The sequence below is a fragment of the Engystomops pustulosus genome, chromosome 7 (assembly GCF_040894005.1).
Source record: "Engystomops pustulosus chromosome 7, aEngPut4.maternal, whole genome shotgun sequence".
Lineage (NCBI taxonomy): Eukaryota > Metazoa > Chordata > Amphibia > Anura > Leptodactylidae > Engystomops > Engystomops pustulosus.
The window spans coordinates 51,697,899-51,769,987 of NC_092417.1; the positions used below are offsets into that span (position 1 = coordinate 51,697,899).

The 72,089-nt window shown below is 42.4% G+C and overlaps 2 protein-coding genes across 4 annotated transcripts; one reads left to right on the plus strand and one right to left on the minus strand.

Annotated features, from left to right (window-relative positions):
* The first annotated feature begins 866 nt into the window (after window positions 1–866).
* On the plus strand, window positions 867–14,770 carry LOC140069785 (SERTA domain-containing protein 2-like). Of its 2 annotated transcripts, none has more exons than XM_072115881.1 (2): window positions 867–1,334; window positions 7,322–14,770. In XM_072115881.1, the coding sequence occupies exon 2, from the start codon at window positions 7,326–7,328 to the stop codon at window positions 8,154–8,156; it is 831 nt and encodes a 276-aa protein (XP_071971982.1). In that variant the 5' UTR covers window positions 867–1,334; window positions 7,322–7,325; the 3' UTR covers window positions 8,157–14,770. The 2 variants fall into 2 exon arrangements, with proteins under 2 accessions (XP_071971982.1, XP_071971981.1); XM_072115880.1 differs by having other exon boundaries at window positions 870–1,262.
* Window positions 14,771–19,454: 4,684 nt separating this feature from the next.
* CLBA1 (clathrin binding box of aftiphilin containing 1) lies at window positions 19,455–36,506 on the minus strand. Of its 2 annotated transcripts, none has more exons than XM_072115882.1 (6): window positions 36,311–36,506; window positions 25,799–26,204; window positions 24,340–24,485; window positions 23,791–23,905; window positions 22,735–22,842; window positions 19,455–21,052 (listed from the first exon to the last, which is right to left on the minus strand). In XM_072115882.1, the coding sequence occupies exons 2-6, from the start codon at window positions 26,126–26,128 to the stop codon at window positions 20,894–20,896; spliced, it is 858 nt and encodes a 285-aa protein (XP_071971983.1). In that variant the 5' UTR covers window positions 26,129–26,204; window positions 36,311–36,506; the 3' UTR covers window positions 19,455–20,893. The 2 variants fall into 2 exon arrangements, with proteins under 2 accessions (XP_071971983.1, XP_071971984.1); XM_072115883.1 differs by lacking the exon at window positions 36,311–36,506 and adding an exon at window positions 32,942–32,960.
* Window positions 36,507–72,089: the final 35,583 nt, after the last annotated feature.

Here is a 72,089-nt window from a genome sequence, read left to right on the forward strand (position 1 = left end):
CCATAGAAGTGTATGGGGGACGTATATCGGCCGTATATACGTCCCCCATACGTTCGTGTGAATATAGCCTTAGGCTGGATTCACACTACCGTTGCCCGCCGTACCGTAGCACTGCGGGCAAACAGCTGCTCACCCCCGCCCCTCTCCATAGGAACATATGGCGCACGGCGCCATATGGCTTGAAAAGATAGCACGTCTTATTTTTTCACGGGGTACGGAGTGGTACGGTGCCGCGCGCCCATTGCCATCTATGCGGGACGTATATTGGCCGCATATATGTCGGCCGTATATACGTCCCCCATGCAGTATGAATGAGGCCTAAGGTTGCATTAACACAACCATGAGGGAGGGGGGGGGGTTATGGGCTTGCGGCCATACAAATGTCCCCCATAGGCTGGCAATGGGCTCACGGAGCGATATGGTGCAGTACATGTGCGTCACCGTACCGCTCCATACATGGGGAAAAGATACCGGTAAGTTCCGTCTTTCCCTGTTATGGCGCCGTGCCTAATGCATCGCAATGGAGAGGAGGGGGTCACCACTCCATCACAGCCAACATATGCCCATAAGTTTGTGTGAATGTAGCCTTACACATCACATTATACCTCACAGTGTATTATACATCATATTATACATCACATTATACCACATAGTACATCACGAATCATAGACTATGGTAATGACATTATACCACATATAATACATATCACACATCACATCACATTACATTACTTTACACCACACCACACACTCCGCACAGCACACCCGACAATTATGCGCTGCCGCCTGCGCTGTCCAGGCTTATAGAACTGTTCTGACGTCAGTGTGACGTCACCTCACCCGCCCTCAGCTCTTATTCGTCGCCTGAACTGCGCAACCTGCTTATCACCGTAACCCCTCCCCTTTGACCAATCAGAAAATGGTTGCTGTGCTGCCTTGGCAGCAGTCATCCAATCAGGGGCGACGCACCTGACAAGGGCCGTCAATCAGCTGGGTACCCTTCACGCACTTTCTATGCCTGGTGTGGGCAGCGGCTCCTCGGATGCGCCCGGTGTTAGGAGCTCGGGGCGGGGGGAGGTGGGGAGCCAGCCGTGAGCCCGGCGGCTTAGGGGGTGAAGCGGGAATGTGACGGGAAGTCGTTCCTTCTAGAAGTTGTCGCCTCATGATTAAGGTGACACAGGGCGGAGTGGGAGGGCAACTGCGGAGCCGCAGCCAGAGACGGGAAAACCGAGGAGGAAGTGTCCCCAGCCGCCGTGTGTGAGGTAGGTGTCTCGGTGCCTGGTCATACAGCGCGATACTGCTGCGATACCTGGAAGTTGTTCTCGTTATAACTGGTGAGGGGAACACTTGTATTACTAGTCATCAGTCACTGACCCCTTCCTGCACATGGGGGTCTGATACGGTCATGTGGCACATATGGGGCTATTAGTCTGTACTAATGTGGGTGTCACAGCATGAAAATCTCTTCAAGGCATGGCACTACCCCTGGGGGTTCATTATTATATGGGGGGTGTACTACCACATGTCCACAATACAGGTGACCCCGGTCATGTGACGAGCTCACCCTCACAGCCTCCAATCTACATTCAGGTCACCACATGGTTCTATAAGGCCACAGAGGTTCTAGGCGTGTGTAACCGGACTTATGACCCAAACCCACTTTAAGGCCCCTTTCACACTTGTGTTTTTCACGTGCGTTTTCTGCGCGTCCGTTTTTTAACGATCTGAAAACGCACTAACCAAAAACGGTCTAAAAACGCCAAGTGTGTCTTCACCCTTACACTTTTTTTTTCATGCTCACACGCACATTTAAATCTCGACATGCTCTACTTTTTGCAAGTCACGCGCATGAAAAACGCGCCATACAAGTCTGTGGTGACACATCAAAAACACATTGCAATCTGAGACGCCTGCAAGTCCAATGCAAGTGCAATGTTTTTCGTGCATCAATTGCTATAGAAAAGATAGAGCTCAGTCCTGAGTCCATTTTCACGCGATTTATCTGTGCGTGAAAAACCGAGACACTGGAAGAACTCTGACTGAAAAGTGATTGAACTCTGATGAAAAATGTCAGTTTTTCACTGACCAAACCCTGATCGCACCCTGATCAGACTCTGACGTGATCTGCAACGCAAGTGTGGAAGGGGCCTAAGGTCCTATTTACAGACAGACCTGTCACCAAAAAAATGAGGCTATAGGCCCACACGTTATCCCACAGATGGTGTCTGATATTCTGGGAAATTTGGCATTATACAGAAAATGAACTTGGAACGCTGTATACAAATGACCTCAGGAGTCAAGGGAATGGAGAACGGGGTCAACGGGGCTGACTAATGCCCACAGGGCTAATATATCTCAGTAGTTGTCTTGTGATGATGTGTCTGGCCTATGAAAGAGGATGTAACATCCCAGTGTGACTCTTCATCCCTTCGATGGCTCCTTAGATCATGTGTATACATTAGAGATGAGCGAGCACTAAAATGCTCGGGTGCTCGTTACTCGAGCCGAACATTTCCCGATGCTCGAGTGCTCGTTTCGAGTAACGAGCCCCATTGAAATCAATGGGAGACCCGAGCATTTTTCAGTAAAATTACAAACTGAACGAGCACAGTGCAGAATAGATTGCAGATGTTCGGGAACATCTGCGATCTGCTCCGGAGACACGCGTGCAGAACGGTGTTCTCCGCAATAGTATTTGAAGAACAATATGTGTGAAGAACAACTTGCAGATGTTTGGAAACATCTGCAAGTTGTTCTTCACACATATTGTTCTTCAAATACTATTGCGGAGAACACCGTTCTGCACGCGTGTCTCCGGAACAGATCGCAGATGTTCCCGAACATCTGCAATCTATTCTGCACTGTGTTCTTTCACTGTTTCCTTCAATTAAATGAAAAATTAAATGTTTTAATTGTATTTTTTTACTGTTCTTCACTTCTTTTTTTTTTTAATTAAATGCTCGTTATCGAGCAGGGCAAATACTCGCTCATCACTAGTATACATCGCTCACAGATAGTGTAATACTGAATGTCCCTGAATCATTGCAAAATGCCCTGCATTGTTGGTTGTGGGTGTAAATCCTCATGACTGGGGCATGTTATAGATCAGGAGGAGCTGAGTAGTTCAGGGGGGCAGTTCTGTTACACCAAGGCCCATGTGATGTACTGTGTGGAGAAAGATTGTAGTGTAGCTTGGCCTTCAATGTAAATTCATGTTTAATTCCCTGCTGCTACAGACTTGGTGTTTCTTACAAGGTTTTTTATTACATCCCTGCCACAGCCAATCGCTGGTCTTGTGTCATACATGATTGAGAGTAGAATTTAGGTGTAGGCCACACGGGGTATATGGCCACACGGGGTATATGGCCACATCACTGCAGCCAGGTAAGAGAGACCTTTGGATCTTTGGCCACTCAGAAAAACCTTAACCCCTTATCATGGGCTGAGCCCTCTCTGTACCACTTGGGGCATATTGCAACCCCTGAACGCTGCTGGCCGTATTGACACCACCATATTGGCTTTGTCTTTCCCTGTGACGTTATAACTTAAGACTGCAGGACATGTTGTTGCTGCAGACCTGCAACAGATCTATAGCAAGTTTTCCATATACTATAGTACAGTAGAATTGCAGTATATGGTAGAAGCAATCATACTCGCTAGGTTTAACGTACCCTAGGGGGTCTGATAAAATTCTAAAAAAATAAATATTTGTTCAAATCGCCCCCTTTCCATAGAACTGATTAAAATAAACAAATAAAATCCTAATCGTGCTAGCTTATTCCTGGCATTGAACCCTCTTGCAGAAAATAGCGCCCAAATATACAAAATGCTACTTTTTTGCTATTTGATAACAAGTAAAAAAAATGTTTTTGCTACAGATGGTTTTAAATTTAAATTTGGTATCCCTGTGATCCCACTACACGACTTTGAATATTAAATACTGTCACTAATAAGTACAATTTGTTCTGCAGGAAACAAGCCCTTACACAACTCAGAAAAATACACAGAAAAATGAAAAAGTTAGTTTTTTTTTAAGGTGGGGAGTAAAAAATGGAAACGCAAAAACAAAAAAAAGGGCAAATTCGTTAAAGGAGACCTAGCATCAAAATCGAGTATGATAACTATGACACTTAGGCCCCTTCTCCACTGGCGTTTTTCACGCGCGAGTTCTGCGCGTGCATTTGACGCTCAGAACTCGCATTGCACTCTGTCCCATTGTATTCAATGGGTCTTTCTCCATTAGCGTTGTTTTTGACGCGCGTGCTTGCGTTCGTTTGCACGCGCGTCAAAATCGCAGCATGCTCTATTTTTGCGAGTCACGCGCAATTTTCACGCCCCATTCAAGTCTATGGAGATGCATCAAGAACGCATTGCACTCGCAATCATTGCAAGTGCAATGCGAGTGCAATGCGTTTTAAACGTAAGGGTTGCTAGGTGACCAGAATAACATTATTTCCCCTGCTCGCGAACGATCATTTAATTAAAAAAACACAGTGAAGAACAGTGAAGAATAGAATAAAAACAGTGAACACAGGATCATTTAAGATAAAAACACAGTGAAAAACACAGTGCAGAACACAGTGCAGAATAGATTACAGATGTTCGGCACATCTGCTTACTTGTCGGAAGATACACGCGGAACGGTGCGGCCAAAATAGCATGTGAAGAACAATATATATGTGTGTGAAGAACACATTGCAGATGTATTTAAACATCTGCAATGTGTTCTTCACACACATATATATTGTTCTTCACATGCTATTTTGTTCGCGCCGTTCCGCGCGTATCTCCCGACAAGTAAGCAGATGTGCCGAACATCTAATCTATTCTGCACTGTGTTCTGCACTGTGTTTTTATCTTAAATGATCCTGTGTTCACTGTGTACAATAATTTTATTCTATTCTTCACTGTTCTTCACATCTGCTAAATTGTTGGGAGATAATATACGCGCGGAACAGTGAAGAATAGATCGCTGATGTTTGCAAATTATCAGAAGACATTATTTTTCAATTAAATAACACATTTTAATCCCAAACCATGGTCCCTTTGAAAAATGCTCGAGTCTCCCATTGAATCGCGCGTCAAAAATGCGCCGAAAACGCAAAAAAAAACGCAAATTACTCCAAGGAAAAATGGAACAAAAACGCAGCCAAAACGTCAGTTTTTCACGCATTGCACCCTGACGTGAAACGCAACGCTAGTGTGCAAGAGGCCTTACTCATAGACCCACAGACTGTGGTATTCTTCTCATATTTGTTATCCACAGCCTCCTTTTGTCTAAAATCAACGTTTAAATTATGCTAATGAGTCATAGGTGCTACCGTAGCCCCTCCATGATCTGGCTTTACAAGCTATTATTACACCATTTAGCCTTCCCCCTGCTTCTTCGGTGTACCTCCAGCATACTTCTCAGTTATAGCCTGTACTTGTCACTCCCTCTGTAGAATAGGACAGTCAGCCGTTCCATATTCAGTGGACAAAAGGTAGCAAGGTGTGTGAAAAGAATGCTTCAATACCTCCACTGAGTGAAAATTGCTGGTGTTTGGCTTGATTCACACATGCAATATTATTTAACCCCTTACCGACATGTGACGTAATGCTACACCCACAAGCACTGATCGCGGGTGTTTTCCTGTCGATCGCCACCGGCGGCTTCAAAAAGATGGCAGCGCCATCTTTCCGAGGATCATCGATCCCCGGGGCGGCGATCTGTTGCCATGGTAGCCTCAGGTTAACCCGAAGTAGCCTCGGGTCTTTGGAAGACCCATTCATTACAATGTGCTATCAGCACATTGTAATGAATGAGGCGTAAAATCCCCATATTCCGCCATACTGTAGTATGGCAGTATGTGATAGGATCGCCTAGGGAGCCTGTAAAATAGTAAAAAAAAAATTAAAATTCTATAAAAAGTGACCAAAAGGTCGTACAGTTCTAAAAATGAACACATTGTAAACGTCATCAAATTCAGCAAAAATCAAAGTATAAAAAAGTTATTAGCGCCTGAAAACTGCAAAATCCCCCCCAAAATTTTTTGTACAGGAGGTTTTTTTTTTTTAAATGTATGAAAACATTATAAAACCTTTACAAATTTGGTATCCCCGTAATCGTATGTACCCAAAGAATAAAGCATACATGTCATTTGGGGCGTACAGTGAAATCCTTAAAATTCAAGCCCACAAGAATACGACACAAATGCTTTTTTTTTTTTTTACCAATTTCACTGCATTTGGAATTTTTTTTCCTGCTTCTCAGTACACGGCATGGAATATTCAATACCATCACTATGAAGTGTAATTTGTTACGAAGGAAATAAGCCGTCACACAGCTCTGTACATGGAAAAATAAAAAAAGTTCTAGATTTTTGAAGGTGGGGAGTGAAATATGAAAACGAAAAAGGGCTGCGGTGGGAAGGGGTTAAATTGTTTCTCTGTTCCAGCAGTAGAACAACATACTGACTTCTAGGTGTGTTTCACAAGGGACCCTAGTGACACAAGGAGCCTCTAATGTACATGTCACCCCAGTCTTGGGCTTCCTGTACATGAAGCCTGAGCTTTTCACAGGACACAAACAAAGGCTCATGGTCTGTTCTTTGCAGCCTGTTTGTCATTGGCTCAAACTGATAACAATAGAAAAGGTCACTGTCATGAATGAGAAAATAGCCCCCTACTCTATAACTTGTATCTTGAGCAGACGGGAACCGCCACCTTTTGCATGGGCCCATAGAAAGATATTTACAACCGCTAGCAAGCATGCCCCTTGTGCAGGAGGTCCTTGGGCAAAATCAAGGAGCCAACACAATCCATACTGGACTGTACCCACATGATTTTTGAAAATAACCAGTCCAAAATGGTCAACATGTGGCCACTGACTTCTACGGAATTTCCTTTCTCTGGTCACACAATGGGGATGGCCATATCCATTTTTTGTGTGGGGTTGGGGGGGGGTGTCGGGTGGGAGCATCACCCTTTATTGAGCTTCTGTATTGGACACATAATTGTATCAGATCTGTGCTGAGGAATGTGGGATACATGCATAGGTTCAAGCCACCATTTACCGTTATTGCATCCATCCCTGGCCTCCACTGAGTGTACGCTGTGGGTATGAATCCTTCTATTGCGTGTAACAACGGAGTTATAAAAAAGAGATCTGAACATAGCCTTACACTGCATGGATCTGAACTCCCTGTTGGTCAAATGCTGCCACATTAAGTACTAATGCTGTCCAATGTTATAGACTTGCTGTGTTCCAGTTACACCATAGCATTATGTTATTACTTCCCTGGGTTAACATAACAGGCATGCATCCATTTTATCTTAACAGACCCATGCTTGGTAAAGGACTTAAACGCAAGCTGAATGATTGTGAAGAGACCATGACCGAGTTTTCTTGTGCCTACGATTGCAACCGAACCATGCCGTACAGTCATCAAAGGCAACTGGTGCTCAATATGTGCCTCAACAAACTGCAAAGCTATAAAATGCTGGCTGAACCAAACCTGCATCGATCCGTTCTCATAGCCAATACAGTCCGTCAGATTCAGGAGGAGACGAGGCAGGAGTCCAGTCAGCTGCCAGGAGTTATGGGGGGTGACATCCCCTCCAACAACTTTATATATACAGGAAGCGATCCCATCGATTCTTCACTCAACTTACCTTTCGGAATTAACACAGAAATTACAAGAGATACCTGGCCCAGTGAGAACCCACTGGACAGCTTGATGGAAGTGACGGATGATGACATGTCTTCTGCAATTTCATCAATTCTCAAGGATCTTGATTTTGTTGAGGACATCAGCCCAACTCCAGCCCAGGGCTCAGTCATGGATGAACCCCCCAAACCCCTGGAGAGTGGCTACAAAGTTGAAAAGCAGGATGTTCGGGGGACAGAATGTGCATTTGGATCTTTTGAACTGACCAGTTCTACCAGTTACCTAAAGGACTTGTCAGTGGATGACATTTTTGACGACATTGATACTTCGATGTATGACTCTGATTTTAGTTTCTCCTCCTTGATGTCACCAAGAATGCAGCCTGCAGTGGAAGAACCCCTCAAGCTGTATACAATGTGCAATAATTCTGCAAGCAGTAACTTGCAGGTCTGCAGGACAGATTTGAATGATCTGGACCACATCATAGAGATTCTGGTTGGGTCTTGACATAATTCTAGCTAATAAAGCCCGACCTGGTGTTCTTAAAGAGGAAATGTATTTTAACCTAGTTTGGAAACGCAGGAAGGGCAATTTTACTTTCATATGCACAAATGATCAGGATATATTTCTATAGATATAAATGCCTATGGAATCCAAAACTGCCTAGCTCCAGTCATTCAGTATTATGCATATTCTTCTAACTGGTGATCACAAGAAATCAACCACATGAACTCTCTGCAGAAAACCAATATTTTTCTAATGATGACAATATTTGTAAACCTTTTTCGGATAGTAGAATAACCTACAAGAGCCAACGCGGGATGTCACTTCTTGTATATAGTGGACACTACCTCTTTTAAGATGAAGTGCAAAAACCTACTTTGTGTGCTTTGTGTATTTCTGTTTCATGTTCTTTACTTTCAATCTCTTGGTATTAATATTGTACATTTCAAACGATTATTTATTAATTTCTTAGTTGTAAGCAGATTTCTTGGTTTATGTGGTTCTACTGGTGATGACGTGTATCATAGTCTATGCTTGGAGGGCGAGCCATGTTATTGGTGATCATCAGGAGGAAGTTGGGAACGAATAACAGGAGTTTCTAGGATTAGAAGAAAGATTTATGTGTTGGTTTTTCTGCTTGAAACCTCTATACTCTGCGCCTTTTTATGCGCCGTCTCTGATCTAATCATTGAACACCATTCAATTAAATGTGAATAAGGTGCAATAACAGATGCAGCCCCTGGACAAAAAATCGTGGTTGCTGCTGGAAAAGTAAAGCCGGACCCCATTATACTTTTTATTTTTTTTCTCTAATCCTGGACAACCCCTTGAAGCACAAATTGCCCCGGTGTTGTGGATGGTTTCTGTTGCTGATGTAAGGTGTACGAATACCCCAAAGATCACCCCAAATATAAGCCGAGTATAGGCTGCTGGTACACGCTCCTAGCATGCTGGCACTTTATTCCGAGGCGGTTCTTGGCTTTTCTTCTTAGATCTGATCTCTTCACTTCTTTTCTACCTCAGATATTTTCCTTTTGTGGCAATGTTTCTAAACTTCTAACTCTGTCTAGAAGAAGAAGCCTGCAGATTTTGCTTGTGAATATTTCTTGTGTTTTTTGAAGACCTTTTTCCGAGCTATGCATTTGTAGATGTTCCAAACGTGCAGTGAGCATGTATGCAAGCAGTACGGCATTTTTAGCTCTTTGAGAAGCACTTATTTCTTGACGTTCATCTTTCTATTGAAAAGTTGTTTTTTAAAATATGTAAGATTTGTAACGGAGACTGAAGAACGCGGAAAGGCCGAGACTTTCCTATGTAATATTTTCATTGTAATTCTCCTCCTTTCATTGTGTGTTCTTTCTTCCTCCTCTATAACCTCTGGTCATGTAGTATGGTGTATAGGGGCTTGTGATTGTTGTACGTCCTGTTTAAATCTAAGCTTGAATGATTTCAGAAAGAAGCTTTATGGGGAGTGTTAAACCTCCGAGCCAGATTTATGCAATGACCCTGAAAAAAGTGTGGTGGTTGATCCCTTGCTGCACTATTTCTTTGTCAACAGACACATCTGAAATTTAGTTTTTTGGGGTGCAATAAATGCATGAGTGATATGGCAGACTGCATGGTTGTACAATATCAATGTGAACCTAAGAGTTTGTGTGCACAGCTGTATGTAAAGCAGTACCCTTCTATGGGCACTAAGTCAACCAATATGTGGTACCTGTCAAAGTGCGCCAAAGACACTTTTTAAAATGACTTGTATGGTATAACTTGGCACATGGATGATTTGGGGTCATCTTGAATAAATCCCAGGGAATGGAAGAAGCTAAACCTTCAGAATGGAAAACTTTTTCATTCTCTGGGATCCAGTCTGTATACCATCTACCAAACAAGTTCATGGAAGCTGTACTACAGAACATGAGATCCTTGGGGATTTTTACTATACAGCCACAGGTGTGTTGTATGGTGCCATCTCATACTATTCTTTTAGGGGTGGATGGCTTCTTAACTTGGCATCAAGTTGCTTCTGTGAAAATGAATTCAGGGGAAGACGCGATGTTCAGTCTGTGAGATACAGACCATACGTCGGCCATAATTCTACACAATACTGTGTGCAGACCCGCATAATAATCTATGGTGCTGTGAATCTCAAAACCTCAGATAACTATGATGCTGGATCCCCACACATAAAGCAGCTTGGGAAATATGGCTGACATGAAGTCTGTATTTGAGTTCCAAGTGTAAGGCCTCCCAATTCCATTTTCTTGAAGGGTTTTTTTTATAGGCTGTAAAATGCTTGTGTGCACACGGCCCTTATGTAACCAATGACATCCAGACGTGGTACATGATGTACCCAGCAATATCACATTGATATTGTGTACAAACTAGATCTTCATACTTCCATACATCATCATATTGATATTGATGATGGTGAATTGCTTGTCTCTAGCTGATCCTTTATAGTTGCTATTTTCTGATAAATCCAGCTAGGTACATACAGTTCTCGCTTACCCAGATGTCAGATACCATCTTCAGGTTTTAAAGAGAGAAATGCTTGTTATTGGCCCAGACTAAAATAGCAAATGTCGTTTTTTTTCCTCTCTTAATGGATGCACTTAGTCTTCAGTAATGCATTTTCTAGGGAGCAAAGCTCCACACAAGATGCTGACTCAGTATGTGATGGCTTCTCCTAACGCTTCAGGGAGAGTATTGCACGCAGTACTTCATTGCTGCCAGACGATAAGCTTTTGGCTGGTTATATTTCTCTACACAGTGAAATATTGTAATTATTCATCTTTCTCCCATGAAATGTTTGGTTTGCGTTACATCTGGGTTCACAAATTTACTGTAATCCTAGTTAAAACTAGATGAGAAATTACATGCAGTCTCATTGACTATTTTCATCTGGATTCTGGTGAGGATTTCTTCTATTTTATGGTGAGAGGAGAAATCTGCTTTGAATATTCAGTATATATGAAGTATACGTTGGGATGATTACAACGGAGGGCTAGGAGATATCGTCCTGAGGTTCCGTTCAAATATTCAGTTTTTTTAGATGCAGTTTTTAATGTCCAAACCAGGAGTGTAGTGAAAAAATAGGAGACGCCTCTATCATTATCTGTTCTCTCCCATTATGATCCACAGCTGGTAACTCGTGTATTTTCACAGTGCGTTTCCTGCATGTTTACTTAACGTTCATGAAACTCAATGATCGGGGGTGGAGCCTTTCTGTTGTGTTTCAAATGGCAATGGAATCGCCACATGTGAACATGGCCTCAGTTCTGATGCAGTTTTTGAAGCCAAAAGCAGGTATCATAATGGGTGTGAACGTGACCTGAACATTGGAGCACCCCTGATTATTGGACTTTAGCAGTGGCCAGTGCTCGGCCGACGTCCAGGATGTTTCCCTAGTGATGTCACTGTTTTTATATGGACAGCATATGCTCAGCGGAGCTCAGGATTGGATGCAATACTGTGCATCCATCCCCTATAGGCTATTGTGGCCTCTTCTGAGCATGTACATCACTCAGCAAGAGGGAGCAGAAAGGAAAATTGTAGCTTGCTATAAAAATAATGCACACAATTGCAAGCATTGTTCTGCTCTAATAGTGAGCTAAGGCTGAACATACACAATTAGGATAAATGTATCCGCTATCTCCTTGGGCCCACTCAAACAAGCCTGCATGTATTCTATATGGACCGAGGGTAGTTATCTACTAACACATCTCTTTATCATGGCTCCTCTCCTTTCAGAACATAATGATCGGGCAGGTTGATTGGAATAGTTTTTATCTCCAAAATCTAGTCAGACTTTAGATGGCGGGCAGGATAATTTTGGCCGATCTGTCGGGCTAGCTAAAAGCACTGGTTGGACATTTTATAGGATAGATGTTGTGGGGTTGTATTTGTAATAGATTGATTTCCATTATAAGGCCTTTCTCTTTCATTTGGCATTCTGAAGGTGGAAGATGATAAATACATGCAAGAACCATATAATAACAGAATCATCTTACAGTAGAAATATATGTTCCCTTCTTTTAATTGATGGGCAAAATTTCCTATTTCGGATCTTCACTTTTTGTCACACAAAAGTTAGCGGAGTCTGAATTGCTGGAGAATGGATGCACTAGAGCTTTGTAACAGAAAAGGCACATTCACATTTAAACTATGGGGAAGATTTATCAAAAGTGTTTGAGTGCAAGACTGTTCTAGTTGATCGTGACAACCAATCATGAGAACAACACAACAGTACATAAAATCAAAGTTTGGCACTGACTTGTTGGCATGATCCCCTAAAACATGTGCATCTATTTATATTACTTTGCACCTAATAGAAATAATGGCAGAAATAGAGAACACCATTGGAGTATAGAGTCTAACCTCACTAAACACGTGTTATTGCATATTGGTTTGGAAGGGTCCTGCACCATGAATTATTACCATATGCTGTTTTATAATTGTTCACTTTGCTCTTATGGAATTGGTCACCACTTTTCGGTTCACATGGAAGAATTTGCAAGAAACTGTGTTGGTGTTTTTTTTTTTTTTTTTTTTTTTCCCTTTCCAAGCCTGTTTCCACTGAATTCTGCAGTGTTATTCATCAATGGTCATTTCTGTTCACATTTGAATGGTAAATGGGTCATGTCAGGAGCTTTGCCGTAAGTGAAATATTTTCTGCATCAAAATAATTCCAGTATCCTTATGCAGATTTTATCAACTACCAAATTCCACCATGCAAGTTGATTTTAAAGGGATTGTCCAGATATATACATATTCTAACATTGACATTCTTGACTTTTTTTTGGTATTGGAATACATCATGCATCTATCCATAGATGTATTTGAGCGGAGACTATGGTTTTTTATTTTTATATTAGAATATGTATATACCTGGACATCCCCTTTAAATGGAACAGAAAAGTACAACCAATGAAATTTCACATTCGGGTAGAATTTTGTAAATGGCAAAATCTGCATCAGGATACTGGAATTATTTTGATGCAGAAAACATTTTACTTGCGTCAAAGCCCCTGACATGACCTCTTTTTCCATTGAAATATCCATTGATGAATAAGGGAAGAGAGGAGAGTATAAGCGGTTTATTATTTTTAATCCCCCTGCAAAATAGAATGTTATATGTATATATCTGGAGCCGCCCTTAAAGAATCCATTAGTGTGTGGTCACACGTGGCGTTTCATTGCGTTTTGAAACACAATTCATCTGCTGTGAAGAAGAGATTTACCTAATTGCATTTGCTATCTCAGATCTCTGTAGTGTTTTGTTGTATTTCTTCTCCTCTTAATGTGATGTATGTGACCCCTTACTGATTGTTCAGCACCAGGGAATTAATGGTGCTCTATAAATCACTGACTATGATACTATGATGTGTGACCGCACCCTTACCCAGCAGAACAAAAAATGGGCCCAAAAATGACATTCTTCATGATGGGAGTAAAACTTAGAACTCATTTACAATGTTGTCAGGGCAAGAATTTCTCTTTGACATCTCGGAAGTTCTTTCTCTGGGTTTGTAAATGTTAATTTATGTTTAATATTTTTTTTTTTTTTATAAAACCTATATGAATAGCATCCACATTTTCTTTGTTCAAAGGCTTTCGTATCACGCTGAACTTACTTTATATTTTCTTTATTGCTTCTGCTGTCAATCATCAATAATTTGTGTAATTTATGATATGTCTTTTTTTCCATCCATAGAAACAAATGTTAGTGTGTATGTATGTCTGTGTGTAGTATGTGGTATGATACTTCTTTCTTCTCTCTGGTGCAGTAGTTACTATCATAGAAATCATGTCTAAGATACGTTACACACTCTGGAGGCACCTCAGTGCTCCTTCAGCATTCAGTGCAGGGCAATGTACATTCGGGGAGGTATCCCCGGGCACAGGTAGATTTAGGCCGTCCTTCCTATATACAGTACTGCCAGAAGTTTCAAGTGGTCGAGTCTGCTGCCAGACCCCCTTTACTCGCTATAGCCAGTGCTATGTCACACGGCTGCGATCACTGTGCCATCCCCGTCCTTTGCTCATAGTGTAAACCTTGGCTTTCATTGCGCGTATATGACGTATAAATGCTGGAAAGTCTCCTGTGTATAAGCCATTGCCGCTGTGGTTCCTAAGAGCAAGCTATATAGACTGTGTGAGAAGAAGCTAAAGTACAATGCAGGAATTTCATACAATGCGAACTACAAGCTACAAGCCTCTGGAATTTGCTAAATTCCCTGTATTTTCTTCTGTGTACAGTTTTGTAAAGTCTCTTCTGTTCTCGCTCATGGTTTATAACCTGCAGTCCAAAGTATAGGAGACAACCCAGGACTCTCGGCTAACTACAGTATATATCTACCTAATTCTGAGCGCTTTGTATAGATTTGCTTTTTTTTTCTATTAGTATAGCATTTAGATGGCAACTTCAGCAGAAATCCAGGCGACTTTATTTTCTTTGGGTTTTTTTGTGTGTGCAGAATTCTGGAACATTTCTATGTATGCGCTGGTAATGACATTTGTAAATCACAGGTTTCCTATGGAAATATGCTGCTAAAGGACAGAACTACAACAGATTGTTGCTGACTGTTAACTCAATAAAGTTATATGATTAAAACCTACACAGCGGAGTCCTCATTGTTTTTCTGACAGGCGAGTCCATTGCATGTCCAAAAAAAAAAAATCAGTGTACAGTCCATATTTGATCTGGTTTTTCAAATGCGTAGGTCATCCACAAAAATAAAAACTTTTTGGTTTCTAAAATCTACCTTCTGCCCTGCCCAGTCGGTTGCCTGGGTCTGTATGTGAGGAATATAAAAAATTATTGTGAATTCTGCACATCTGTGAGGAAAGAAAACGGACATAAACAGAACCATAGGAATCATTGAGTCCAGATGCTTTCCTAAAAAAAAAAAAAAAAAAATTGGATAGCATAATAATGTCCAAAAAATGTGAGCTCTTAGTACACTAATTGATGGAAAACTGTATCAGGTAATGCAACTTGTGTATAAACTAAATGATAAAAATACTTCCAATGATCTACCAGGACACCATCTGAGAATTGGTACATACAAGCTGGCCCCGTTCTACAAAGGCAGAAGTTATTCAGCTAAGCCACCTTGTATACATCCTAACATCTGCCATAAGGTAATGGGCTACTGAGGATATATGGATACCTGGATAATGACGGTGGTGTAGGCATGCTTGTCCGGGTCCAGAAAAATTTGTTAAAATATTTAAAAGTATTCTTCCAGTACAGGCAAATTGGCTGGGACCACAAGGGAGGGGGGGGGGGCTCTTTATATACTGGGTACAGGAACGTCAGATCCGCTTGTCTCTGTATATAATGGAAAACTCAAAAAAAAGTTAGGGGCCCCAAAATTCCTAGTAGCGGCCATGAAGGGTGCCCTTTCTGCCAGTGAAGTCATTAGGGAGGCCTGATCTGTTCAGAAGATCCCATGGCTGTCACTCAAGCACCAAAGGCACCGGCTTTTATAGTGAAGCTTTATATTACAAATCAAAATCAACAATATGTTAAAACACAAAAAGTAAAGATCCCTTCATATACTCTGAGGGTGTGTTCACACATGGCATTTTGGGGATGAGTTTTACACGTCACCCTACGTTTGGCTGCTTTGAAAGCATTTTTATTAATTGCTGGAATAGTAAACCAGCTGTATTTTCACAGAGGATTAGGGTGATGCCACACATGGCGTTTTTGCGTTTTCAGTACGTTTAAAAAAAGCATTTTTTTTCAGTTTTTCCCAATTATCTTAATAGATAGACAGGTTGTAAGCAGCCAAACGCATGGTAAACGGTCAAAAATGTATGCGTTTTTAAACAGACTGAGGTTACATTCACACGATGTATGCCCACCATAGTACGGCGTGCATACATTGGTGCTTGGGAGAGGAGGATAATGCCCCTCTCCATAGAGTAACATAGGGCCCAGCGCTGTATTCGGTCAAAAAATAGGACATGTCCTATCTTTCTACGGAACAGTACTGTGCAGCACAGTACCGCTCCAGTGAGGCCATTGCGGTGTATGGGGGGATGTATATACGCCGTATATACGTCCCACATACGTTCATGTGAATGTAGCCTGAAAATGCATGCTTAAAAACGGACCAAAAACGCAATGTGTGGCATCACCCTTACATGCCTCATGTATCCACACTTGGCATTTTGGGGGATGCAGTTTTGAAAGGGCTAAGAACAGTAGATTTTCCTGATTACATTGCTTTTACATCATGTTAACGTTTACATTGGGGCACATTTACTTACCTGGTCCTATCGCGATCCCCGATCTGGACTGTCCGACGAGGATGTCCGGCGCGATTCACCAAGATCGTGTGCTCGATATCCTGCATGTGTCGCTTCCCCGCTGAGGTCCGGCGGAGTTCACCTTCTTCCTGGTGTATGTGAGTGCATGACTTGCAACACAATTTGAATTTGAAATCTTGCGCTTAGTTCAAATCATTCGGGTTGTCCGACGGCCACACCTCCCCTGATTTGTGTCACATGAAAGTAGATTGCGCCAAAAAACCCCTGTTAAATGCGGGAAAGTGGGGAAATGCGGTCTAAGTAAATGTGCCCCATTGTGTTTTGTAAATGCAATGGTCACAACAATCCGGCAAACCTCCTCTTCTCAGCTTTTGTAATGCGTTTCAAAACACGTGTTTACGCTACGTGTGAACAGACCCTGAGATGACGCTGTCCAGATCATTGAGGAAGAGAGGCAGCCCGAACGAGTAGGTGGTGCCCAGCTGGGATAAGTAAGTTTCTAATATCTCAACAGCAGTTTACATGTCCTAAAACCAGAACATAAAAATAATTTCATATGGTAATTGTCAGTTAATAAAAACTGTAAATGTTGGATTTCTTTTTTTTTTATTGGCCATAAAACTTTTAATCACACAATGAGAAGCGTAAAACCCAAGTGAGGAAGAAAATGACACCAACTTTGTAATTTTCTTTTCCAGCTTCCCAGTACATTGCACAGAATATTAACGAACCAGCCCTCATGCAGCTCTGCATACGGAAGTATTAAAGACATTTACAGCTTTTGGAAGAATGGGATTGAAAAAAAAAAAAGTGTGTAAAAGGTTAAGAGAAGGGTGGTAAAAGGCCTTAAAGGGAACCCGTCACCACTATTTTCACAAATACAGGTAGTGGCAGGTTCCTATAGAGCTCTAGTAACGATCTGACCTCCTGCTTTTAGCTAAAAATTGTTCCCCTCAGATCCCCATAAAATCAGAGTTATAATCTTGACTGGTATCTATGCAGCTTTGGAGCGAGTCCACGGGGGGCGTGACCTAATGTCATGTGACCAGGGTGACATCAAAGGTCCTTGAGCTACTTAATATGAAAACTATACCCCATGTACATATCTGACCACATAAAACCATCACAGCAGCCTCCATGGACTTCTACTCCTCTGCATGCAGCCTGCTGTGATTTCATGTGATAAAATATGCTGTTATTTCATGACATATATGCTTAGTGTACAGTTCCTAATGCTACAAAAGCTATAGGACCTGCGATGATGTCACCCTGGTCACATGACATTATAGCAGCATAAAGAGATAGGGATGGGGAGGAGCTGCTGGATTCAGCCTGAGGAGGCCACGCCCACCTGGACACACTGTAGCCATGCTTAGTTACCAGATAAAACTATAAAGTTGAATATATGGGAATCTCAGGGGAATAATTTTTAGCTACAAGCAGGGTGTCAAATAGTTATTAGAGCTCTATAGGAACCTGTCACTACCTGTATTTGTGTAAATAGTGGTGACGGGTTCCCTTTAAGTCTGACAAGTGGTAAGAGGGTATTCCACACATGGAATATACAAAAATAAGTTGACTGGGATTACACTTACATACAAATTCAACTTAAGAACAAACCTACAGAACCTATTGTATATACTAGCCTTTGTTGTAGTATACAAGTGCTAGTATCAGTCACCATGAAGTCCTGGATATAAAAAAAAAATATCTTTTTTATGTTTTACCACAAAAGTGCAGTTTCATTTATATTTTTTACATGTTAATACAGAAAACATGAAAATGTTTTATTTGTGCTTCATATAAATACATTTTTTCATGAGACATTGTGCAAAGACAATATTAATGAGAATACAGATTACATCAAGGCTAAACATCACATATGGAAGATTTGGAAGCATTTATTCAGGAGGTGCATCTTCCTCTCATCTCCTTTAAATGGGGTTTCCACCAATATGGGTAACCCAGGGAGCTAGGGATAAACGTAAGGGAAAAAAACCCTTTCATTGCTCTGGCTCTTCCATTTCCAAGCCTACACCCGACTGGAAGTCGGAAAGTGGAATGGGGGGGTGACACCTAGTTACTCCAATGAGTGGCCTCCACTGATCAGGGAGCAACACAAGAAGTCAAGTCCACTGGAAAAAAGTGAGGTCTCATGTTCGAAAAGGCCACTTATTGGATGAAATGTGACACATGAACCCCCCCCCCCATCTTCCCAGAAATTCCAGTCGGGTGCAGGCCATAAACTTGAAGTGCCAGTCCGAGGCACGTGTTCTCTCTTTTTTCACATGTTCATGGAAAATTCTTTCAAGATATAACACACCAAGGTTATACAAATGTGCAGAGGACAAGACAAATACAATAAATATCAAAAATAGTGACATTTTTGGTGACAAACACAGGAATATTTCAAAGCCCAGTTGTCATATATATAATAGTACAACCAGCTATATAAATGTTACTAAATATAATACAAAAGATAAAATTCCGATTTCAACATAAAAAGTAAACCTTCATATAACATGTGCATAGATAGTTCACGTCTTTTATTGCCAGTGAAAAAACAAAAACCTTGATCATTGTGTGGAAGTGCGATATAGTATCTACTATTCACATTGAATGAAGGCAAAAGTGTACCATATATTTCAGACTAGAAGATGTACTTCTTTTGCAAGAAATATTTTTATTAAAAAGTGCCTATGCCTTATACTCAGAGATGGAGATCGGGTCAAGCACTGACATAGCCCCCAGCCTAGCCCCCCCCCCCCCCCATCTCCAAGAGCAAAGCCTCTCTCCTGCTCCTCCTCTATCTACTCCACCCCCCCTTCCCTGCCTCCACAATCCATATAACAGGAAGTGAGGAGGAAGTCCCCCAGCACTCACCACACAGGGATCCAGGTAATGTAATATAAAGTTTTATTAAGTATTGCAATTATTTAGATTGGCTTTTAAATATTTTAATGAGCATGGCATAGGCTATTATAACCCATCATCAGCTAAAAATGACATTCCTTTATACCCTTTCATGCTGTCAGGGAATGGGGTCAGATAAGATTTTATTGGTGTCAAACATATTTTTTCTTTTTTTTTTGGAGGACTAAATCTGGGGTACTTTTTATATCAAGGTGCAACTTATAGTCTAAACAAACAAACATATAATAAAGAAGTGTCACAGATGACGGATTTGACATTTAACTACACAGCCAACGGAAAATGAGTTTTTACGGTTTTAGTTTTTATTATATAAATAATTCTTATTAGCTTAGTTTTACAGTACACAGTCTAATTCTTTTACTCTACCCAAGATCTCTGCTGCCAGTCATGCAATAACTCATTATTACTTGAAAATCAGATGGAGGGGTCCATGCATGCCCTCCCATGACCACCACTCCCACAAGTGGAAGGAGGGTTGTGTGGATACATGGTTATGAGGGAGGGTGCACACTCACTGCACGGCCCCCTCCATCCACCAGCTGCCAGTAGGACATCACTGGAAGTTTTCAGTCCTGCTGCATCGGGGTTTAAGTGACCCGCCACGCCTGGTACCGAACCCCAAATTTTAACAGGTTAAATAAAATCTATTATGGCCTTCCCCTCTTGAAGTTTGGGATTAGAGGACAACCCCTTTAAGGCTGAAAGCACCACTGCTCGAAACCCACAGAGATTTACAGTGTTAGCACAGTGGAAGGGATCTAAACAAATCTGATAAGCTTCAAACTAAAAAAAAGACCCAGAGCTCTCGATTCTATGGGCAAAATTTGGTAAGGTGGGAGTTACACACAGCCCATCAAGAGATCTTCTGCAGCCTAGAAAACCCTTTTAAGAGGAAACATCTACAAAACATTTTAACATTACGATTTTGAAACTACTACATTACAGAATTATTAATTTGATTTTATAACAAGGTGTCTGCAACAAATAGAGGTGTATAATTTTAGATCGGATGCCTCACCGCGACCACCAGTCAGTGAATGTGCAAAACTATTGCTTATTGCATGATACTTCAGTCCAGCTGAACCACTAAGAACGGTATATACAGTATATTCCCATTTACAGCAGTTATGTCCATGCTGTCCATTGATGATCAGGAAAACCATCCTCCTCCGGGATGTAGCAGAACACTAAGGACGGAAATCTCACGGTCTGTAATGGATAGCAGCTTCCACGCAGAGGCTTCCCAAGGACTACGGGATCCGAGGAAATAGAGAGCAGGGCTCTGTGTGCTGTATTCAATAGGAAGATTGTTCATCTATCCGGACATCCAAGCCAAAGCTTCACTAACAGAATTGCCCAGCACATAATTCTCTCTTACAGGTCACACAACAGCATATGCAGAAAAATCATTACAGTGCAGCAAGTTATTTGATTAAAAATCTTTTCAAAGTATTAATATTAGATTTTCTTATGCAAACAGCTAAAAAAGGTAACTATATAAATAACCTAATGATCTCACATAAAAATTAATATCTAAAAATTGAAGCGCAATTGGTTTGCGCTGAAAAAAAACTTTTTTTTCCGGAAAAAGTGAGAAAGGGCAACGAAACATCAGTCTGTGACTTTTTTAGAACCAACTGGTACGAAAATATATGGCCGCTCTTGCAACCTGAACCAACATCCAACTAAAAGATAAAAAAAAAAATGTAAATTAGCATTTTTATTTATTTGAGTGGTTGGGGGATAAAATAATAATAGTTACAAAAATTTAAACCAGAACGCTGCATTATACCAAGTCAATTGACCAACAACACCAAGTGTTAAGCCAATGGCTTCCTCAAGGGGCGTATAAGGAACATCAGTATGAATTACCCTGGGTTAAAGGCAATTAAAATATATAGAAGAAAAAACTCATACTATTTGAAGGGAACCTGTTATTAGAAATTGACCTAATAAACCACTACGAGTATGTTGCCAAGCAGCTGAACCACCTGAGCATCTTCCAAAATAATCTGGATCAACTTTGAAAAGTGAGATGTAAATTGGTTGCATGAAGTCAAGGAGGTGGAGTTTTAATGCTGAAGTCAAGCTCTCTCTTCCTCAGAAAGACCCATTCACTGTAATTGATGGTCCTGCTTCCAGAGACATCACTAACCAAATCTCCTGAAGTCTGATGCACAATATCAATCACAGAGGAGGAAGCGTTCACAGCTCCCCACTTTGACTTCAGTGTTGAACTCTTGACTTTATACAACCAATTTACAGCTCATTTCATAATCATTCTCATTTCTGAATGAGGCCACCACACTGGACTATGAACGAAACAAAACTACAAGGTGTTACACTGCCTGAAAATACTAGTAGTGGTTTATTAGATTAATAGCTGATGACAGATTCCCTTTAAAAAAAAACAAAAACTGTCTGGTGGTAAGACATAGTGGAGATAAAGTGGGTAATACACCAACAGTCTGGACCTGCAGCACGCACAGAGCTAGCTTTAGTATACAAGTTTATTTTTAAATTGAAGTTAAAGGGCCTGTACCAAGTTAGGAATTTATTCCAAATCCATGTGATTGGAGAAGGTGATTGTGAGGGTCCTGACTGCTGGGATCCAAAATCTAGGGCCATTTCATAGTAATGAGAATATGAGAGCATTGCAAATAAAGTAAAGTGCTCAGTACTTTCAGCATTGGCGATTTCTGACCTCTCTAATACTAGTGAGAAGGGGACCCCCATTACCGTAATTGAGTCTGTACCTCAATGACCACCTTGTTATATAATATACTTTAAATATGGGACAACTGCCTAACTTGGTACAACCGGTTTAAAGGGACAAGGTCACCAGATTTTACCCCACTAAACTATCAGGCCCCTCAGGTAGGGTATGCTATGTCCTTTCTTCACTCTTATATATAAGATCATGTGTAAAATGAACAGAGAAGAGTCATATTTTGCTTGACATGAGTCAAGCTTACATGCTGCAAGTACAGTAGTGTGCAGCTTCAGACTCCCCTATATTCAGTTCTAAATTACCTAGAAACATTCTTCTGGTGTCATATTAAAAGTTAAGAATTTAATGTTTCAAATTGCATCAGGTTTGTCTTACTGTGAGCTACAGAACCAGAGATATAGGCAGTTGACAGACATCTATAGCCAAGTCTATATATACACACACACACAAGTCTATTTAGACACATCCAAAACACATCACACTGTCAGATACATGGAAGTGCAATGCCTTTTTCACTGATCAATTGCCATAGAAATTATAGACTGCAGTCATCAGTCTTTTTCATGCACATTACAAGCATGTGTAAAAAGCAGTAAAAACTAATCAAAAATGCATGTGAAAAAAAATTAGTCTTACCTTAGTCTGTATTAAACATTTATTGCCAGCAGGGGGTGTGCTTTTATTGACTGTAAAGTGTTCCTTTCCTATTAAGGCATCATTGGTCTTCCCTCCATCATCTGAAGACTTTACATAAAATGCAAAGAGTGAAATTTGAGATTAATTGATATTGTCTAAATAAAAACTGTTGCCTTTGGCAACCACAATTCAATCGTTCAAGTCCACAGAGGGTAAATCAGTTGCTAGCATTAATCTGTGGGACAATTACTTACAGGCAGTCCCTGGGTTACGTACAAGATAGGGTTTGTACTTAAGTCGAATTTGTATGTAAGTCGGATCTAAGATCGTGGTCCCGCTATATCAGTGGCTTGTAAAGCGCTTCTGTGCGCATAAAGAACAAGCCGCTGGTATAATGCGACCGCGATCTTAGTGATGCAAGTGGAGGGGGAGTTGACTAAGGACGCTGTCGCGCGATACCAGCGGCTTGTAAAGCGCTTCCGTGCGCATAAAGAACAAGCCATTGGTATCGTGCGACTGCGTCCTTAGTTACTTTCCCCTGTGCTTGTATCAGTAAGATCGTGGTCCCGTTATATCAGTGGCTTGTAACGTGCGCATAAAGAACAAGCCACTGGTATTGTGCGACTGCGTCCTTAGTTACTTGCCCCTCTGCTTGTACCACTAAGATTGTGGTCCCGTTATATCAGTGGCTTGTAAAGCGCTTCCGTGCGCATAAAGAACAAGCCGCTGGTATAATGAGATCGCGATCTTAGTGATACAAGCGGAGGGGAGGTGACTAAGGACGCAGTCGCATGATACAGTGGCTTGTTCTTTATGCGCACGGAAGTGCTTTACAAGCCGCTGGTATCGCGAAACAGCGTCCTTAGTTACCTCCCCCTCTGCTTGCATCACTAAGGAGGCGGCGGCACGCATTCGGGGCTGAGGACCCCGTTCGTAACTAGGGGTTGTTCGCAACTTGGATCGTTGCAAGTCGGCGACTGCCTGTATTTGCTTTGTTCCTTTACCATACAAAAATAGCAATATCCAACATATAACTAATGAAGAAGACAGAGTTACGTTTTTATCGGGTAATCCAAGCAGCATCATAAGATCTGTGCATCCCTTGGAATTCTGCCACTCAGATCCAGATTTTGTGCCATCACTATTTTGCCAAGTAGAGTCACATTCCAGCCTGGAAAGTAATAGATACCACAAATCAAAATTCTTAAATGAAATCTACCATCAAATTCAGGCATGAGGGCACTTACACTTATATATATATTTAAAAATATTATACATTTACATGCAGGTGTGTGCCCCCTCTGGTAGGATCTGCTTTTTTAACACTTCCTATGCCCTGGTTTTCTTTTTTTTTCTATAAAGGCTTTAAAAATTTTGCAAAAGAGCCCGAGGGGCTGAAGGCTCCATTAAAACAGTAATTGAGCACAGAGCCCTTCAGGGTTATTTGCATAATATAGAAAACTTTAAAAAAAAAACATGGTATAAGAAGCTAGAAGAAGAGCAGATCCTGCTAGAGAGAGCACACACCTGCATGAAAGTGTACTTGGTTTACAATCCCTGGTCCTGATGGTAGATGTCCTTTAAATCCTTAAGTATTCATGTTACCATAATCGGGTCTTTATCAAGTGGGAGATGTTTTCTTCATCAGATGATGTCAGCAGTGCTTCTAGGCTTTTTACTTCTTCCTGTGTACCCCCTACAGCTATGGCTGGAAAGCTCAGCCTGAATATTCGTTCACATTCCTGTCGGTTCTGCAGCAAGATGACAAATAAGGGAAATATTCGTAACATGTGTTTAGTCATATCAACATTTACTTAAGATTACACTGAGGACTGTATTCTATGCAGGTTGTTTTCCCATCTGATCCTGGTGACAGGTCCAGCTGGGTCCAAATGCAGAATCTGCATTAAAGGGGTTGTTCAAGAGCATAAAAAAAACCTTTGGTGGCAGGGAGGGGGCTGGTAAAAAAAAATGAAAAAAAACAAAAACACGTATTCAGCGCTGCAGAGGTAAGTAATTGTTTATATTTTTTAACTAGCCCCCTCCCGGCCAGCAATGGTTTTTTTATGCTCTTGGGGAACCTACCACCACAAATCTACTTAAAGAGGTAGAACGGGTGGTAGGTGCATTTATTGGACGTGAGGATATCCCTTTATAGAGCTAATCCTCGCTATCTTTTTAAAAATCTTTATTGCCCTAATATGTAAATTTTCCAAAGAGGCTACTGGGGCGTGGAGTAGCCGGACATGAGGCTACTCGTCGCGGCTACTCCACGCCCCAGTAGTCTCTTTGTTCCTCCTACCCTGACATCTTCGCCGCACAGCTCCTTGAAGCGACACGCCCTTGTCCGAGAAGTTGGCGTACTGCACATGCGCAGAATGGCCAGGCCGCGGCTGTGTGACCACTACTCTGAAGCCGGAGCTAAAGCGCATGCGCAGAACTTCGGCTACTTGGACGAGGGAGCGCAGCTAGGAGGAGCTGTGTGCTGAAGATGTCAGGGTAGGAGGAACAAAGAGGCTACTGGGGCGTGGAGTAGCCGCAACGTGTAGCCTCAGGTCCGGCTCCACACCCCAGTAGCTTCTTTAGAAAAATTTATATATTAGGGCAATAAAGATTTTTAAAAGATAGTGGGGACGTGAGGATTAGCTCTAAAAAGGGCTACCTCACATCCCATACATCCACCTGCCACCGGTTCTACATGTATAGGTAGATTCGTGGTGGTAGGTCCCCTTTAAGTCCTAAAATCTTCCCTTATGGCAGAAGGGCTTAAGGCCCTCTGAGCTACAGGGCCACAGATGTCTCCATCTGTATTACCTCACAATCATCAAGAAAAAGTTTGTCATGCTTGTGCAGCGCAGCGTAATCTGTGTGCGCTATATAAATAAAGAATTATTATTATAAAAGACATTTGAATGATCAGCAAATGATTTCCCATGTAGAAGTCCTTCAAAATTACATGACTAGGTTTTGGAGCTTTCAAGAAGTGAACCCATAACAAGCAAAAATAAAATTAATAGAAACCTCGAAAACCCTTATTGCGGCCCTGGTTTTTTAGTGGACATACCTCATTTCCAAGATTAAATGCATCCCATTGGGCTTCTCCTTCTGTTTGGTCAGTGTAGTCCCCTCCATCAGGTATGGTAGGAAGGACGACGTTCTCATCCAATGCTTCATTTTCATGAAGAAGTTGTTCAGGCTGTGGCGTAAACTCAGTAAAACTTTCAAAGTCTCCCCATGTACTGGTGACCTCGGGTGACGATTTATCTACATCACAGTCTTTGTGTAGAGCTATGGCTCCTCCGGGCCTGTTCTCTGAGCCAGTAGTAAATTGCACTGGTAACAATGTATCTTCATCTGTGCCGCATTCATTTATAACCCCGCTGCCATCCTTCATTGTCCTTCATGGGGGTTAAGGTAAATATACCAAAATATACCCAAAGCTCTTGTCTCTGGAGTCTCTAGATCTGAAACTGAACAATAGCAGAAAGAGATTACAGTAAGTATGTAAGAGCTGTACAAAGAAAACAGTATCTTGGCAGTCCTGGCATTGCTATGGAAGAATGGCAGTGCCATATGTTGAATAAAGTCCCACTGTATGTTAGTTCTTTGCTAGTTTCACAAATCAGTTTTTCCCACATCTCATCAACAATGCTTTGGACCTGCACATTATCAGTAAAGAAGAGTTATTATAATACACTCTTCCCTGTCAGTGGGTTCAGGACTCCAAGATCCTCAAGACATTTTCTATACACATACACTCACCGGCCACTTTATTAGGTGCACCATGCTAGTAACGGGTTGGACCCCCTTTTGCCTTCAGAACTGCCTCAATTCTTCGTGGCATAGATTTAACAAGGTGCTGGAAGCATTCCTCAGAGATGTTGGTCTATATTGACATGATGGCATCACACAGTTGCCGCAGATTTGTCGGCTGCACATCCATGATGCGAATCTCCCGTTCCACCACATCCCAAAGATGCTCTATTGGATTGAGATCTGGTGACTGTGGAGGCCATTTGAGTACAGTGAACTCATTGTCATGTTCAAGAAACCAGTCTGAGATGATTCCAGCTTTATGACATGGCGCATTATCCTGCTGAAAGTAGCCATCAGATGTTGGGTACATTGTGGTCATAAAGGGATGGACATGGTCAGCAACAATACTCAGGTAGGCTGTGGCATTGCAACGATGCTCAATTGGTACCAAGGGGCCCAAAGAGTGCCAAGAAAATATTCCCACACCATGACACCACCACCACCAGCCTGAACCATTGATACAAGGCAGGATGGATCCATGCTTTCATGTTGTTGACGCCAAATTCTGACCCTACCATCCGAATGTCGCAGCAGAAATCGAGACTCATCAGACCAGGCAACGTTTTTCCAATCTTCTACTGTCCAATTTCCAGAAGAGCTTTTCCTGTTCTTAGCTGAAAGGAGTGGCACCCGGTGTGGTCTTCTGCTGCTGTAGCCCATCTGCCTCAAAGTTCGACATACTGTGCGTTCAGAGATGCTCTTCTGCCTAACTTGGTTGTAACGGGTGGCGATTTGAGTCACTGTTGCCTTTCTATCAGCTCCAACCAGTCTGCCCATTCTCCTCTGACCTCTGGCATTAACAAGGCATTTCCGCCCACAGAACTGCCGCTCACTGGATGTTTTTTTTTTTTTCGGACCATTCTCTGTAAACCCTAGAGATGGTTGTGCGTGAAAATCCCAGTAGATCAGCAGTTTCTGAAATACTCAGACCAGCTCTTCTGGGACCAACAACCATGCCACGTTCAAAGGCACTCAAATCACCTTTCTTCCCCATACTGATGCTCGGTTTGAACTGCAGGAGATTGTCTTGACCATGTCTACATGCCTAAATGCACTGAGTTGCCGCCATGTGATTGGCTGATTAGAAATTAAATGTTAACGAGCAGTTGGACAGGTGTACCTAATAAAGTGGCCGGTGAGTGTATATAAGCAGAACTGGTAAACTACGCCATTCTTAACTGGACTCTGGTTCTGTAACTATATAAAGGCCCAACCTATAGACACTTCCAATTAGGTTCAGAATCAGATGACCCAAAGGGTGCAGTCACACGTTGCAGTTAAAACTGCATCATAATTAGTTTTGAGGTGGTTTTAGGTGCAGTTTTGTCAATTTAACAGGTGAAACACATGAACTGAACGGGTGAATGAGATTTGTGGAGTAGGTTACCCCTTCAAAATTAAATTCACTTATTCAGTTAATGTCTTTCATCTGCTAAATTGACAAAACTGCACCTTAAACCACCTCAAAGCTGATTGCGATGCAATTTTAGCTGCAACGTGTGAACGCACCGAAAAACTTACTATAGAGAAGAACTCTTGGCACCATTATTGTCTTGAATAGTAATCTACATGTGTACAGTGAGATGATACAATAATCATGGACAAGCATGTGTACTGTATGATGGGTACAGAGGATGGGGGGAGGTTTAGGATAACAAGGAAACTCTATTGGAACCATTGAATCTCAGTCCCCTGTGTAGACCCCTCCTTTGTATATTAAAGGGGTTGTTCACTTTCAACATATAATTGACATGGCTTGTTATACAATTTTCCAATATACTTTCTGTATCAATTCCTCACGGTTTCCTAGATCTCTGCTTGCTTTTCTGCTATAGAAAGCTTCCATGTTTACTTCCAGTGGATAGAAATCGGTACATGGTCCTTGTGATGGACAGGCGAGTGCATGAGCCATTGCTGTCATTAGTCTCAAGACCATGGGAAGATTTCTATCCACTGGATATACACATAGAAGCTTGACAGTCAGAGAATGACAGCAAGCAGAGATCTAGAAAACCATATGGAATTGATACAGAAAGTATATTGGAAAATTGTATAACTTATTACTTGAACAATATCAATTGTTTGCTGAAAGTGGATACCCCTTTAGACAAATATCCTTGTATTCCCAATAGTTTAGGGGATTATTTGCAAAGCATTACATCAAGGTTGTTCTAACAAAGGCTACATACAATGTTGTACGTAATGGTCTGTTCAGTTTTGGAAATGTTGCAATATTGCTACAATGGTTGTTTACATTCACATCATTCCTGCGGGCTGAACTGTAATAACACTCATCGCTTTATAATAGTTATTAAACCAGAACTATGTCATACATATCATGCCTCTCTTTAATTATGTAGTTATGGTCCTTTTGAGATTGATGTGTGTGGGACGGATAAAACTGCATATAAGTGATGGACTGTTTTACCCGGATCAGAAAAGGACATTTCAGTTTGTCAAACGTTCCCTATGAACGGTGGCTATAATTGGTAGGGTTCACCTCTTTACCAAATAAAACCCCCAACCTGCCCCTTTATCCAGCAAATGGATATTGGAAAGTACATGTACAGATTGGAAATCTGCCAAAATTCTACAATATTCTTAACCCTGTGGTCATGTAACTATCGCCTCGCCTCTTTGATGACGCACCCATGCTTCTATAACTACACATACACTGCATTATCTCTATATAATGACAGGTGCCCTTTAAAATGTATAATTAGAGCTTAAGCAACTCAATAAAATGTCATGGTGCATATTGTGCATGTGGACATGATATATGTACAAACTATGCAATAAACTGCAGTAATGTGTAGGGTCAGTCTGAAAATACATAATATAGATTTTACCGTAAGCAGAGATTTCCCGAAGCCTGCGCAGTATTACACCAGTCACTGTTAGCAGAAGCTAGAGAATTGCTTGGCAACCTGGGAACGGCTCTATAGCTAAATAGAGAGTCTCCCACCGGGGATCTGTGTGCTATCTAAAACTAGGCTTCCATATCTCATTGTGTCTTTGTGCGGCTGAATGCATTGTTCCTGCAGCCTCAGGCAATCTCTAGTACACTAGCTTTTTGTATCTAATGAACTGAAAATCATAATGGCTTCTTCTTGTGTCTCAAGTAGCCAGAAATTTTCAAGAGTACTCCATTAATAACACGAATCAATGCCAATTATTAATAGGGAAAACTAAAAATGGAAAACCATACACACGTGTCCTATAAGAAGGACCAGAAGTCACCAAAGAGAATACAGGCAGTCCCTGGGTTACGTACAAGATAGGTTCTGCAGGTTTGTTCTTAAGTTGAATTTGTATGTAAATCAGAACTGTATACTTTATATCTGTAGCTCCAGGCAAAAATTTTTGGGTCTCCATAACTACTGGATTTTAAAAATGTTGGGTTTTCATAAGAACCAGAATTAACAATAAATCTTAATTACAGGCTACAATAAACAGCTGTAACAGTTATCAAAGGTGTCTAAGGCTAAAGTACAGTAAATTAGCAAAATCCAGAGGTCAGTTTGTAACTAGAAGTCGTCTCTAAGTCGGGTGTTCTTAAGTAGGGGACCGCCTGTAATATAAAAAGCTGAATAATGCTGCTAGCTCCCCACAAGCCATGTCTAGGGAAATGCACTTGTTCAACCATTGCTCATCCCCCGCGAAAGATGGAGAACGTCACCCTCTTACCATTTCTCCCCATCCTCGTGCAATGTTATAAAGACTTCCAACATAAAAGCTTAGGCCTCATACACAAATCAAAGCCATATTGTTTAATAGAAAAAAAAATCATCATGTGCCATCCCATAGAACAAAACAGGAGAATTTTAAGAAGCAGAGGTTCCTCAAAACATAAATTCTGGTCCATATGGTCTGTAAGTGTATATAGATTTCAAAGATGGACTTTTTGCCTTATATATTCCTAAATAGAAGATTAGTTCCTGCTTAGAATCAGCTACGTGGGCAGACACTAGCTGAGCAGACACTTTCTAATTCTTCTGTGCTATGAGATGCTGTGTGACGACAATGTGCTTCGATTAGGATGGTACAAGGTTTAGCTACACTTTCTTTTAGCTTCTAAAGATTCTACCAACATCTGACACATTAAAAAAGGGTTAAGACAGATAAGAGTCATAAGATGGATATAAGACACAATGGCAAACTCCAGCTCTGCTATCTCACCTAATCGACAAAATACACAGCCATCACTGCTATGCCCCCTCAGATCATGAGCTTATCTTGTCTGTAGAGCTGGTGTCTCCTCTGCATGCTGCTGCTGGACATGAAGCACATTTTGACTGTAATACTCTTTGCCTCCTGCTCCTATCCCGCAGTACAAGAGAAGCTATTCATGGCAGAGGGATCTTCCCCACTATAGTAAGGAGTTCATGGACATATCCAAGGACAACCAAAATATAAACACCAGGACTGATAGAGACAGGTTGGAATTAGGTCTGTGAAATGCTGTATTTTTTATATGATTGAATTTGAGAATGTGTTATTTTGTTTTCCTGTGTATATTTAAGAACACACAGGATGGACTGGGCCAATTTACAGTAACAGCATATTGAATACTTTTAATACTCATATGATCTGTAAATTATTTTGCCATTGGAACGTCTACTGTGGAATCGAAATTCAGTAGTGAACCCAAACAACACAGGGCATATAAATGGAAATGGTTCTTGCTGGACAGCCCCTTAAGTGTGCGGAAATAACTAACATTTAGGGTAGTTGCACACATAACGTATTACATGGGGATTTGCCATGCACCATTTCCACACTGTAAATTTGAGCGTATCACAATGGCATTGTAGTGTATAGGATTTATGATCCTCTGCAAATAAGTGACAGGTCACTTATTTCTACAGATCATGGTGCAGAAATCAACCTTTGCCATGCAAAAGTTAAGATACACCTCTGACCATATAAAAAAAAAAAAAAAAAAAAACCAAAACACTGCTGAATTATATGCATCATAAACTAGTCGATTTCACCTTGTTTCTGAGGCTTACGGAAAGACTGAGGGATTACTGCTCGGGTAAATCCTGCAGCCATTCTGCATTGAGTACAGATGTCCTTAGGCCATGTTCACACACTTCTTTTTAATTTCATAACACAATTCAAACGCAGCGTGTGAACAAAGCCTTATTCTCTCCATTGGCAGAACATATGTCTTGAAAACAAGGTCTGTATTCCCCTACCTATTTCCTGGAGTGCAATAGGTGAGAAATGTGGTGGTAGAACGTAGAGTTTGCTGCAGATTTACAATGTCTGTGACCTGATCTCACACCTAACAGCATGGCTCACAAGTTTCTATAGCTGCAGAAACCACAACAAGCTCTGTATTTGCAGAGCGGAAATGTTGTGCTTAGGTATAAATTTAGATTTACGACGCTCCTGACTTATCAAGTATGGAAGTTTTTCTTTTGATTTATTTTATCAATTGTGCCAAATTCTGTGGAATATATGTAATATTATTGTCTACATTTTTTTGGATGCGGAGTTTCCAGGCAATGTTTATTGACAAAGTAAAACACAAGATTGTCACAGAACTAATTTGTTTCCTCCAATTTTATGGTAACCACTTCAAAACCTGTACAAAATTGCAGTGTAGAGACCTAGCCTGTGACCAAAGCCACAATTATTACTGCATACTGTAAGAGTGTTTACACAGTGTCTTTTGATTTATGATCATATATTACTTGTTATTATGGGTGGAGCATTTGGATTGCATCTGAAAACGTAAATTAAAATGCACCATGTGAACCTGGCCTAAGGGTTGACATGTTCAGTTTTTCAGATGCAGTTTTTCATGTCCAAAACCAGATTGGAGTGAAAAAATGGGAGGAACTTTTCGCAATGATATGCTTTCACCCTTTATCGACACCTGCTTTTGGCTTTAAAAACTGCATCTGAAAACTGAAAATGTGACCATCCTTTAAGGGATCAATGTGGCCAGTCCGTAAATCCTGGACCATGTGGCCAGATTTAAGACACAGACTACAGCGGTAATGACAGGTCTCTATTTGTTATAGTGAAATATGATGTCAGGAGTCCCTGCTTCCCCATATGCTGACACTCTAATCATTATTACAGCAGGGAAAAAGGGATTCAATACGTCACTTCCGTCGTCAGCACTGAGGTGGGTCCCTGTAATCCAACCACAAATCGTCCTGGATTGACAGACTGATCACGGACAGTTTTAGCTCTTAGGCAGGGCCGATTCTAGCATATTTGCTGCCTGAGGCGAATATTAAAATGCTGCCCCCCCCCCACGCTCCCTGTTAAGTAAATGCTGAAAACTTTACTAACAATTAACAACCCTACAGGCAGCTCCCTGACACTGTGTGACTGACTACAGGATCTGAGAGACATTAGTGGCATCTAGTACCTTATAGATGACAATCTCTTCCATCAGGAGGACTTTATTCCAGGTTCTCCAATCCATGACGTATCACTGCTGAATTCACGGGCAGATATCTTCAGCTCCGTGCAGCATCTCCACCCGGCGCCCCTAAAAATACCACAGTCACTTACAGTATGAAGTCTCCTGGAAAACAACACTGCGCTCCTAAATAATATATACCCCTCACAACACAACTGACCGCACGCTACCCCACATATAACACATCCCTTCATTATATAGGGATAAAATCTATATACATATAATATACTGTATCCCATATACAGCCCCTGCAGCTAAGTAATATACTGTACCCGATATACAGCCCCCCCCAGCATAGTAATATACTGTATCCCATATACATCCCCCCAGCTTAGTAATATACTGTATCCCATATACATCCCCCCAGCTTAGTGATATAGTGATATATAATATATACAGCACCCCCCAGTATAAAATGATTCTGGCCCCAAATAATATCTATAGCATCCCCCCAGTATAAAATAATTATAGCCCCAAATAATATATATAGCATCCCCCCCAGTATAAAATAATTATAGCCCCAAATAATATATATAGCATCCCCCCCAGTATAAAATAATTATAGCCCCAAATAATATCTATAGCACCCCCCCCAGTTTAAAATAATTATAGCCCCAAATAATATCTATAGCATCCCCCCCAGTATAAAATAATTATAGCTCCAAATCCCCAAATAAAATATACAGAACCCCCACCCCCACCCCTAGTATAAAATAATTCTGGCCCCATATAATATCTATAGCATCCCCCTAGTATTAAACAATCATAGCCCCAAATAATATATATATATAGCATTCCCCCCAGTATAAAATAATTACAGTATAGCCCCAAATAATATATATATATAGCATTCCCCCCAGTATAAAATAATTACAGTATAGCCCCAAATAATATAAATATATATTGCAAAATAGCATTCCATGATCCCCCCCCCCCAGTTTAAAATAATTCTGGCCCCATATGATATATATAGACCCCCGCAGTATTAATTATTAGCCACAATTAATTAAATACATGAAAAATAATAAAAATCATACTCACCTGCAGGCAGCTGCTCCCTCGGCGCGGCTCCGGTGTTCACGCGGCTCTCCTGTGAGACGCGGCTCCGCACAGTGACACAGGCGCCGCGCCATGACGTCATGGCGCCTGTGTCACTGCTTAGAACGGAGCGACGCAGCTTCCGGAAAGGCGCTGCGTCGCTCCGCATATAAATCGCGCCTGTGTCTTAAAGAGACAGGCGCGATTTATTTAGCTGGTGGGCGATTCGGGCGTTAATGGACGCCCGAATCGCCCACTTTAGAGCGGCGAATTTCGCCGCCCTGTACAGGGACCCGCATTCTGCCGCCTGAAGCGAGATTTTCATCTCGCCTCATGGCAGATGCGGCCCTGCTCTTAGGCCACTTTCAGACCACCATATACGGCGGCCATATGCCATTTGTACGAGTGGGCACATGTGTCACCATACTGTGCCACACCTAGCAAAAAGATAGAGGGTCCTCCATCTTTATCCGTACAGACAGCCTGGCAGCACGTCTCCATCTGAAGCATACGTAGCATATGTTTGTGTGACAGATTCCTGAGGGCGCGTTCACACGTTCCACTAGCATCGCGTTCATAACACGACGCTAGCGCACAGGGGGTGGGGCTTGGGGCGGTCGCATATGCGTTTCCAGAGAAACGCTTGCGATTGGGTTATAAATTGCATGCGTTTCCTGGGAAACGCAAATGCGATCGTCCCAAGCCCAGCCCCATGTGCGCTAGCGTCGTGTTATGAACGCGATGCTAGCGGAACATGTGAACGCGCCCTTAGAGTGCGCTCACAAGCACAGCGCTAGCACAATGCGGGCGTGCCTTGGGACAAACAATCACATGCATTTAGCTGAAACTCTAATGAGGTTGGGCCAAGGCCCCCTGCGCTCGGAAACGCTGTGTGTGACCGCACCCTAAGGGTGGTGTCACACGTGGCGTTTTGAGACTCAGTCCAATGGCTCCAACTGTGATCACATGCCGAGGTAACATTGTGTTTCCAATGCGCTTGCTAAATGCGATGGATACGCAAAGTTTCCTCAACATGTGATCAGAGGCGAAGCCCAAAACACACAATGCGAACGAGGCCTCAACATTTCCTTTATATAAATGCAATATAATCAGGTCAAGCATTTCCCCAAAGTTTGTGAACGCAGTTTTCGGGCAGATTAACTTTTGGAATGCAAATGTTCAACTCCAACCACAACTGCAAGTAAATTTGTTTTGAACCTTGTCTACTATGCAGTGGTGTAACTAGGAGTAGCAGGGCCCCATAGCAGGCTTCTGATTGGGCCCCGCTTCCTACTTAAAAATTATACATATTTGTATACTCACACATGCAAGTTACAATCACACATTTATACACATAGATACATTTATACATATAGAGCACATACCCACACATATAGTGACATATACAAACACACTGAATATATACACACAGTATACACAGACACCATACACCGTAAACACATACAGCATTTACACATCACAGATGCAGCATATATACATCATGTTATACACATATTATGATGTACAATGTGCAGCATAATATGGATATAATAATTCACATCCTCCACTCAAAGTATCAGGTTGGATGGCGGGGCCCCCTGACACTGTGGGCCCCATAGCAGTTGCTATGGCTGCTACCACTGTAGTTACGCCCCTGCTACTATGGTCACAAATAATTCCAACACTTGTGTCACCAGCCTAATGTCACTTTTATGATCATGTGATAGTGAAGTGCTGAATGGGAATAGATAATTACTAATCCAGCAATCGCTTTATGTTATCCATACCCCCCTCATATCCTTATAAGAAACAGAAAACATATAAGAGAGATTTAGTCTCCTACAGTGACCGGTGACATATAACAGGAGGATTCTGTAATAGGACAAACTCTGATAATAAAGACAGTGGTTATGATGTAGTAGATTCTAATAAAGAAGAATACAACCTCGTAGAGAAGATCTAGGAGGATTACCCGAGACAGAGTTCAGTCATCTTCTGTGACTGTTTTCCCTGTAATTTTAGGTGGTCATCTTACAAATACATTGGACTATAGCAGATTAATATTAGGAAATGATCTGTACAACACAAGCACCGATCCACCAAGGGCAGCCCCTTTAAGAATCCTATAGTGAGCGCAGGATTAAGGAGCTGATTGTTTTGTACGTAATTAGTTAACGCTTCTTGACAACAAAGATTTTTAGCACCGTTCCTTGGTGATGTTAGACTATGTAATAATAGCCACAACAGTAACTATAAGGGGAAGCTGAAATCTCTTACCACAGCGAGTATCTGAGCCCGGCAGCGCCTGGACACAACATACAGAGCTGAGACTGGGACGACTTCCTTGTGGCTGCCTGGAGCCCCAGCTGCAGGTCATAGAGGAGTGACGGTGACGCAGGTGGAGTCTCTATGACCCTGCTCTCAGGGTGGTTTGCACATGAAGCAATGTAGGTTAATGACTACACACCCAGAGCCTCTTCTCCATTGTGTCTTCTCGCTCAGCCTGTTTTTTAACCCACGATAATCTGAAAAGGAAACGTGATCTTGTGTAAAAGATAAAAAGAAAGAAATCCCAAAAAACTTGTGAAGTCACTTAAACCTATAGATAACAAAGCAAACTGAAAATGACTGTCATTCCTGCAGCATGATGGGCACGGATCAAATATTAGAATATACTGTACAGCGTCAGAGACATTAGATTCTGTTCACATTATTTTTACAGGTTTGTCACATTGTTGTATTTAACTTTGTATATCAAGAAATTATTTTTAATTATTTTATTTTCCTCGCTACCACTTCTGGTCCCCAGCACCAGGATCTGTATACAGAGCAGTGAGGTGTGTCTGTATACAGTCATAAGGGTGATGCCACACATGGTGTTATGAACCCGTTTTTGGTCCGTTTTTAAGCAGTCCGTTAAAATACCCAGGCGTTTTTTGAAAACACATCCGTTTTTGCCAGGTTTTACTAATTATCTTAATTGAAACTGGTCAAAAACGGACACGTTTTCAAAAAACCCATGCATTTTTTAACGCATAAGTTTTTGGACGGACTGCTTAAAAATGGATCAAAAACGGGTTCAAAACGCCATTTGTGGCAGCACCCTTATTGGTCCAACTATTAACTTGACAGGATGTTACTGAGGCCGTGTTCACATGATGCGTTGCGCTTTTTATTGCATTTTTGATGCATTCCAAAGGCTGGTGCCACACGCACCGCTTTGTCTGGGTTTGAAAATGCAAACGCAGACAAAGCCGCGCCTACTGGGGCGGGCCACGGCCTGATAGCATCGGCGTTTCTATGGAAACGCCTGCTATCGGGAATAAGCCGCCGGTGTTTTGCGTTAATTTAATGCAAAACACCGGCGGCTTGTTCCCAATCACAGGCGTTTCCATAGAAAAGCGCGGCTTTGTCTGCGTTCGCGTTTTCAAACGCAGACAAAGCGGTGCGTTTGGTTTCTGCCGTTTCGTTACAATGAGCCAGTGGCAGGCCTCAGCCCTATAGCATATGCGTTTCAAGTGAAACTCATGCGATTTGAAACCACCACCCTGTGTTTTGTATTGTTGAAATGCAAGTCACCAGGCACTGGTTACTGATGCAGAGGCCTGCTCCAGGGCGCTAGCGTTGTGTTTGTAAACGCAACTTTATCACCATGTGTGACCGCACCCACACTACAAGGCAGCAGATCTCCTAATTGAATATCAGGTTTAAGGCCGCGCATGTGTGTTCGGGCCGAGGACCTCCCCCTGTGCGCTAGCGGCGCGTTATGACGGACGCCTAGCGGTACGTTTGACCGCGGCCTAAGTCATGCAACCAACTATTGTGACTGCTAAGGCCCTCCTCAAGTTGGAAATCACACGCAAAGTCTCAGAGACGGCTGCTCTTGGACTGGAGTATCTATGGCACACTGACTATCTGTAAGCTCACTGGCTTCTTACAATGGTCCATGTGTACTCTGCCATTCACAGATCGCTTGCTCTCAGTCACTGCTTCACTATACAGTGAAGGGCTTAGGCCCCATGTACACAAACGTATATGGCGGCCATATACTAGAGGTACAAACGGCAGCTAGAATCCGCCCGCCATAGAAGTGCATTGTGCACAGCAGGGTATGTAGCGAATACATGTGTTGTGTGGTTGCTGGAAAAAAGGAGAGGGGAGGGGGAGAGCTCCTCACGAAGCAAGTTGCCTATCTTTGTGTGCATGGAGCATTATAGTAACTTTCTTAGACAGACCTCAGCCTTTAGCCCACCAGCTCCCCCTCCACAAACCTATTCTATTCTTAGTTTCCTCCAGTACTTTATGTGCTCTTACTGTATACACTGCCCTCCCTAATGTAGACTTGCCCCTGTGTGCAACTATCAGGATTGTGGACAGCTCTCCAGCAACATGAGGCTTACCATGAGCTACAGGGTACAGATCTAACCTAAAATAGACAACCAATGTAGGGCACAAACATACATAATAGGGCAAAGGCAATGCTATAGCACTAAACAATTTTTCAAAGACACAGTTTTATACCTACATGTTTATGCACTGGTGGATTTACACATGAAGAAACCTATGCAATTGGCTGAGGATCAGGGGGTCCTCCACGCAGAGCTGTATTGAACCTGGCCAAAACAAGTGGGTAAAAGTAGAATGCAGACCATCCTCCTCCTTGTGTGCTTTAACCTGAGGACCCCAATACAGTTCAATACAATGGCAGAACAAGGAGCAATAGACTCATGACTATGCATTATTCTGGCAGGGATCCAATTTAGGGTCCATCCTGGATTTGACTGAATTTAGGCAAATAATTCTGCAAACATCATTACCCAAAGTGGTTAATAAAACATACAGGTACAGACACAGGTAATAGTAAGGCAAAAAATCACATAATTTGAAAGCCACAGTGCTACATATATGACAAACACCCTTCTATATCTCCATTCTGCTTTGTTCTCTATAAGCAGGTAGCAGGTGTGTGTGACCAATCTTTAGCCGTTACCCTCACACTAGCCACAGTGAACAAAAAAAAATCCCTATGGTCTGATGGCTCTACAGCAGGAGAAAGAACAGGGGTCATTTGGGTTATGTACCTGCTGCGATCATGCAGAGCACTTCATGTACATGAGCATTTCAGCAACATCATTAATCCAGGAATATAACTACTTCTATCCTGTTACTTTACCGTAGATCCTGGCTGAGCGGTAAGCAGGTTCTCCTGGTGGTTCGGAAAGGCCTTACATCTGTTATTAATAGCACATTGCTGATGCCAAGTCTGACTTGTAGCAAATTTAGACCTTTGGCAAAAAACCCCCAACCTCTTCTAATTCGTTTCAAGCTTAATTGACCTGTATTTACTACCCTCCAGCATAAAAGCCTATCGTTAATGTGATGCACGTATGCTGCCATAACAGCAGTACCACCATACGTGCCCCTATTACCGTGCCAGGTACAATGTTATTTTCTGTTGATTAGTGCAAAAACAAGATTTATCATCTTATTTGGTGTTTTCAATGTGGCTATAGGAAAATTACACTTCCCTTCCTCCAGCATTCTTTAAAAACAGCATTAGAGTAATGAGATTGTATAATAAGCTGCTTTGAAAACGTTAAGCCACATGCTTGACGTAACCAACAATCACAACCTGATGCCACAAACACAAAATACATATCTAAATATTTTAATATGAATATTACAACTTTCCCTTTTCTTTAGTGTAGCCATGCTTTACCCTCTGAAGTGCTAAACAGATTGTGGCTATATTCATTCTTAAAGCATGGACTGACAACATACTACAGATTTCCTTTCTGAGGCATACCCACATAACATTTTCATTTTAGAGTCTAGGGCTGCAAAACTGTACATGAGGGGAAAACATTACACTCCAAACAGGGGCATCTTTATTTAAAAAAATTACACGAAGAAACATGATCTCAGTACTGCACACCATCAGTGTCAACCAGCGAGCAACCAGTCATAGATATGATATTCATAACAATGGGTCAAATGGCAATGGTCTGACATTTTTCGAGGGGTAGAAGTGCTGGGACCCCATGCTCATTTGCGATATATATATATATATATATATATATATGCTCAAAAAATAAAGGGAACACTCAAATAACACACCCTAGATCTGAATGAATGAAGTATTCTCATTGCTTACTCTGTTCTGTACAAAGTTGCGGATGGTTTCCTGAGGGATCTCCTCCTAGACCTTGACCGAAGCATCCACCAACTTCTGGATAGTCTGTGGTAAAGCATTGGCACTGAGAAGTGGTCTAGTTGTCCCCACCTGCAGAATCACTCCTTTATAGAGTGTGCTTTGCTAATTGACTGTGAAATTGATTATCAATCAGTGCTGCTTCCGAAGTGGACATTTTGATTTCACAAAAGTTTGATTTACTTGGAGTTATATTGTGTTGTTTACAGTAGGTGTCTGGGACTGGAGTCTAAGTGGCACCTGGTCTTCACCAGAGCCCGCCGCAAAGCGGGATGGACTTGCTGCCGCAGGGTACTCCCAGGTCGTTCCACAGGTGCGACTAGCCCGCGGTGGCAGCCGAGATCGAGGTACCTTAGTGGAGGACAGTATCGTGGTCAGGTCCAGGCACAGGGTCAAGGCAGGCGGCAGGGGTGCAACGTAAAGTCCAATACGGGGTCAGCAACGGGATGTCCAGGCAGATGGAAAGGGGAACTCAGGAGCAGGAACACACGGGAGCAGGAACGCAGGATAGACGGGAACACACAGCAACGCTGGAGACACAGGAACGCAGGAGTATCGCTGGGGAGCTTTTTCTAAGGCTGGGAGGCACAAAGATCCGGCGAGGCAAGAAGGGAAGTGCCGGATTATCAGGAGGTGTTTTTAAACCTTCGACAGACGGCGTGCGCGCGTCCTAGGAGGAGGGGACGCGTATGCACGGCAGTCCGCTGGGGAGCAGGAGCCAGGACAGGTGAGTTCGGGGTTGCGGCTGGAGCAGGGCCACACAGAGGTACACGATTATTTTCCCCTTTCCACCATCTCTGAAAAATAGTAAAAAAAATCATAAGCATTTAAGGTATCACTGTGTCCCACATTGTCCGGTCTATCAAAATATAATAACAGTTACTCCTGGCACAGAACCCAGTAAAGGAAAATAGCACCCAAATGCCCGAAAGGCTACTTTTTCACCATTTTGCCACATATAAAAAAAATTACAAAAAGAGATCAAAAGGTTGTAAAGTCCTCAAAATGGTAGCAATGTAAACACCAGCTCATTTTGCAAAAAAAGACGCGTTACAATAGCTCTGTACACAAGGTTTTAATAAAAAAAAAAAAATGTATTTAAACACAATAAAACCTGTGTAAATATAGTATCCCCATGATCATACCGAAGCATTGAATAGAGACACAAGAAAATGTTGCAAATGCATTTTTTTACCGATTTCACCAAATTTGGACTTTTTTCCCACTTCCCAGTAGGCATGGAATAATAAATACCATCACTACAAATTTCACTTTGTTAAGCAGAAATAAACTCTCACACAGATCTGTACACAGATAAATGAAAAGTTATAGGTGGGGAGTAAAAAATGAACAAAAAATGAATAAAAAAAGACTGTGTCCTTAAAGGGTTAAAATGTGGCGCATGTGTGCTTTTGAGATTTTTTTTGCACCTTAGACAACCTCCCTTTACATTTCGCTGTTGTCTAGTTCTCTGCAGTGTTCCCTGAGTTATCACCTGATTCCAGATGTTAAAGTTGCAACTTTTTTTTTTTTTAAATGTCACCAGATTTGGCATTTTCTAAAAATCCCTTCTGTCAAGATTACTACCCAGCTGATCAGCTTATTGCCTCAGGTTTGGCTCTCCCTACAGGAAAAATCTAGTAATGCACTGCTGTTATTAAATTGGCACAGTGTACAGTGACAGTATGGTCAACCTGTGGGCATATTACCCAGTCCTGGTCTATGATTTGGCTTGTGGTCAGGTTTAGAAGAATACAATGATATACTGCGTCTGTGTATATATATATATATATATATATATATATATATATATACTGCTCAAAAAATAAAGGGGACACTCAAATAAAACATCCTAGATCTGAATGAATGAAATACAGGCAGTCCCCGGGTTACGTACAAGATAGGGTCTGGAGGTTTGTTCTTAAGTTGAATTTGTATGTAAGTCGAAACTGTATATTTTATAATTGTAGATCAAGATAAAAAAAAAATTTGCCCCAGTGACAATTGGAGTTTAAACCTTTTTTGCTGTAATGGGACCAAGGATTATCAATAAAGCTTCATTACAGACACCTTACAGCTGATCATTGCAATCTGGGACTATAGTAAAGCATTCAGAAGCTTCACCAGAGGTCAGAGGGGTCTGTCTGTAACTATGGGTTGTCTGTAAGTCGGGTGTCCTTAAGTAGGGGACCGCCTGTATTCTCATTGATTACTCTGTCCTTTACAAAGTTGAATGTGCTGACAAAAAAAATCATCAATGGAAATTAAATTTATTAACCAATGGAGACCTGAATTAAAGTGAAAAACACACTACACTACACTACAACTTTGATGTAATGTCCTTAAAACAAGTCAAGGCTGTAAATAAGGAATCCATAGTGGGTGAGGGGGCTTTATATAAATAACCATGAGGGGGCAGTTTGGTGTGATAAACTAAGGAATATTTTAGGACTGGCAGTATCAATAAAAAACCAACCCATTGTCATAACCCCCACCCGTCCCCTGAACAAAAAACTAAACATGAGGCTGTCTGGATGGAAAAAATGTGGAGGTCGGCCACAGCTTTATTAATTAACAATATTTACAAAAAATGTAACTGACCTGTGGGAAGACCCAGACCTTTCCGGAATTATTCACGCGGGGGCATGTCCTTGTTGGTCCGACAGGTGATTTCGACGTAAACCGAGAGGGTCCAGATTCCACCACAGGGCAAGCTGTGACTACCAACAAAACAACAGTGAAAAACATTAACAAACACCAACAATATACAAACAAAAACTGTGCAAAGAATATACATAACAAAAAGTTCACCTAGCAAAAATACCTAACAAAAAACAAAAAGACATTATCAAAGGGCTGGCGGGTGGGAATCTCTTGAGCGCGGAGCAGTCCAAAGAGGCTGGACTAGCTCGGGGCTAAATAGTATTTTAGCCATCAGGTGGCCAGGCGCACTTCCTGGCCACCTGATGGCTAAAATACACAAGCAGGGGACGGGAAACAGTGGGGGAGGGATTAAACAAACCAAAAAGGGGGGGGGGGTTAAGGGGGAGGGAGGCGAGCACTGCCAGACTTGCCGCCCCCAGGCTTAAACAGCCTGCGGGCTAGGAAGGAACAGGGGTTTACGTTTCAGAATTTTTAATGCAGCCACGTGAGTTCACTGCAAAGGGGCCTACTGAGGTTCTGTCGCCCAGGGGCCTACTGAGGTTCTGTTGCCCAGGGGCCTACTGAGTCTCTGTCGCCCAGGGGCATTCTGAAACCTGGAGCCGACCCTGCCTGTGGTAGTCACGTCTTGTGGAAATATCTCTCTGTTTAGCAGCAATGTTCAGTACAGTGTTATGTGCTATAAAGTAGTGTTCTCTAACCCAGTGATTTTCAACCTGTGTGCCGCGGCACACTAGTGTGCCGCGACACAAGGTTGAGTGTGCCGCGGGGAAAGTTCCCCGAACTACGCTGCCCCTGTGTAGAGCTGCCCCTGTGTAGAGCTGCCCCGTATTTCTGCGCCCATACTTACCTCCAAGCCCCGCGTCGGCGATCCGCCCATCTTCTGTAGCTCCTGCACCGCGCGGCCCATGTCACGTGACTGACGCGACCTGACGTCAAGTCGCGTAAGTCACGTGACCAGAGGCGCGCGGTGCAGGAGCTACAGAAGGTGGGCGGATCGCCATTAGGAGTGAAGGTACGTGGAAGAAGACATCAAGGGTAAGTATATAGGGTTATTATTTGTATAGGGAAGGCATCTAGGGTCTTTTTTTTATTAGTAAAGGTAGTCTGGGGCTTTTTATTTGTTAAGGGAGGCCTTTAGGGCCTTTTAATTAGAAAAGGGAGGCCTCTGGGGCCTTTTAATTAGTAAGGGAGGCCTCTAGGGCCTTTTAATTAGTGAAGGGGGGCTCTAGGGCCTTTTAATTAGTAAAGGGGGGCTCTAGGGCCTTTTAACTAGTAAAGAGAGGCCGCGACGGGCTCTTAATTTGTAAAGGGAGGCCTCTAGGGGCTCTTAATTAGTAAAGGGAGGCCGCTAGAGGTTTTTATTAGTAAAGGGAGGCAGCTAGGGCCTTTTTATTAGTAAAGGGAGGCAGCTAGGGCCTTTTTATTAGTAAAGGGAGGCTGCTAGGAACTTTTTATTAGTAAAGGGAGGCCGCTAGGGGCTTTTTATTAGTAAAGGGAGGCCGCTAGGGGCATTTTATTAGTAAAGTGAGGGAGCTAGGGACTTTTTATTAGTAAAGGGAGGTCGCTAGGGACTTTTTATTAGTAAAGGGAGGCCGCTAGGGGCATTTTATTAGTAAAGTGAGGCAGCTAGGGACTTTTTATTAGTAAAGGGAGGCCGCTAGGGGCTCTTAATTAGTAAAGGGAGGCCGCTAGGGTCCCTTAATTAGTAAAGGGAGGCCGCTAGGGTCCCTTAATTAGTAAAGGGAGGCCGCTAGGGTCCCTTAATTAGTAAAGGGAGGCCGCTAGGGTCCCTTAATTAGTAAAGGGAGGCCGCTAGGGGCTCTTAATTAGTAAAGGGAGGCCGTTAGGGTCTTTTAATTAGTAAAGGGAGGCCGCTCGGGTCTTTTAATTAGTAAAGGGAGGCCGCTAGAGGTTTTAATTAGTAAAGGGAGGCCACTAGGGTTTTTTTTATTAGTAAAGGGAGGCCTTTTATGACTGTTTTAGTGTAATTTTGTGCTATTTTGGTTGGTGGTGTGCCCCAGGATTTTCTAAGTATAAAAAGTGTGCCGCGGCTCAAAAAAGGTTGAAAATCACTGCTCTAACCAGGTGATCTTCAGAAATGTCAGCACACAAGGAACTGGTACTTGTATTTCTTCAAAAGCAGAAGAGCCAAAAATTAGAGACCACTGCAGTTTCTCCAGCTTCGAGTTATATCAATCCTTTGTGAGAACACTAGAGGGCATCCAAAACATATGATTGTACAGTTACAATTTATCTTCATCAAGGAAATCTTCCAGGAATTCATTACACGCTTTTCTTGCTCTGACATGTAAACTTTTGCTGATTTCTACAATATTCTTCATTGTTTCATGAAATAGATTCACCACTTCACCTTGGATGTATATTCTGATATAATAACAGATGCTCTTCTTAAAGGGAACCTGTTAGGGCTATTTTGGACACTAAAGAACACTGGCTCTGTATATAACCCTCTACTCACTTAGATGCTATCTTACATATGCATCCAACGACTGCAATGTATCAATAGGATATGTATTCAGAGTTTCAAAAACAAAAACAAAGGTGGATAGGAAAGATTAGGAGAACCGGCTGTCCTCTAGGTAATCTCTCCTATGATCCACAGCTGGCTTTAAAAACTGCTTCAGGCTGCACTACATGATGAGTTTGTATTGTGTTTTGAGATGCATTGGGCAAAATGCATCACCATGTCCACAGTGCCTAGTGGCAAATACATCCCTGTCTGTACTGTGACATCACTGTGTATATTATCCCAGTGATGTCACAGTGTACATTATTCCTGTGATATTGCTGTGCTTATTTTTGTAGTCATATGTGTATGCTACTTAAAGGGAACCTGTCAGCAGAATCTGATCAAATAAACCACTACCAATATACTGTGAGGCAGATTAACACCTTCAGATCATGTTTCTTCGGTGGCCCAGAGCAGTGGCATCATCCAGAAAATCTACTTTAATGTCCTTATTTTCAAGATCATCACTAACTAGCTTGGTACATTATGTCAAATACAGCAGAGGGGATGGAAGAGCTTGACTTTAGTCCTAAACTCTCCACCTCCTTGACTTTATACAACCAATTTACATCTCACTTCAAAACGGATTTTCTGGATGATGCCGACAACACTGGGTCATGTAATAAAAATGATCTGGAAGGTGTAATGTTACATGACAACATACTGGTAGTGGTTTATCAGGTGAAATTTACTGACAGGTCCCCTTTCAGAGGTTGCATGTAGGACAGTGCCCACTGAAGGTGCTGCCACTAATACCTGACATTTAGAGAATATAACCACCATGTGTTAATAATGGTCATTTGAAGTTATTTAAACATGGTCCTGCTCTGTTATGAGACCTTTGGCATTCCGCGAGGACTTTATGAGGACATTTATGACAACTGCAAGGAGAAACTTTGTTATCTTGTTATTTGGATGTCATTATGTATGATATGGTGAATTACATCCTGATAATTGTAAATTCTATGCCCCATTACTCAAAGGAATGGCCAGAACACATCTAACACAAGACCAGCAATGTGGTTACCACAATTACGTATAACTCTCTCTCACATGGAACTCTTTAGATTGCAGAGGATAAGACGTGATGGGGCAATATGTAATATTCTTCTACAACATAAAGAAAAAAATTAACAATTTAAATCTATTGAGAATCCAGCAGTGACATAAGCATATGGAGCCACAAGAATGCATGTGGTTACAAATCAAAAAGTTTTATCCTGCTATTCAGAGTAACAAGGCTCAAAGCTATTTGGACGCCACAACATCCCTCCACACATGCTATTCTCATGGCCCCTATGTGACAAGAGCCTCTGGCTCTTTAAATAATATGTTATGTTTATCACTTTCATCTGGGAAATCTGCATGTGATCATAAGAAAAGTGAAAATTTATTCCCAGACTGCCATCAATCAGTTATCCAGAATGGTGGCAGGAACACAATGATGTCCTCCAACACTATATTCATTACTCTGAAAAAGAACTTTGGATGCTTTATTAAAATTATCTGATGGAGGAGTCATGGGCTAAGGAAGAGTCATGCTAGGAGGTCTCCTCTTGGTAGAGGAAGGTAGCTTATGATGCTGGACAATACAATGCAAGTTCATCATGCAGCCAAAATGCATATGTCAACATGGTCAGGTAACTGCTCTTCCCAGCAAATTTAGCATGAAAGCTGTGTTTGGTGGCTATGGAGGGTTGAAGAAGAGAGTATGGATCATCCTCTGGTCTAATTTGTAGGCACTTTGTAGGCACAGGAGAAGTAATCTACTACTGGCTAAGAAAGTAAATGCAGAAGAGGACTAGAGCAAAAACATCTGTGAGGATGACTCAATGACTCGATGACTTTGGGGATTCCAACCGACGCCCACATGACTCGATGCAGTTTGCCAGCAGGTGAATGGAACAAGGAACCTTAATTATAAAAGCAGGTTGGGGGTCAGTATTACATAGACAATTTGAACCTTTCATTAGGTAAAAATATTAAATCCTCATGACAGGTTCCCTTTTTAAAAAAAAAAATCTGCATAAATCACCAGTTCAAGTAAACATAAGAAACTTAGTAAACTATATTATCAGAGAAAGGTCGATCCTCTTACTCTAACTCTCACCATCCTCTCTCCTGGGTCCCTAGGCTGGGGGGTGGCCAGAAGGTCACACTGGGGTGAAGAGTGGGGATCGGTGAGTTACAGCAGCTAGGTCCATATAGTGAACTGAAAGACTTCATAGATCTAAACTGCTAAAATTAAGATACCAAGTCACATAAAGACCAGAAACTGCTACTCCAAACACTGAATTGCTCACTTCAGCAAAATTTGTTGAAAGTTGAGGTATAAATTTTAAAAAATTGTGCACATTTACTAAACTAATAGTCCCCCAAACGACATATGATATTTGTTGTCAGTAGAATCTGTAGCTGTTCATGAACAGTTCTGAACTTATCCCTAGGCATGTGTAAGCCATTCCTCTGGCTCCAATATAATTATCACAGAGTGGTAACACCCATAACTTGGCATTAAATTCAAAAATTATTTGTGTTTCCTAATCGCCTTGAAACAATGTGGCTGGACAAGTATTATTTATATCTACAAAATGACTTAAACCTGAATGTATAATTTGCTACAAATGCACAGAGCGCTGCTAGCTCAGAAATGGTCTGAGCTGTGTGTCCAAAGGCTGGCAGAACATAGGCCCTCTGATTCTGATAATAGGGGCTTTGTTGTTACAAGTCATTTTGGCAGATTGGGGATGGTTAAAATAACCCATAATTTGCTTTGGATTAGCGAGCTATATGCACTTTTCTGAATATTTCATGTATTTGCTGATCCAGACCCATTGGAGTATAATTAAGTTAAAGAGATAATGAAAGTAGTATAGGATCTTTGTAGAAAAAGTTGATAGCCCATTGAATAGTCCCAAATTTAACAGCTGCTCACTGGGAAAATGGAGATTTGGATATCATTGGCATCAAGTTGTAATCATTTCAACAATAGAATTTTGCTGCGGATCAGCCGCTCTTGGTCTATATGAATTATTACACTTTACATCTGGATCTTTTAGCAAAGTATAATTGAATAGATGGCTTTTAAACTACAAAACGCTAATTTGCAAATTACGAAGATAAAGATCTGAGTTAGTTAGACAAGGTAAAAGTATTAGCTTAAGACAGTGTAGGGAAGACTATAGAAACAGGACTCTACCATCAGATCTACCTTAGTTAGTAGATTCCGGATGGTAGATTTCCTTTTTGTTTAATTAGTAATTATATCCCTACATTCTAAAAATAACAATGTTTAGTCAACAGTTATCATCAGGGCTTGTTTTATTGAGATGGGTTATATTTCGTATGAGGCCATTTTAAGGAAACATGTCACCACAATCCCCACCACCAAACCACACTCAGTGGGGCACATATACTTACCTGTCTGGAGGAGTTCACAGAAAGTGCATTGTCCGACGATAATGCACTCTACCGCAAATCACTAAGATTGTGCGATATCCTGCATGTGTCGCTTCCCCGCCCCGCTGATGGAGTTCACCTTCCTCTTCCTGGTGTATGTAAGTGCATTGTCTTCAACACAATTTGAAAGTTAAATCCCGCGCTCAGTCCGCCCGCCGATTTCTGTCACATAAAAGCCAGCGCAGCTGCGCCACAATCCGATTGCGTACGCCACAATCCCCTGTAAATACCTGTCAAAGCCATGCAAAACCCAAAAACGGTGCTAAAGTACATCCGCGGACCCTTAGTAAATAAGCCCCAGTGCCTTTTAGTTTCCTTCATACATGTTCCAATCCATGGGATTAGAGCCTCCATTCTTCTAAAAAAAAGACCTTTATATATCCCCTCTGTTACTTAAGATCCAATCAAGGGGGCAGGGGAGCTTGGGTATACAGACAAGCTACTCAACCTCCTCCCAGTCGCTGATACGCCAAAACCTTCCCCCTCTCTAGTTACGTCATCCTCCTTCTGCTCTTGAGATATAGCCAATGAGCAGTGCACCATGACAGTGCTCATTGAGGGAGCGCTCATCATCCATAGCGTGCACACTCGAGCACGGCCGAGTGCTTTAGTAACAGAGGAGATAAATAATATGCATTTTTTTTCCTGCAAACCATGATGTATAGTTCTGCTGTATGTATCATTGTAGATTCACCTTCTGTGACCAAATATTGTGGAAATAGACATATTTAGTGCCTTTTGAGACAGTTTGTAATGGCCAGGCTCAAAAAAGTCAAACCCAGTCATTACCCTAAGTATTGATGCCTTGTGTCTATCACCCTAGGGTGGTTGAGTTACAACTGCACAGCTTGGTCATGTTTTTATATTAGCTAAAGGTGCACTTTATTGAATTAAGTAAATCTAAAAAATAGGGGTAAAAAGGGACTTTGGCTGAAAAAAAACACTTGGATTGAAGACAATGGGCTCCTAAAACGGATCAGGGAACACAGTCCATGCGGCTATCTCCCACATATGAATCTTTCTGTGTATGTATAGCCTGGGATTCGAATGACTGAACCCTTGCCAGAGTATCTGGAGGCTGAACAGTGGAATGAGTTCACTTTGACACAATTGCATACGTGATGGTTAGGATTATCTTTTTTCTGAAGACTGGGAGCTGAGCCACACTTTGGCATGATCATGAAGAACTGCATGTTCCTCTTCAAAAAGAAATAATTGCCTCAAGATAGAAAACACTCCTAAATATACAGCCCAAATCTAGCACTTTATATAATGAGCTGCACATGATGACAGCCCACCATAACACGGCTTAATAACAAAGCCTCACATTGGCTGTGACCACTTCTAAGAGGCCAGCAACACTCACAGCATGTGATGTGGCCAGTGATAATAGATTGTCTGAACAGAGAACCCCAGAAATGCAATTTTACATTGCATTTTGTAGCAGTAAAGTGCAAAACTCTGACATTATGTACAATTAAGAGCCGACAAATAAATTCTGAATGACCATCTAAGCAGCTCAGGCATGTCACATCATAGCTCAGGCACAGAGCACCATGACTGAGGCACAGAGCACCATGGCTCAGTGTACCTTGGCTTAGGCTCAGAACACCTTGGCTCAGACACAGTGCACCATGGCTCAGGCATAGTGTACCATGGTTCAGGCACAACACACCATGGCTCAGGCACAGTGCACCATGGCTAAGGCACAGAGTATCATGGTTTCTTTACTTTATGTTTATGACTTTTTGTGAGATCCTCTTTAAGCCTTAAAGGGGATAAAGTCTTGGCTGTTGTCTTGCACCAGTGATAAAAATGAGATAACATGTCCTCTTCTCCATCACAGAAGTGCCATGCCAACATTACGCGCTGCTTATACTTTAAGGTGCTAGGATATATACAAAGCACTGTGATTCCCAGGATTCAGAGCCATTTATTTGCTTACATTCGATGATCAGCAGGTGATTCATTCCTTCGATGTTGCTGATGGATATTGATTCAAACTTGAGATTTTGCTGGAACTTCCTGCTAGTAGAATTAACCACATGATCACATGTACAATAAAAATATAATAATTTGATTGTATGGATAATATAGCTATAAGACAATAGATCATCAAGTTACCTTACCAAGTTTGTATTTATGTCAAAATGAAACTTACAGATACACCATATTCACATAATAGTGATAGGTGCTGTGTTATAAAGATACTACAATTCTGTGACAGATATCCAAACCATACACCAACCCACAACCAGGGGCGTAACTTGAGGGGGTGCAGAGGTTGCGATCGCACCCGGGCCCAAGAGGTTTAGGAGGCCCTTACGGTGTCACTTTCCCATATGAGAAGACTATTACTATAAACCATACATTATAGTCGGGGGCCTGGCACAGACTTTGTAATGGGGCCCATCAGCTTCTAGTTACGCCACTGCCCACACCAACAAAAAACTGTTGTTACATTGCATTTTTCCCCCAGAGTAGCCATTATAAAAATTATTACTATTAGTTAAAAGCATTAAAAGGTGCAACAAGCCTGTATACGTATTCTAGATCCTGGAATGTGAAGGTGTAATAATAAAATGACTCAGTCATTAAGCCATTCATCCGTGTCTGATGTGAGTACTTTGGTACCAGTATGTTCCATCTAATTGTTGCCTGGTTAACCTAGTTGTGATCTTAACAGCACATCCCTGTTATTTAGTGGTCAGGTGGAATAATGACTCACACTGTTCTAACACTGTCGTTTTTGTAAATTAATTCACCAAAAAAATGAAGCCCATTTTACGGCTCTTGGAACACATGGAACAACCGGAGTAAATTCATTTAGACCATAAAGCAAATCAGTCAAGCATTTTAAAATGAAACAACTTAAATTGTATGACTTTCAAAATATTGCTTGGGTCAGGGGAGGTTTGTGATTTGCAGATAAACTATATTTTATATTACTACCATTTACAATTTTTTTTTTTATAACTTTATAGTTAGTTTTTGTTGTAAACAGCAGAAATGCTAGAATTGTTCAAAACAACAATTCTAGCATTTCTGCTGTTTCTAATAGTGATAACCGTGTGGGATATACAGACGGTCCCCTACTTAAGGACAATCGACTTACAAACGAGCCATAGTTAAAGAGGGACCACTCTGCCCTCTGTGACCTCTGGTGAAGTTCTCTGGATGTTACTATAGTCCCAGACTGCAATGATCAGCTGTAAGGTGTCTGTAATGAAGCTTTTATGATAATCCTTGGTCCAATTACAGCAAAAAATTTTTCAAGTCCAATTGTCACTGGGGCAAAAAAATTTTGTCTGGATCTACAATAATAAAATATACAGTTTCGACTTACATACAAACTGAACTTAAGAACAAACCTACAGAACCTATCTTGTATGTAACCCGGAGACTGCCTGTATATTTAAAACTAATTTTTATTTCTGGGGACCCATTTTGGACCTCTAGTTGCCATGTAACCCAACAAGGCTCAGAGGGGCTCAACATCTAACCACTTTTGAAGCTGTGATAATAATTTATCATGGCATATGAAATGTGTGTATTATAGGAGAAAATCAAACCCCATGGTAATGTTTATATCATATTGTTTAGGGACTAAATTTCAGTATTATGTAGACTCTAAATAGTAGTATTATGTAGGTTATTTAAAGAAAATATACCATCAAAATTCATCCAATGTTACACCATGGAGAAGTACTCATAGATCCAGGCACTGTGACGGTGATCTTCTTATATTTGTTATCCATGGCATCCTTCCTTCTAAAACTTTTATAATTATGCTAATGAGCCTTAATGGCACTTGGGAGCAGAACATGTCAAACCCAACTGCTCCCTTCCGCTTCCTGTGTAATCTAGCAGCAGTAGGAAGTGCAGGGGGGGGGGGGACCTGCTCTGCTCATTGTAACAGCCTGTGAACCTACAGCACTGAAACACCCCCAGAGCCCTTGAGAATCATTAGCAATTTAAAAATTTAATAGAAAAGAGTCACAGTGCCTGGCTTTATGAGTTAGTGTCACGGTTTTAATATGCCTTTAGATTTCATTTAAGATACTTTTTTGATTACTACATGGGGTTATTGTATGACCCAAATATACAAAACAAACTGTTTCATTCTAGTGGGAGTCATTTTACACAACGAGCTTGCACAGATGCTGGGAAAGTCATAGAAAATTTCGCATTTTCAAATTGGGCCTTATAAAAATCTGCCTGCTACAGTTTTCCCCTAAAATAAGACAGTAGTTTATAATTTTTTATCCTAAAGATGCACTAGGTCTTATTTTTAGGAGATGCATTATTTTTCCATAAACAAATAGTCACACTTATTGGTGAACAAAAATATCAATATTTATAAATATACAGCATAACCATCTGTTTTCCATAAAGAATTTCTTGTGACTCTATTTTACCCATCCTCGTATTTATGAACAAAAAAATATTTTTTTATTTAAAGATATTCATGTCAACAATAAAATACATAGAAGGATATAAGTATTAAGAAGATATATAGAAACATCACATATGGATCGAATGTAAATGCCAGGTACATACATGGCAGGCATAAATAAACTATACATACTATGGCTAAGTTAGTACAGATAAATGGACTATAAATAGGTACACAGATTAATGAGCATAACGCTTATGGGTCCATGTAAAATTTGAACATATAGGTTGCACAAAAAAGTAAAGTATTGAATGGGCTGAAATACATTACATGTACAGTGTATACATACTCGAGTATAAGCCAACCCGAGTGTAAGCCGAGACCCCTAATTTTACCACCAAAAACTGGGAAAACCTATTGACTCGAGTATAAGCCGAGGGTGTAGTATACAGCTAGCCAGCCCCCATGTAGTATACAGCCAGACAGCCCCAATGTAGTATACAGCAAGACAGCCCCTGTAGTATACAGCCAGCCCCAAGTAGTATACAACCTGCCCCAAGTAGTATACAGCCAACCCCATGTAGTATACAGCCAACCCCATGTAGTAAACAGCCAGCCCCAAGTAGTATACAGCCAGTCCCATGTAGTATACAGCCAGCCCCAAGTAGTATACAGCCAGCCCCAAGTAACATACAGCCAGCTCCCATGTAGTATACAGCCAGCCCCATGTAGTAAACAGCCAGCCCCAAGTAGTATACAGCCAGTCCCATGTAGTATACAGCCAGCCCCAAGTAGCATACAGCCAGCTCCCATGTAGTATACAGCCAGCCCCCATACAGTATAACTTAATACTCACCCTCCTGTGTCCGGATCCTTGGCGCGGCTCCCGATCTTCGCCGTGAGGCTCCTGATCTTCGGCAAGGATGGCTCCTCTTCTTTCTTCTTTCTTCTCTAGCCGGCAGAGTCACATCCATGCGATCTGCCGGCCGGGGCACAATATGACATGACTTCATCAGCGGCGACACCGCCGCATCATAGTGAGCACCTGCGGGCAGATCGCATGGACGCGACTCTGCCGGCTAGAGAAGAAAGAACAGAGAAGAGGAGCCGCTGGGAACCGCGCCCAAGATCGGGAGCTGGGCCATTGGAGGCTGAGCATTATGTTTTTTTTAATTTTGACTTGTGTATAAACCAAGGAGAGGTTTTTCAGCACATTTTTTGTGCTGAAAAACTCGGCTTATACACAAATATATACGGTATGCTAAACTGTTATATTGGTATATGGTGACATATAAAACAAAAGGTTGTATATAGTAAAAAAGTTGATCAATGAGTAGAGGGAATACAGATATAGAAGATCACACATATATGATGTCATCTTGCTTGTACAGGCAGTCCCCGGATTACATACAAGGTAGGTTTGTTCTTAAGTTGAATTTGTATGCAAGTCGGAACTGTATATTTTATAACTGTAACTATTGGATTTTTGTTGGATTATCATAAGAACCAGGATTAACAATAAAGCTTCATTGCAGACACCTGTGATAACTGTTACAGCTGTTTATTGTAGCCTAAGGCTAAAGTACAGTAAATTACTATTTACCAGAGGTCTGCTTGTAACTAGGGGTCATCTGTAAGTCGGGTGTACCCCATGTACATCAGTACATCCTGTGAGTGGAATATAAGAAAATGATCTTGACAAGACAAGGTAACTTCTTATGTAGCAATGACTGCCGCTAGGTCTTCTAAGGTTGAAAAAAATTGCACTAGGTTTTATTTTCGTTTGTCTTATTTTTGGGGAAGTAGGGTATTTGGAGAACTTTAAAGCACAGCTGCTTGCGAAAATCTTTCTTACCAGCAATGAAGTGGGTGGAGACTAACTTCTTATTGTATCTTGAAGTACCTTGAAGTTGAGTACAATCGAGGTTTCCCTCAGTTCCCTTGATACCTTGTGTTTTCTCATTAAGTAATTTAGTAGCAAATCCAGTGAGAAGTAAATTCACTGTTGTACATACAGAATCTCTGTTGTACATACAGAATCTAAATGGTGACTGGTCTGGCAGCTTTCATCACATGGAGGAGCATGGAACATGTAATAAGCAGTAGAAACCAAAAGCAAAACAGTTACATGAAGTGTGTATTCTGTGTAATGTGAGCACTAAGGGTTAATTAAGGGTTCTCTGCACTGTTCAAAAGGTTCTCTGCACTGTTCAAAAGGTACTGAGTAGAAGGTTGGCGAGGGGTGCAGCATGAGGTGCAGAGAGAGACAAAGAAAGTTCTGTAGTATCACAGAATGGGATGGAGCCTGGGAGATCTTGTACCTCACAATTCTTTGTAGATGACTTCTGCAACCATAGCACCGAACATACTCATCTCTGCTACACCCAGAGAACACTATCACATGACATTCCTCTCCTACCTCCACCTGTGATTCAAAAATTTGTTTACAAGATGGTCTGATGGTGATTATTTGCACAGCCAAGGAGAAGCAACTTCTGCAGGATAAGGCTAAAATGGGTAGGACATAGAAGAAACCACTGGATATAGGTAATCAATATAATAGGCAAAGTTGTTCTACATTCCAAAAGCTATTGTTTTGTGAAAAATGTTGTTACGATTTAATGCCAATCAATAAAAATCAAACCAACTCAAGCTGTTTTCATTTATTCTGCCATCCTTATAAAGATGAAAGATTCAATGAGCAACAAGCCCAAGATTCTCCACCTTTTGTTTCCTATTTAGATTGTTCAACATTATTAAAGCAGTGTTCACCTTGCTGTTAAGTACAGATATTAATGAATTGATAAACTAATTTACCAACTTGACTTCCATATTCATTTCCAAAAGACAACTTATTTTTGCATTTTGAAATCTAAATCAAATCTAATATATGTAAATCAATTCAGCCCAATATTACATTCCAGAAGGTTGTGAATTTCAATGACTACATTGATTTATCAGTAAAATATAGATATTTTTTTTATCTTCCCGGAATAAAGTCAAGAACAAGATAGAACTTGCAGGATGTTCTGGGTTGCATGATGTTAAGGTATCTAATATTGCCCTTTTATCTTTGTGTATCTTCAGGCTAGAATTCTTTGAATTAATGTTAAGTGCTTCTCTTTAGATGTATACTTTTTACTTCTATAACAATATCCTAATAAAAATGAACAGCTAATAGCTGCATAGATTATTATTATTATTATGCATCAATTACATATACTGTAAAAATAATTAATAAGAGTAAAAATAATGTGTACATAAGGGTGGACATCCTCCATTCTATTGCAGCTACCACTATAGTTACGCCCCTGATGTACACACATTAGCATTACATCCAATGTGTATTACCCCAGCAGAAATGTGAAACTCACACCCTGATTTCTGCTGTGTGTGTTCAGCAGATGTGCAGATGGAGTATATGATCCATTCATGGGGTTAATCATTGACTTTTCTGTATAGAAACCATACTACTACGACTACTGTTGACAACAAAAGACAATTACCTGTCGCAACTAGTCCTGGAGCTAGCAAGAGGGGGGGGGCATTGCTGGACCTTATCCTTACCAACAGACCTGACAGGGTATCAAAATAACAGGTTGGGGAACCTGGGTAATAGTGATCATAATGTTATTGATTTTGTACTACGCTTTACTAAGAGCATCAGTGCAGGGGCAACCAACACTCTAAACTTCAGGAGGGCAAATTTTCAGCAACTAAGCCTAAATCTTATAGGCATAAACTTGGACAATGTTCTCAAAGACAAAACAGCCCCCCCCCAAAAAAAAATGGGACTTTTTCTCATATATTCTAAAAAAGACGTGTGAGAAACACAAACCATATGGGAAAAAGCATAAGAGGAACAAGAAAAGGCCAATGTGGTTAACTAGTCTTGTAAGGAAAGCAATAAGCGAGAAAGATAAGGTGTTTAAGGTGCTAAAATGTGAAGGTAGCTATGAGGCATTACAGGATTGCAGAGAGAAAAATACATTCTGTAAAAAGCACATAAAGGCTGCAAAAATAGAGACTGAGAGAAATATTCTGCCTAAATAGCAGAACAGGAAGTCTATCAAAACTTTACACTGTATTGTGTCCCAATGGCAGCACATAGCTACATACAAAAATGACCAATAAGCACTTTTTTAGGGAAAATTCATAATTATAAAGGCAGTAGCAGTATCTAAATCCCCCTACAAGTAATTCCCGGATTTTGCATGGCTCTATATAAATACATTGTCATGCATCTTTTCTACAAGGATATGAAGAACATATTCGCCAAGTTCCTTATCAAGTCTTGTTTCATCTCCGTTTCAGCTGTAGCAGCGGGGAATCAGATGATTTTGGTCACTTGATCTCAGTACTCAGCAGTCACAAGGATGTAAACTATTCAGTGCCAAGCTGACCACACAAAGGAGCACATGCCAGTCTTCTAGTGGGTGGAGGAGACGCATTCAGCAGTGCAACAATAGAGTTTGCTTTCATCTTGTGCTAAGCTGTTGCATGGTTGAAGGAGCATAATGACAACACTTACTGATGTGAGTCCAAAACTGGTTTACTTCCAGTGAAGTGGTCATAAAGCATATGCAATGGGAACGACATGAGAGGACGGACTGCTTACACCAACATGGCAAATGGTGCAGAAAATGCCAAATATTTTTTAAACTTTTTGTGATACCCATTCCTAGCTCTGTAGTCGGATAAATACAATATCCTTTTTAAAGGAATCTAGGCACCTCAGCATTCATGTCCCCACTACATGGAGGATACACCCAACATCTTTACACTCAACATCTTTAAAATAAAGGAGAAGAGAATCTTTTAGATTTAACTCATTAGGGCTAAAATATGGAATCTTCCTCATGATTCGCCTATGGACAGCTCTACCTTTCACTTGCATAACTGACCACTACTCCCAGTCATCTGTTCTGTATTATAATCATGAATTACCTCTCCTGACACATATACAGTATCTATTGTCAGGAGCCTGTCTGACTGGAACCTGACGTGATTCAATGCATTGTGAGCAGGGGCTTGGCAGAGAGGTGGAACCTATACAAAAATTCCAGTTCTATTAACCTAATACATATCTTACTATTCTCCTCCTAGCTCAGATTAAAGGGGTTGTCCATACATAAAGTTTAATCATTGTACTGAAAGTCCTGAAGCAGCATTGTTTACTAGTCATAGGGGAAAATATAATATATGCCGCATACAAGGCATAAGCCTCTTGATGCATCCGGCGGGAACTTCATCCCCCAGGCAAAACTTCGCCATGTAGTTTTATCTTGTGATAAACATTTATAGTAGTAGTATTATTTTGTAATAAACATTTATTTTTGTATCCCTATTTTGTAAAAGACAGAACTTTATTTTTTTAATCGATGGAGCTAGTGAGGACTTACTTTTTGTAGGGCGAGCGGTTCATATTATTAGTACTGTTTTTAGTATGTATGACTTTCTTTGTTGGACGCAAAATGACCAAAAAAATGGACATTTAGCTCTATAGATCTCTAGATCTGTATCTTTCATTTAGGTTTTTAACACCACTTAGGCCCCTACTACACTCGCGAGTGCGTGCTGCCTGGATCTCCCAGCCCGAACGCTGCAAACCGGAACTGAACTCAGCATGTCAGTTCAGTTCCGATTTGCAGCGTTCGGGCCCGGAGGTCCATCGCATCACACCCGCGAGTGTAGAAGGGAACTAACATATCAAACATGTATCAAACTTTCTGCTTGTCATTTCATTTCTTTTTTGCAACGTTATTATCACCTGAATGTGAAAAGTGTGACTTCACGGCTTCCCCTGATCAGGTGTACAAATTAGCATAGAGCTGATTGCAGCTTTTGGAGAGTTTTCGCAAGTGCAAATTCATTAGAGACCAAATTCCACCTAAGATACATCTCATCAGTAGAACCCCCCCCCCCCAAACAAATAGGCACATCAACCCACCAGGTGCCTGACCGCAGTGTGGGGGTAGCTGGATTCCCTCGTACCTAAGTGGCTGACTTGTAGTGCCACCTAGCAAAAGGATATGACATGGGTGGTATAGTTCAGGGGAAAAGGCCTTATTCACACCCATCAGGACCAGCAGGGAGATGCAAGAAGAGGTAGAGGCCACAATGTGGTGAAAGGATCCCCCTGGGGCACTCGCGGTGTAGGTTTAGTGTACCTCAGAACTGGTCTAGTGGTTAGGGGCTGGCTAATTGAAGCCAATCTAGATGCAGCCTCTGTGGTATTTGCGCTTAGAGCTGCTGGTCCCTCAGGAAAGAGAAACTTGGTCCTTTATCCTTATAAGAGCTGAGCGAAAGAGAGAACAACCCAGAATTCCAGCCAGAGGAAATATTGATAAACTTCCAGGTCTGTAATCTATGAATCAGATGGTATACTTCCTTTAACATAAAGGTTAGTGCGGAAGTTTTGTAGGGTGACCACTAGAGATGAGCGAACATGCTCGTCCGAGCTTGATGCTCGGTCGAGCATTAGGGTACTCGAAACTGCTCGTTGCTCGGACGAATACTTTGCCCGCTCGAGAAAATGGCAGCTCCCGCCGTTTTGCTTTTTGGCGGCCAGAAACAGAGCCAATCACAAGCCAGGAGACTCTGCACTCCACCCAGCATGACGTGGTACCCTTACACGTCGATAGCAGTGGTTGGCTGGCCAGATCAGGTGACCCTGGGATAGACTAGCCGCTGCCCGCGCTGCTCGGATCATTCTGTGTCTGGATGCCGCTAGGGAGAGAGCTGCTGCTGGTCAGGGAAAGCGTTAGGGTGTTCTATTAGCTTACTGTTAGGCAGGAGTGATTCTCAAAGAACCCAACAGCCCTTCTTAGGGCTACAATAACGTTCTACTTTTTTTATTTTAATTTGCATCTAGTACCATTTTGTGAGGAATTAGCAGGGGGACTTGCTACCGTTGTGTTTAGCTCTTAGTGGCACACATATCCATAGCAAAGACCGAAGTGGGAAAATTTAGTAGGGGTTGGATTTCAATTAGGCACTAACTCAGTGTCATCTCATCTGGCATATTAGTGTGCTTTGATACTTGGCTAGAAAATAGCCATAGGAGAATACAAACAGCTTACTTACGCCTACAGTAGCGTTCTATATATTTGATTTCTGGTTGATCTGCTGGTGGCTGTACTTTCTGCAGTGCATGTACTAGCCAATTCTGAGCAATTTGTAGTGAGACTTGCGACCGCTGTGTTCTGCGCTTAGTGACGCACATATCCATAGCAAAGACCGAAGTGGGAAAATTTAGTAGGGGTTGGATTTCAATTAGGCACTAACTCAGTGTCATCTCATCTGGCATAGTAGTGTGCTTTGATACTTGGCTAGAAAATAGCCATAGGAGAATACAAACAGCTTACTTACGCCTACAGTAGCGTTCTATATATTTGATTTCTGGTTGATCTGCTGGTGGCTGTACTTTCTGCAGTGCATGTACTAGCCAATTCTGAGCAATTTGTAGTGAGACTTGCGACCGCTGTGTTCTGCGCTTAGTGACGCACATATCCATAGCAAAGACCGAAGTGGGAAAATTTAGTAGGGGTTGGATTTCAATTAGGCACTAACTCAGTGTCATCTCATCTGGCATAGTAGTGTGCTTTGATACTTGGCTAGAAAATAGCCATAGGAGAATACAAACAGCTTACTTACGCCTACAGTAGCGTTCTATATATTTGATTTCTGGTTGATCTGCTGGTGGCTGTACTTTCTGCAGTGCATGTACTAGCCAATTCTGAGCAATTTGTAGTGAGACTTGCGACCGCTGTGTTCTGCGCTTAGTGACGCACATATCCATAGCAAAGACCGAAGTGGGAAAATTTAGTAGGGGTTGGATTTCAATTAGGCACTAACTCAGTGTCATCTCATCTGGCATAGTAGTGTGCTTTGATACTTGGCTAGAAAATAGCCATAGGAGAATACAAACAGCTTACTTACGCCTACAGTAGCGTTCTATATATTTGATTTCTGGTTGATCTGCTGGTGGCTGTACTTTCTGCAGTGCATGTACTAGCCAATTCTGAGCAATTTGTAGTGAGACTTGCGACCGCTGTGTTCTGCGCTTAGTGACGCACATATCCATAGCAAAGACCGAAGTGGGAAAATTTAGTAGGGGTTGGATTTCAATTAGGCACTAACTCAGTGTCATCTCATCTGGCATAGTAGTGTGCTTTGATACTTGGCTAGAAAATAGCCATAGGAGAATACAAACAGCTTACTTACGCCTACAGTAGCGTTCTATATATTTGATTTCTGGTTGATCTGCTGGTGGCTGTACTTTCTGCAGTGCATGTACTAGCCAATTCTGAGCAATTTGTAGTGAGACTTGCGACCGCTGTGTTCTGCGCTTAGTGACGCACATATCCATAGCAAAGACCGAAGTGGGAAAATTTAGTAGGGGTTGGATTTCAATTAGGCACTAACTCAGTGTCATCTCATCTGGCATAGTAGTGTGCTTTGATACTTGGCTAGAAAATAGCCATAGGAGAATACAAACAGCTTACTTACGCCTACAGTAGCGTTCTATATATTTGATTTCTGGTTGATCTGCTGGTGGCTGTACTTTCTGCAGTGCATGTACTAGCCAATTCTGAGCAATTTGTAGTGAGACTTGCGACCGCTGTGTTCTGCGCTTAGTGACGCACATATCCATAGCAAAGACCGAAGTGGGAAAATTTAGTAGGGGTTGGATTTCAATTAGGCACTAACTCAGTGTCATCTCATCTGGCATAGTAGTGTGCTTTGATACTTGGCTAGAAAATAGCCATAGGAGAATACAAACAGCTTACTTACGCCTACAGTAGCGTTCTATATATTTGATTTCTGGTTGATCTGCTGGTGGCTGTACTTTCTGCAGTGCATGTACTAGCCAATTCTGAGCAATTTGTAGTGAGACTTGCGACCGCTGTGTTCTGCGCTTAGTGACGCACATATCCATAGCAAAGACCGAAGTGGGAAAATTTAGTAGGGGTTGGATTTCAATTAGGCACTAACTCAGTGTCATCTCATCTGGCATAGTAGTGTGCTTTGATACTTGGCTAGAAAATAGCCATAGGAGAATACAAACAGCTTACTTACGCCTACAGTAGCGTTCTATATATTTGATTTCTGGTTGATCTGCTGGTGGCTGTACTTTCTGCAGTGCATGTACTAGCCAATTCTGAGCAATTTGTAGTGAGACTTGCGACCGCTGTGTTCTGCGCTTAGTGACGCACATATCCATAGCAAAGACCGAAGTGGGAAAATTTAGTAGGGGTTGGATTTCAATTAGGCACTAACTCAGTGTCATCTCATCTGGCATAGTAGTGTGCTTTGATACTTGGCTAGAAAATAGCCATAGCAATAGGATAGCATTGTTTGGTTTTAAAAACTCAAAAAAAAACAAAAAACACAAAAAAAAACAAAAAACACAAAAAAAAACAAAAAAAAGTTAAAAAAAAAATAAAGTTATAACTCTCATTTTAAAAATGTTTAACCCGAGGGCTAGGGGTAGAGGACGAGGGCGGGGACGTGGGCGTCCAACTACTGCAGGGGTCAGAGGCCGTGGTCCTGGGCGGGGTGAGACACCACCTGCTGATGAGGGAGCAGGGGAACGCCGCAGAGCTACACTCCCTAGGTTCATGTCTGAAGTTACTGGGACTCGTGGTAGAGCACTGTTGAGGCCAGAACAGTGCGAACAGGTGATGTCGTGGATTGCTGACAATGCTTCGAGCAATTTGTCCACCACCAGTCAGTCTTCCACGCAGTCCACCCATGTCACCGAAATCGCCACTCCTCCAGCTCCTGCACCTCAGCCTCCTCCCCCCCAGTCTGCCCCCTCCCAGGAAAATTTGGCATTTGAACCGGCATACTCTGAGGAACTGTTTTCTGGACCCTTCCCACAGTCACAAACCACTTGTCCGGTTGCTGCTGAGCAATTTTCCGATGCCCAGGTTTTCCACCAGTCACAGTCTGTGGGTGATGATGACCTTCTTGACGTAGTGGAAGTGTGTAAAGAGGTGTCCGACGATGAGGAGACACGGTTGTCAGACAGTGGGGAAGTTGTTGTCAGGGCAGGAAGTCCGAGGGGGGAGCAGACTGAGGGATCGGAGGATGATGAGGTGACAGACCCAAGCTGGGTTGAGAGGCCGGGTGAACACAGTGCTTCTGAGACGGAGGAGAGTCCTCGACCAGAACAGGTTGGAAGAGGCAGTGGTGGGGCCAGAAGGAGAGGCAGGGCCAGAGCTGGTGCATCAGCGCCAAATGTGTCAACTAGTGAAGCTCCCGTGGCGAGGGCTCTTGCGGCGAGGGCTAGATCTTCAGAAGTCTGGAGGTTCTTTAAGGAAACACCGGATGACCGACGGACTGTGGTGTGCAACATTTGCCAAACCAGGCTCAGCAGGGGTTCCACCACTACTAGCTTAACTACCACCAGTATGCGCAGGCATATGAATGCTAAACACCCCACTCAGTGGCAACAAGCCCGTTCACCTCCGGCCGTGCACACCACTGCTCCTTCCCCTGTGTCAGCTGATAGTCAGCCCCCTGCCCAGGACCCTGCCACAAAAACCCCATCGTCGCCTCCACGATCCTCCACAGCATCCACCAGTGTTCAGCTCTCCATACCCCAGACGCTGGAGCGGAAACGCAAATATAGTGCAACCCACCCGCACGCCCAAGCCCTTAATGTGCACATCTCCAGATTGCTTAGCCTGGAGATGCTGCCCTATAGGCTAGTAGAGACTGAGGCCTTTCGCAACCTCATGGCGGCGGCCGCCCCTCGGTATTCGGTCCCCAGCCGCCACTACTTTTCCCGATGTGCCGTCCCAGCCCTGCACCAGCACGTGTCAGACAACATCATCTGTGCCCTGACCAACGCCGTTTCTGACAAGGTCCACCTGACCACGGACACGTGGACGAGTGCTGCCGGGCAGGGCCACTATATATCGCTGACGGCACATTGGGTTAACTTGGTGGAGGCTGGGACCGAGTCTGACCCTGGGGCTGCTCATATACTGCCGACGCCGAGGATTGCGGGGCCTACCTCGGTCCAGGTGTTTCAGGCCTACTATGCCTCCTCCTCCTCCCACCCCTCCTCCACCTCCTCCTCCGAACTACCATCCGTGGGCACGGCGCCATCAGTCGGTAGCTCTAGGCACAGCAGCAGTGCCGTCGCTAAGCGACAGCAGGCGGTGCTCAAACTGCTGAGCCTAGGCGACAAAAGGCACACCGCCCAAGAGCTATTACAGGGCATCACGGCGCAGACTGATCTGTGGCTGGCACCGCTGAACCTCAAGCCGGGAATGGTTGTGTGTGACAACGGCCGTAACCTGGTGGCGGCTCTGCAACTCGGCAGACTGACACATGTGCCATGCCTGGCCCATGTGTTAAATCTGATAGTTCAGCGTTTCCTCAAGACATACCCCAATCTGTCTGATTTGCTCACGAAGGTGCGCCGCATCTGTGCGCATTTCAGGAAGTCCAGCCCAGATGCTGCCACTCTCAGGGCAGCGCAGCGCCGCCTCCAACTGCCCGCTCACCGACTGTTGTGCGACGTGCCCACGAGGTGGAATTCAACACTGACCATGTTATCCAGAGTTTACCAGCAGCGCAGAGCGATTGTAGACTGCCAGATGTCAACTTCCACCAGAACTGGTAGTCAGGTCAGTCAGCTTCCTCAAGTCTACAATGAGGAGTGGACGTGGATGTCTGATATCTGTCAGGTGCTGAGTAACTTTGAGGAGTCAACACAGATGGTCAGTGGCGATGCCGCCATCATCAGCCTCACCATCCCGCTGCTTGGCCTGTTGAAAAACTCTCTGGTCAGCATGAAGTCGGAAGCTTTGCGCTCGTCACAAGAGACAGGGGAAGAATATTCCCTTGTTGATAGCCAAAGCACCCTCAGGTCTGTTTCTCAGCGCATATCGGAGGAGGTGGAGGTGGAGGAGGATGAGGAGGAAGAGGAAGAGAATGTTGGCGAGACACAAGAGGGGACCATTGTTGAGTCCTTCACTGTTCAGCGTGTATGGGCAGAAGAAGAGGAGTTGGAGGAGTTGGAGGAGGAGGAAATGGACAGTCAGGCCAGTGAGGGGAGTGAATTCTTACGCGTTGGTACTCTGGCGCATATGGCAGATTTCATGCTAGGCTGCCTATCCCGTGACCCTCGCGTTCAAAGAATTTATTCCAGCACCGATTACTGGGTGTTCACTCTCCTGGACCCACGGTACAAGCAAAATCTTTCCACTCTCATCCCTGCAGAGGAAAGGAGTGTGAGAATGCATGAATACCAGCAGGCCCTGGTGCACAAGCTGAAACAGTATTTCCCTTCTGACAGCGCTAGCGGCAGAGTGCGTAGTTCTGCGGGACAAGTAGCGAGGGAGAGTAGGCAAGCAGGCAGCTTGTCCAGCACTGGCAAGGGTACGCTTTACAAGGCTTTTGCCAGCTTTATGTCACCCCAGCAAGACACTGTCACCTGTCCCCAGTCTCGGCAGAGTAGGGCTGATCTTTACAGAAAGATGGTGAGGGAGTACGTAGCTGACCATACCATCGTCCTAAATGATCACACAGCTCCCTACAACTACTGGGTTTCAAAGCTGGACATGTGGCACGAACTGGCGCTGTACGCCTTGGAGGTTCTTGCCTGCCCTGCCGCTAGCGTCTTGTCCGAGCGGGTTTTCAGTGCAGCTGGTGGCATCATCACCGATAAGCGTACACGCCTGTCGACTGACAGCGCTGACAGGCTGACGCTTATTAAAATGAATAAAGGCTGGATTTCTCAGAATTACCAATCTCCACCAGGTGAAGGAAGCTCAACCTGAATAATTGATCCACTCCTCCTCCTCCTCATTTTCCTCCTTCTCCTCCTCTTTGTACAGTAAAGCAGAGGAAAATGGCTATTTTTTGACAGGGCCCACTGGCTCTTGCTATAGTACTTCATGCATTTAATTTTTCTGGAGGGCCACCTACCCGGTCCTCTGTTTGAAACAATTTTTGTGAGTGCCACATACAGGCACTCAATCTATTCCATTTTTCTGGAGGGCCACCTACCCGGTCCTCTGTTTTAAAAAATTTTTGGGACTGCCACATACAGGCACTCAATCTATTCCATTTTACTGGAGGGCCACCTACCTGCTCCTCTGGTTTGAAAAATGTTTGGGACTGCCACATACAGGCACTCAATCTATTCCATTTTACTGGAGGGCCACCTACCTGCTCCTCTGGTTTGAAAAATGTTTGGGACTGCCACATACAGGCACTCAATCTATTCCATTTTACTGCAGGGCCACCTACCTGCTCCTCTGGTTTGAAACATTTTTGGGACTGCCACATACAGGCACTCAATCTATTCCATTTTACTGGAGGGCCACCTACCTGCTCCTCTGGTTTGAAAAATGTTTGGGACTGCCACATACAGGCACTCAATCTATTCCATTTTACTGCAGGGCCACCTACCTGCTCCTCTGGTTTGAAACATTTTTGGGACTGCCACATACAGGCACTCAATCTATTCCATTTTACTGGAGGGCCACCTACCTGCTCCTCTGGTTTGAAAAATGTTTGGGACTGCCACATACAGGCACTCAATCTATTCCATTTTACTGGAGGGCCACCTACCTGCTCCTCTGGTTTGAAAAATTTTTGGGACTGCCACATACAGGCACTCAATCTATTCCATTTTACTGCAGGGCCACCTACCTGCTCCTCTGGTTTGAAACATTTTTGGGACTGCCACATACAGGCACTCAATCTATTCCATTTTACTGGAGGGCCACCTACCTGCTCCTCTGGTTTGAAAAATGTTTGGGACTGCCACATACAGGCACTATCCAAATTAAATTGTCTCCATAGCAGCCTCCACACGTTGTCTCCATTGCTACCTCCAAAAGTCGTCCATATAGCTGCCTCCATACATCGTCCCTTTATCAAACGAGGTGTGTCAGGCAGAAATTTGGGTTGTTTTCATGGATTCCACATCAAAGTTGTTAACTTTGTCGCCACCCTGCTGTGTTATCCACAAAATATACTGGCAAACTTTTACCATTTAGGGATATTATTTCAGCGCTTCTTGCGCATCTGTTTACATTCCCCTCACCCGGCATATCCTAAACTTATAAGAACGCTACTACACTTGATCTTATACAAAAGGTTCTTAGAAGTGCTGTTTGGGGAGTAGCCTAGAGACAGGGGCTTGGATTGGCGAAAGCTCGCCTGGCAGCGGAGCGCCAGCTCCATGCGCATCATGCGCTTCTTGCGCATCTGTTTACATTCCCCTCACCCGCCATATCCCAAACTTATAAGAACGCTACTACACTTAACTTGGTGCAGGCTGGGACCGAGTCTGACCCTGGGGCTGGTCATATACTGCCGACGCAGAGAATTGCGGGGCCTACCTCGGTCCAGGTCTCAAAGGCCTACTATAAGAGCACGGGTTGGGCGATAGACTGAGATAAGAGAGGAGAGGTAGGGGGGTGCAGCATTATACAGAGCTTTATGGATGAGGGTTATTATTATTTTAAACTGTATTCGAAAGGAGACTGGCAGCCAGTGCAGCGACTGGCATGAACTGTAAGCATACATGGTCCCCTTATCAAACGAGCTGTGTCAGGCAGAATTTTGGGTTGTTTTCATGGCTTCCATGTTAACTTTGTCGCCACCCTGCTGTGTAATCCACAAAATATACTGGCAAACTTTTATCATGTACCGATATTATTTGAGCGCTTCTTGCTCACCTCCTTTGGTTCCTCTCTGACACCCATTGGTTTGAAGCCTGAGTCCAATTAGGGTATGTCGCCATGACACTCTCTAGCCTGCTGCCGCTGCCTCTGCATGCCGTCCCCTATAGTGTCAGGGTCAATTATTGGATGTTTTAGATGCTATCTAGCTTCATTCTGTCACTCTGTCATGGCCATGCTGTTGCCCATAATTTTGGCATAATGGTGCGATTAGGCAGCCTCAGAGGCATCCATGCATGCTGCCCCTGCTGTTTCCTGTCCATTTCCGTGGTGTTTCCATCCTTTTCTGAGGTTCCCAGGTGTTTGGACAAGCTTCCCTGTGCAGAGCCTTGGTCCCCTTGAAAAATGCTCGAGTCTCCCATTGACTTCAATGGGGTTCGTTATTCGAGACGAGCACTCGAGCATCGGGAAAAGTTCGTCTCGAATAACGAGTACCCGAGCATTTTAGTGTTCGCTCATCTCTAGTGACCACCCTGTGATCATGAAGAAAAATGTGCAACTCTGGTGGTTAGATGGGGTAAAACATAGAAGCCTTGTGTGAATGGACATTGTCGTTTTAACCCATAGCATCCTATAAGCAAAAAAGCTCTTCTTGAAGTGGTGGTATTGACAGAAGATCTTTAGCCCATCACAGACCACTAATCCCTCTGTTTACAAAGCTCTTTAGAGGATATAACAGGTTAATACAAAAGACAAATTTTATTTGTTATGAAGGTACTCTCCACAGACCAATCTTCACAACCAAATCAATAAAACGTCATTGTGCTGCCCCAATCGGCATATTTATTTATTGCTAGGCCTTTTCTCTATTTTTCTGATATCATCATCTACTCCTGTTTGCAGATTTTAGGATGTCATGCACTGTCTACATTTAAAAGCCTTAATGTAGCTGACTAAACCCTGCAGGATTCCTTGGGGAGACATGATTGGTCGCTTTGGCAGTCAGTTAGTGTTTTTCAAAACAGATTCTTGGCGGCTTTCAATCATTGGCTCATAGCCAGGAGATGGGCGGGGATAAAAGCTTCCCTTTCAGGAAATCATTCACTGCAGTATCCCAACAAGACATTTTCAATTTCGACAGTTATCCAATGCAACGCAATGCACTTAAAGCAATATTAAGTGACCATTGCAGAAAATGTGTAGACAAATATATTTCACCTCCAAGACAGACACTAATGGACCAAGAGAAGAGAGTAGTTAAAAATAAAACCTCTTACTGAGCGGTGTAATCACAAAATGATTGCACCACTTTAGGAATTATCAGGCAAAAAATGTTAAAAAATGACAACTTAGCACAAGAAGCCTCCATGTTACTTTCCAACAATGTATGCCGGGATGTTTTTTATGCAGAAGCAGACATTCCTTCCCTTAAAGGGGTTTGCCATGAAAGAAATTTCTCAAATTTTAACCCCCTAGTGATGTTTACACAATAAACATCATTTTAACCCCTTACTTTATAATTTTACTCAGTTTTATTGCTGTTTTAGCTCCTGTCACTCAGTGATAGTCAGTGTAATATTCCAGAGTGTGGGCGGGGACTTTCTAAGCAGACACTTCATGATCCCTGGGTGCTGACAGTCTGGTTAGATTATCAAGGTCCAGAGTTTATCTACACTTTAATTTAGCTTCTAAACATTTTACTAGTAGCTGCAGGGCCGGATTATGGTTGGTGGGGGCTCCTGGACGCATATTATGGTGGGGACCCCATTGAATGTAGTCCAGACAGGGAACAGCAATCGCCATATACCACTCCCCAGCAATAACTATATACAGCCTCCCCAGTAATCACTGTATACATCTCCCCCAGCAATCACTGTATACAGCTCCCCAGCAATCACTATATACAGCGCCCAGTATTCACTATATACATCTCCCCCAGAAACCACTATATACAGCCCACCCAGCAACCACTATATACAGCTCCCCCAGCAACCACGGTATACAACTCCCCAGCTATCACTGTATACAGCTCCCCCAGCAATAACTGTATACAGCTCCCCAGCAATCACTATAAACAGCCCCCAGTAATCACTTTATACAGCCACCAAGTAATCACTATATACAGCACCCAGTAATCACTGTATACAGCCCTCAGCAATCACTATATACAGTCCCCCAGCAACCACCATATACAGACCCCCAGGAATCTCTATATACAGCCCCCAGTAATCACTGTATAAAGATCCCTTAGGAATCACTGTATACAGCTCCCAGTAATCACCATATACAGCTCCCAGTAATAAATATATACAGCTCCCCAGCAATAACTATATACAGCCCCTAACATTACCTATATACAGTCCCACATCATTAACTATATACAGCCCCCTATAATAACTATATACACCCATTATAATAACGATAGACACCCCCTATTATAACTATATACACCACCCTATAATTACTATATACACCACCTATAACTATACACACCCCTATAATTACTATATACACCCCCATGTAATAACTATATATAGTCCCCCTGTAAAAGCTATATACAGTCCCCCTATTAAAACTATATACAGTCCCCCTATAACTATATACAGTCCCCCTATAACTATATACAGTCCCCCTATAATAACTATATACACCCCCTATAATAACTATATACAGTCACCTACAATAACGATATACAGTCCTCCTATAATAACTTCATACAGCCCCCCTATAATAGCTATATACACCCCCTATAATAACTATATACATATGCTTATTGTTCCCTCGCTCTGCCATAGACGAAAGTCAGGCACATCAGCGGGATTCAGCCCGGGGAGTCCGGAGCTAAATACACTGTTGGTGGGAGCCCCCCTATGATCCATCCCTGAATATCTGACACATAGAAAAGAAGAGATGAGACAGATCAGAGATAAGAAATGATGAGATCCATGAGATGCATATTACACACAATGGCACTCTCCAGCTCTGCTACATCTGAGCTATAACAAACACTGTCAGTTCTGCTAACTCAGCTCACACAGTCAGTTCTGCTGTACCTCCTCCCCTGATACAAAGACCCTATCTTGCCTGTAGCTTGTAGATTACTCTCCTCACTTGTTTGCCGGCAGGGATTGTGTGAGTCTGTGTGTGTATGAAATGGTCTTGGAATGCGGGCGATGCAGAGACACTGCAGTGTGAGACAGGAGAATCTATTTATGGGAAATAACTGTCAGAAAATGAACCTGTCTCTATTAGTCCTGCAAACACCAGGACTGATAGAGACAAGTTGGAATTATATCTGTGAAATGCTGTATTTTTGTTAATAACGGTAAATTAGAGAATGTGTTATTTTGTTATCTTGAGTATATTTGAGACTCTTGTGTTCATAGAAATACCCCTTTAAAGTTCTTCTACTTGTCCCTAAGCCAGGCTCAGAGACTTGTGTTATGAGCACCTCACAGGAATCAGGTTTGTGTTATGATTTAGATTTTTTTTATATACGTCTCTTTATATCTTATGGGGCTTATGGCCATTTTTATTGATTTATAAATTTATTTTTTATTGAATAACATTGTTTTTCAACTTTTCTATTAGATCCACCATGGGACATGAACAAGCAATCATCTGATTGCTTGTTCATGATAATACCCTGCAATACTGATGTATTGCCAGGGGAACGATCGGTGCCCCCCGAAGATGGCGGGGAGGGAAGGGGGGGGCGGACATTGTGGGGCAGAGACCCCTGAAAGGCAGTTTAAATGCTGTGGTCATGCTGACCGCGGCATTTAGCGGTTTAAACACCCACGATCTGAGCCCACTCTGACCGCAGGTGTTACACTGTATATACACGGGAATCCCGATGCCAGCTTGGCTCCGATCTCGAGCTGGGCTGGCATCAACCACCTATTCAAATAAGACACATTTTTTTTACGGACCATGTTCTGATTGACTGATTAGATTACATTGTTGGGTGGGGGGTAGAATTTCAGATGAACATTTTCTTAATTTTTTGTTATGGTTTTCTATCACAGAGAGTATAATGGAAAGCCCCTCAAACGTGTGAACTGCGCCTGACACTAGAGCATATGGTCCAAGTAATAGTCCCTTATACTGGTGCATAGTACACTACTGGATGGATTTGTGTT

What these genes read in the sequence shown, in the direction of transcription:
- LOC140069785 (XM_072115881.1), top strand. Translation starts at nt 7,326, where the DNA reads ATGCTTGGTAAAGGACTTAAACGCAAGCTGAATGATTGTGAAGAGACC.
- CLBA1 (XM_072115882.1), bottom strand. Translation starts at nt 26,128, where the DNA reads ATGAAGGATGGCAGCGGGGTTATAAATGAATGCGGCACAGATGAAGAT. An exon ending in CATTTAATCTTGGAAATGAG is followed by an intron (nt 24,486 to 25,798) that starts GTATGTCCACTA and finishes ATCTTGCTGCAG; the next exon opens with AACCGACAGGAATGTGAACG. An exon ending in AATGTTTAATACAGACTAAG is followed by an intron (nt 21,053 to 22,734) that starts GTAAGACTAATT and finishes TTTATCTTTTAG; the next exon opens with TTGGATGTTGGTTCAGGTTG.